Genomic DNA, 72,089 nt, shown 5'->3' with positions numbered 1-72,089 from the left:
ATTTCCTACCAATCACGATCCCGAAACTTTACATGTCTCCAGCTGAAAAGGGTCGGAGAATGGAAGAAGAAACAAGGAAAAAGAAAAGCATCGATACCCTTCGATCCAAGGCCAAGGATCATTCTTTCAGTGACTCCTCCTGTTCTTCACCTCCTAGTTCACCACTTTCCATCCAATAATCAAACTGATCGTAAGAAATATTGAAGCCCGTGTGTCTAGAACCTTGCCCTATAACAGTATAACGTAGGCGCATCTCCTACGCATTGATTTTTTATGGTTTCCATAATTTTGACCATTCAAATACCGAGACGAAAATAATCACAATTACATGTAACATTTATTTCATTACAAAGGTCTCTTATCAGTAAGTGGATAAACATCTTTCGGTATTAATTCAATGAGTATGTCATCGACTAAGCCACTGATGATGATTTTAATAGTATGGGGGGTAAGGAAATGCAGTGTCAAAAGCATAAATAATTTTTTTTCTTAAATCTTATGTGGTTTAGGAAATGAAATCGATCCCTGATCACCACATTTCTTACGAGGGAATGTGTTGACTAGGAAGACAATTTTAATAAGTCATTGTCGTTAAACCCCCACTCCCTGTCATATTCTATTATACCTTATATTACGTTCAAATCTAAAATTTGAAAATAGAACTCTTGAAAATAAGAATTTTCGTTCCTTCGCTTCTTAATGCGAAGACTTGGAATAAGGAGTTCTATTTCCGCATTTAATGTTGACTTTTTGACCATTAAAAACATCTTTTTGAACTACAAAAAAACGTATTTTTTATCCATTAAAAACGACCCTTTTCAAACAGAGTGAAAGTATACGCACGCATGATTGATTATTCAACGAAATTGAAGAACCTTTGGGTTCATTAAAGGTCAATTCCACTTCAGAAAAATTTTGAGTTGAATAAATAGAGAAAACTCAAACTAGTAGAATGCTGAAAATTGGATGTAAAATAAGGAAGTTATGGGGTTTTAAAATTTCGCTTATTTTTCACAAAACAATGATATGCACAACTCAGTGACATGCAAATGAGACAGACGATGATGTCCCTTTAATACTCACATTTTCTTTTGTTTGTTTTTTATTGTTTGAATTATACAATATTTCTTTTCAAAATAGTGACCAACTTAACTGAACCATATAGTATTAAACAATACTAAATCCACATGTTCCGAAGGAAATAATCGTTGTTTCACTTGAAAATGAGGAGAAAAATTGAATATTTCATATTTCATATCATAAAATACAAAAGAGATAGTGAGTGGATGACGTCATGCAGTCTCCTCATTTGCATACTGACCAGGATGTGCTTATACTATTTTGTGAAACTAAGAGAAACTATAAAATGTCATAACTTTCTTATTTTCCATCCGATTTTGATGAAATTTTCAGTGTTATGCTTTTGGGGTTTTGTCTTTTTATTCAAATTAACTTTTTGTTGAGGGTGGATTTGTCCTTTAAGGAATAACGAAGAAAACATAAAACTCCTAGGAGATTCATAACTTCCTAAGTTTTTAATTTTGACCTATATTTCATTCATCTTGAAGTACAACACGAAAAGGATTAAAGTGAAACGACATGTCACGGAATCAATTAAACAGAATGATATTGAAATTGAGTCGAAGGCAAAATTGATTTGTTTGTTTAATACAAAGTGAAAACGACACTTCATTTGTTGTTTAAGAGAACATAGACTGTTTAGGGACGGATTTTTTTCCAAGGGGGGATGTTTTCATTGACATTTTCCCCGATTAGCCGCTAAAAGCTGATTTTGTTTGTTCATAATACATCTTTTAATCTTAAAAACATGTATCATAAGGCTCAAACAAATATTGCGAGCGTAAAACGCAAGCTCAAATTTGTGGGATATTTCATGTATTTGGACCTGTAAATCAAACATTTTGAGCAGTTTTTATAATCATGAAAAAGATGCGTATCTAACTAAAGGATTAACAAGAGTGCAAAGGACGAGCTGAATCTTTTGATATACCGACTCAAAAATGGGCCTGCATGGTAAGGGCTGCTTGCAGCGATTCATGAAGAGGATACATATCTTATCAATCGAATTATGTGAACACGAAGCGCGTGCTGAAAATTATTGATGTTTCATTCCAGTTTAGCTTTTTGGAGCTGCAAGAGGAATTATCTCATCAAGTATCAAGTACCTGTAAACTGGACATTCTAAGCACGTTGGTAACCATTTTTTAAACCACATGCTGTAATAGGATGGGTATCTATGATGCAAGCATGAAGTGCGAATAATTTTTTTTACAATCTGAAATGTGTTCCTTCATAAAGGGTACTTTATTTTGAGATAAACAGGCACATTCAATTTTGAATAAACGAAAATTTTCATTTGAAAAAGGGCATTTTCCAACTTAAAAAAATGTTTTTAAAGGGGTGGGGGCAAGTTCCACGTGCCCGCTCGATTCCATCGCCCCTACTTGCATTTTATTTCATATGCTTCGATATAAATCAAAATAAATAAATAAATATATATATATATATATATATATATATATATATTGTGTGTATGTGTACTTGAATTGTTTGTATTCATGATTGTACATTTCTGGATTTTTTTTAATAAAATAAATGAATCTATTTAAACTTAATTTTACAATAAACGACAGTAATGATCCATTCCATTAGTTGAAAATCAAATTTCCGGGTTTCGTGTGAGGTTTTTGCCTTTCTAGGATTTGCGTTTGATTACTTTGCAACATCAATAGAATATATCATATTTTTCTTTTGTTCCTTCTTAGATGAAGCTGTTAAATTTTAAGAGTGATGGAGCGACCCGGAGCCTGTTCACTGTACCGTATGGTTACACGTATCATGTTTGATTTCTGCATAAAGATCAAAAACAGGGTTGCAATTAGCACCGCATTACTCTCATCAACACAATGTTTAAAGATACATTCCTTTTTTTTTAATCTTAGCTTTACCAGAATTATAGTAACATGTCTTTGTTGGTTAAGAATAAGTGGATCTTGTGCAATTTGTCTCCCTTTTTATCTTATAATGGTCATGTGATTCTCCTCAGAATATACTAGATTGATGTTGCGCATTATCATGATAATTGTAATCTGGGCTCTGCATTTCGAAAGTTATGATAATATATCAAAAAGGTTTAAGGCCTGTTACAGGGGCCGCGGAAGCGTTTAGAAAGTGTGTGTGTGGGGGGGGGGGGCTACGCCGATTTTTTAAAACGTTTTTTTGTACACGATTTTGGAAAAAGTGGGGGGGCTGAAGCCCCCAACCCTCCGTTCCGTATTACCAATCACGATCAACAAATAGTAGCCGATCGGGATTTTAATTTTTGCCTTGGATCGGAATCCTTTGAATTACGAGGCCGTTAGAGTTTCCGAAGGGTCTTAAAGTGTTTCTGGTTATTTTTGTGTGTGCACTTTTTGCAATATTAATTTCATTTTATTTAATTTAATTTGTTTCCATATCCAACAATCAAATATGACTCAAGTAACAAGTAATTTTGACCATACTATTCATGGCATCGCTCTGACCTAATTATCTAACGAGGCTGAGTGAACAAAGTTTTTTTTAAGTCCTTACGAATGTTCCTAATCCATGAAATGAATTAGGTTTAGATGAAACATCAAAGAAATATGATATGATTACAAAGTCCCATTCGTGAGCACTGTAATTCATGATTTGTTTAGATTTATAAAAAAAAAACATTTTTTGTATCACTTCAAATCCCATTTCACATCATACCATAATACCGCTTGCACGATCAGTTTTTCACTTGCTTTAATCATTACATCCCTGTAACCATCGATTTTACCATGCATACTCCTTTAAAACGAGCCCAACGACGGGGTTTGATTGTACATGACACAAATGCGGGTAAAATTGATAGCTTTCTTGGCTTAATTGCGATAAATTTTCGTAAATTTGTATCAAATTCGATCTTACCGTCTAGTGATTGATCCGATGTTTGGGTTTGATAGCCAAACGGTACTATCTATCCATCATTATCATTTTTGTTAGCTCCCCATCACCTTGAAGTTCTTATTGCGAACACTCGGAATAGGGAGCTTTTTGCGTTGGCGTCACTTTCTTTTTCAATCGTATATACGCACGCAATGATTGATTATTCAACGAAGTTCATTGATATAATGAAAGGACGAAGAAAAAAATAAAACTCGGAGGAGGAGATTTATACGTTATAAGTTTTCAATATTGACCTTATATTGTTTATCTTGAAGTATACAGCACGAAAAGGACACATGACACGACATGCTTTGGAACCGTTTATTGAAACTATAAGATACTAGAGAAATTTTATTTATCTATTTATTCATTCATTAGAACATATTTAATCAGGTACGAAAGATCAGTATAAAACTGTTTTTCATCAATGACCTGATAAAAACATAAAGAACAACATAAATCATCAAATCATACATGAAAATAAAGTCAAAATCTAAATCAAAGATAACAATACTTAGTAACATAAATAAACAAATATTGTTACTTAAATGATAATATCAATCAAATTGAAATATTTCAAATCATTAAAAGGGATTAACTGTAACTAATTTTAAAACTACTAATTGTATAATTAGTAGTATAAATTTAAATTGTGTTTTAAATTTGAGTCGAATGCAAGTGTTTTATATCTTCTTTTCACAATGCTCGTTCCCTTGAGTTGTTTGTGCTGCCAGCATATGCCGAATACAAGAGTGAATCGGAGGTCACTCCTTTCAATCATTTTCATCGCCATTATATATAGATAGAAATACTTATTTACAGGTGCCAATTGCTTTGGCAAATAATCCACATTTCAAATTTCATTTACGTCGAAAATCTCACCACAGGGTGTAATGTTATCTATTATAAACTCCAACAATTTCATTAAAGACTGGAATCAATTGTAGCCATTGATAATACGGAGACTGGTGACAGATAAATAAAAGATGACAATAGTCCGTTCTTCACATTATCGTGATTATGTTCTTTCAGATCAAGACAGTTTTTTTTTTACAATTAGTATGCTAGTCTTTAGTCATGTTGATGTAAAGACCACCAGCTTGTTATCAGACTAGATTCATGTTAATAACATTTGGTTTAGGTCGAAAATAATTGACATCCCAGAGAAAGCCTAATTATCAGTGCTTGTTTTTCCTGCTTATTGCGTTGTAATTCAAAGAGAGATAATAATTCCGATTTCGCTCGGATTATAGATCGGATCACGTGATATAACATTGGGTCACTTCATTCTAGATCGGCTTATTATTCAGAGCAAACATGCCAGTGTTAATTTAACACCAGTCCGGTATCTACATAGGAAAACATAAGAGAGGTGTTAAAACAACACCACTTCGGCTTTATAGGCTAACACCAGAAAGGTGTTTTTAACCTAATACAACACCAAGTGTCAAAACAGCATTGGTTTGATTCTAGCCTGGTGCTCGTTCAGCTAGCACTTCCTTTTTTTTCGATATGGATGCCGGACTGGTGTTACTAACCGTTATGTTTTTGCAGTGTACTTTATCTTCAATGTAACTGAGTTCAGGATGAAAAGAATCCCAATCAGAATATATGTAAATCCATTTTAAAAAATGGAAAATAAACATAAAAAACATAATGAAATATAAAATAAGGAATTTTCTTCAATTTTTAGAACAATATTCTTAATGTAATACACAATGTAATTATTTAAATCAAATCACATTATCTCGTATCTAGGTAAGCTTAAGAATACATTAGCTCTTTTATCCCCATTTTGATTAGAAGTTAAAGTGAGTGACATTCATGCTCATTATAACATTCATGTCTTGAATCAAATAAAAGATTACATGTCAGATTAGATCGCTAAGCTTGGTCTCATAGCCAGTCACACAAAAATACTACCAACTGCATATCGTCTAAAACTATTACATTATTTTAAATGAGAATATCATCGGTCAGTATGGAGTCGGATTAGTTGGTGCGACCTGACGGTGAGAGTAAGTAACATTAATCTGATTTATCGAATTTATCGAATGAAATTATTATTTGAATATAAGGAGAACACAATAACGATTATCTGAATAGCTTCCCGCAGCGTGCATGCACCTCTGGGGCCCGTTGCAGAAAGAGTTGCAATCAATAGAAACTCTAAAAATCATGCGCGACTTGATTTTCAACCAATCAACAGCGCGCATCTGGGACTTGCGATTGATCTTTTGACTTGCGTTTAAACGCAACTTTTTCTGCAACGGACCCCAGATCTGATGGCGGACCTGGCCAATTAACATGATAAGGCTAAATTTAATGAATGACCTAGGATGTAATTGGGCATTAGAGAGGAGTTACTCTCATGGAACAAGCTACCAGCTCTCGCGTTAATATTAAGCCTCGTTGGTTTACTTGATTATTATCAGCTAATGTGTCTTGCATTCATATAAAATATCTTACAAAAGTGTAATCGGCCACTGAATTTTTTTTTATTCTTTTTTTATTCGAATTATGATTTTTTTTTTTTTTTGGGGGGGGGTCTATCTAGCGCCCTTTTACAGTGTGCAGTTTGGCGCCAACAGCCAAAGTGTTGACGCCATAGAGATAAAGCAAGTGGTTGACGCCTCAACCTCATTATGGTTTGTCCGGATATTATGGCCCTCTATCGACAGAGAACATATAATCTACGTTATGGGCTAATGCTCACCCCCCCCCCCCCCCCATAAAAAAGTTGTGATTTACTGAGTGAAAATGGCACAAAGTCAAAAGAAGAAAACTACAAGAACTACAAGAGCGGTAGATGTATATACCAGTAATCATGGTAATATTTGCTAAAATTAACTATCTTTATCAATCTATTGAACGATTACTATACAAATATTTTTTTCGTGATTTTTAATCAATAAATATTAAAGAAAAATCGAATATCTTATATTATCTTCCAATACATTCTGTAGTATTTTAAGTTTGTTATATTAACTCTTCTTTCAATCTCGGTCTGTTTTTGCGACAGAAGAAATAATGAATATATTTTTCCAATAAAACTCGGTAGACCAAGTCCTCGGTGTTCATAAACATGATAAACGAAACTAAAAACTGATTCAATAGTTGGACTGGATTGCTTCTTATCCGCTTTTTCTATTCTAGGGTTATTCTACTTTTTCAAGTGTTTTCACCTTCTAAGAGACTTGTGTAAACGTTTATTTGTGTGTTATAGCCTTGTAATCTGGTTTACATTGATGGCAGACTCGAAGAAAAACACATACGACCACTGGAGATTCTTTGCCCAAGAAAAAAAATGTTTGGCTACTGGTTTAGCTTCTTTTTTTAATCGTTACTTCATGTCTAAGCGTTTGTGGTGCATGTTGGACCATTAGACCAACGGTTATACTAAAATAACCTCTCCAGTTTGAATATGCGTTTTACGGGGAAAATCCCACATTTCATAGGCCTACTGTATTTGTTTTTTCTTCCAAAATATTTATCACACTCAATCTCACGAATACGTCCAAACGATTAAAAAATCCAAATATATCTGGCAAATGCATGTGTATCTGTTCCTTAGGGTGACATATATGGTCTAAATTATATAGTGAGTCAAACTATCATTATAATTTTTGAGTACTTTTAAGTTTTTCGACCTGATTAGACGGGCTTAGAGATTTTCTTTTTGGAACCCTGCTTATTCAATGTAAAATGTCTGAGAATGGCCCAACAACTGAACATTTTAATTTCGACTAAGCTAGCTTATCGATCTCAAAATGAAAGAATCTCACGGAAAATTCCTAGTCACGTCCACTATACGTCATGTTACTAGAATTACGAAAAAGGAATCCATATAAACATGATAAATGAAAAATAATGAAGGAAGGGTGTCATACAAATTACATAAATATTCATCCATTTATTTTTTTTCTAAGGATATTCATTGCCGATGATTAAGGAATATTCCAGAATATCTGAGTTAAGCTTTTCTAGGTATATAATAAATGAGACAGAACAGCGATTGGTAATCTTGTAATGTACTATGGTCATTGACGACATTGGTGACTGTTGGCTGGAGAACCAAGACAGTGTTGTTTATGCTTGTCACTCTAACAACTATTGTTTAAAGTTTAAGACAAGTTGTTTAAACTTTAAGTTAGTTAACCCCACCACAAAATGAACCCATTCATGCTGATTGTGGAATGTAGACAAGAACATATCAATGTTCGGCCAGCCCAGAGAAACAAACTTTATTGAATCATGTAATATGTCATTAATTGACTTCACAATATCTAAAACATGGCAGAACTGAAACACTTTTAAATATGTTCATTTTCTTTATAGCACCACTGTATCTTATTACGTCAGTACTCAGAAAATACAGCATTATACGGTGCTTTGGGCTAAGTTGAACACAACGAGTTGATAAGCGTAAATCATGACAGTGTTGTACAGATGGGGGTGGCTCTTGCCCCCTTCCCAATTTTTAACGACCAAGTTATGAAAATATAAAAGTAAAGAAAATGAAAGAGAGAATGGAAAATATATTATTTTCTAAATTTTATGTCAAAATCTATGACAAACTTTATTTATTAAAATAAAAATGTCGAATTTTTCTCGCTCGCTTGCTCGCAATTTTATATTATTTTAATTCTTTTTAATAAGTTTTACGCGATACGCCATATTTATCCCTCATGTTGTTTAATTACGTCACCGAACTATGACTACAGGATGTTTAGCCTTTAATAGAACATATAATTTTGAATTATGAAATCATTCGAATGGCGTGAATAGCGTAAAATATTGGCCTATTATCATAACCACACATCCACACCCATTTTATTACGAACGAAGGGTCCGTAAGAAGAAGGCATTCAGTATACACACATTAGTTCTTCGCTTTTCATTTTCATATCAGCCCTCATTTTCATATCACGCCCTCATTTAAGCGATACGCCATATCTAGAAACGTAATTCCTAATGTGACGTGGGAAACGTGTCCATTTCTTTTTGTCAATGTACCCTTGAGGAGGAATACTAACGGATTTGGATCTATTCAAGTCAATTATGAGACGTTAGGATGTTACACACATCGAATTAGGGGCCTATTCAAAGCCCATTCTTAAGGCCAGACAACCGGTCTCTACTCAGTCCATTCTGACTTGTTCATTGACAGCTCATTATCCATTCAATAACTTTAGATTACAGTGGTCATTCTTGGTTAATTCCTTACACCACCTATCTTTATTTGACAGTTTGTTAAGTTTGTTACAGGATTCAACTTTGGAAGTTTAGTTAAATTTTTAACTTTAGTCAATCGATATACAGAATCATTTATTTTATTTTGTATATGAATTGAAATTGTCAATAATAACTACTCAATACAAAAATTTTGATTTTCGATATTTCCTTTGTCATGAAATATTAGTATATTGTTCCTTTGAAATCAAAAGCGTGTTATCTTCTTTCAAAATTTGATGAAACAATAAAAATGATGAGAATAATCGACAAAATAAACAGATAGAACAATAAACGGTTATTGAAAAAATACTGTAAAAATATAATAAATGGTTGAATTAATAAATGAATAGTTAAATAAATAAATAAATTAATTAATTAACTAATAGATAATAAATAAATAAATAAATAAATAAATGATAAACAAACAAATAAATAAATAGATTAATGGCGGTGCTCCTGTTATCGATGCAGTGAAAATTGAATTATTCGCAAGTAATGATAATGATAATTTGGCTTTCTTCAGTTCAACTTCAATCAACCACATACTCGAAAATAATGAATAAGAGGAAATTAAGAGAATAAACCTTCAATTCTGTCCAAGCAATAGTATTAATATTGATCAAACGAATGACCAGTCTGTTGCTATTCATGTTTCTAACATCTCTTCAGTTACCGTGACTTAATCATTAGAGTTAATTGGATGGAAATAATCCGCATCTTGAAATTCAGTGGAATGTTTGAAAATATTACAAATGTATTACATTTAGGTTACTTGCATAAGGTTAACAAATAAGACTTGCATAACATTTTTCATCACTCATTTTCCCGCGTCCATTGTGATTTAACACACAAAAATATTACCCAATGTTGTGTAAAATGGAATCATGCATGTCTGTTGGGTAAAAAGATACCAAATATTTGTAAATTTTACGCAATGTTGCGTTGAAATTTACCCTTCAAACACGCATTCTGCCCAATATTGGCGGAAAATAAACCAGCAAAGCATGTTCACTTTTTACCCAATATTGGGTAAAATTTTAACTCTGTTTTTAGAGTGTTCAAAGCCATGAAATACTACATAGGAACTTATTATTTTTTTTTCAATTTGGGGGCTTCAGAATCCTAAGTTTTATGTATATTGTATGATTAAGAGACGTTATATGCGACTCGGCCATTAAATCTGAAAATTTTTTATATCATGATTTGTTTGTATGTTGTGTAATAATTCCAACTCTTTGACATAAAGAAAATGAAATACAATACAAATTAAATATCATCTCTTTATAAATTAGTAGATCCGCGGTTCAGATTATTATGGCGTAAGGACTGATTCCTCTTTTCCTTTTCCTTATATACTTCACCCCCTCTTGACCTCTTTATCTGTATTTCCTTCTCCTCTTTTCCTATTTCTTCTCCTCTTCTCAATCTATTCCACACCATTACTTTTCCATCAGTCCTTGCTTCTTCATTCTTCCCATCGTGATCTCTTTTCATTCCAATAATTCTTGTTTCATCTATGTATGCCAGACTGTAATATATCATATAATTTGCGGAACAAAATCAAACCTTTTATATATGGAAACTCAATATTTAGGCCTACTGATGTGAATTTACACATTATCTGTTCATATATTTATAATTGCATAATTTATATATTTATGTAATAGGCCTACCATATGTTAGTACAATGACCTCATTTTAAAATCAGAACAACTTTTAGAAAAAATAAAAGAAGTTCCTGCAGCAGAGTCTCGAGAACACATGTAATCTTACCGAATTGCGTAATAATCATTCTGTAAATTCATAAAACAAAAATTTTTCTGCAATTTAACAGAACAGGTCTGTTTAAAAAGGGGAAAAGGGTGTTTTATTCAAGGAAATTTGTAAGATTCCATACATCAAATACCAATTTCCTGTAAGATTCGGTAAGATTACAGGTGTTCTCGAGACTCTGCTGCAGGAACTTCTTTTATTTTTTCTAACAGTGGCATATCCCCTCCTTCCCCCTTTTCATCACTCTAAGTATGAATTTCGTTATGAATTGAATTGACGCGTTTGATATGCATATAATTATTATCTTTTGTTTTATGTTTGTTTATGTATATTGTATTCAATTTATGTTGCCCTGTATTATGTTCGTGCAATATAGTCACAACAGTACCTAAAAGTGATTTTCCCAAATACACAAAAAGAAAAAGTTGATAAAACCCAGACAGTTCAAGCCATGGACAATATCTTATAAACCTCCATCACCTCGACCCCTCACACAACTTAGCCCCACCCCACAACCCTCCCTTGATAACATGTTATTATCAATAAAAAAAAATAATGATTATAGTAATAACAATAATAATGATGATAAAAATTATAGTAATATTAATGATAATAATGATAACAATAATAATAGTAGTAGTATAATAACAATATGGTGATGATGATGATAATGATGATATTGATGATGATGATGATGATGATATTGATGATGATGATGATGATAATGATGATGGTAATATTGAGTAGACAAAATACAATAACAATGGCAATAATATTATAAAAAATAATAAAACGAAATAGAGATGTATAATGAAAAACTGTTTATGAATTATGATCACACAGTCACTAGCGTACCTAAGGGGGTAGCCCCCCCCCCCCCCGACGTGCAACAACTCATGCAGAGGACGTACCCCTGCCCCTCCTGACTAGTCACAACTGATCCAAAAAACTGATCCTTGTCAACATTTTTTCGCGGACAAAATATCCTCAAAAAAAATTGCCCACCCCCTTTTCGCCGCTGCACACAGTGCAATGAAATTACTCTCAACACACAATGACCATGATGACGTAGATGGATTGTAGCATAGAGCTGTAATCATGGTAATAGCTCCATGATTGTAGTGTAAGCTGTATGGGAATACGGTAAATGTAGTTAAGAGTGCTATAACAACAAAATATATAGCCGTAGGAAAAGAAAAATACGAATATTGAATTATTCGTGAGTGATGATGATGATAATTAGGTAAATCTTCAGTTCAATCAACCACACACTCGAACAAAAAATGAATTAGAGAAATTAATAAGATAAACTTTCAATACCTTCGATTAAGTTTCCTTGCATAAGATTACAAATCTGGACTTACATAAACCATTTTTCTCATTGTTTTAATTTACTCGTGACCTGATTTCGAAACTGTATAGTACTAGGAAATTGTGATTGTTTTTTATTAGGGAACATCAGAATCAAACCATTTGATATATACTTTGTACGACCAAGAAGCGTTTTTTATTTCTCTTTTAATTTAATAGAAAAATATTCCGATTTTCGAGTAGCAAGAGCCCCTCCCAGTGGAATAATTATCATTTAGAAAACACACAATAAGCAAAATATCAAAAATCTATTTCATGTAGAGTCACACAATTATATTTTGTTCCGCGCAATGAACAAATGTACATTCCTCAATCATATCAAGGCCGGGAAATTTGGGAGATCATATGGCCGGGCAGGGGGGGGGGGCTCCCAGGCCCCCTTAAGATTTCGGCCGTCGATCCCGCGATTACGCCGAAAATCGGCACGCATTATGCCTGGGACATAATCTACAAATTCTGTATTAATTTATTTCATGCAAATCGCTATTAACTGATTATGCTAATTTATGCGTTATTAGAATGCAAAATCATACTTTTCTCTCTAATTCGCTAAATAAAGCTCAAAATGTTTTAATTTTTGGTGTAAAAACTCTTTGTGGTGTTCTTAGCAAATGAACGTAAAAGAAATGCGATATTAGATCAATTACTTATGCATTATATTTTTTTTTTACAAATTCTTTTATTTTTTATACCTTTTGTTTTTCATTGCTTTTATCGATGAACTTTATCAAGGACTCAAATGAAATCATTAAGAGCATAAAATTTATCCAATTTGACTATTAAAAACTAAAAATAATTATACATTTCTGATTTTGGGAGGTTGAAAATTTGCATTGACTTTGTACACGAAATCACGTTTTTGAGCAATCTTTGGTCATGCACTTACAAAATGTTGCGTAATTTCGGAACCGCATGTGTACCCGGGCGTCACAAATTTATTCTAAAAAATGCGCAAGATTTGAAAGCAAAAAGTCAGCAAGTGGCGCTTTTAAAACAATTCGCGAGGCGAAAATATTGCGCGAAACGTTGAGGGGGGGGGGAGCTCCGAGCCCCCCCCCCCCCGGCCGAGACAAGGTTAAATATTTGGCTGATTTTACTTCTAACATACATATATTTTACCTGCTCGCTTTGCTGACTTGCAAAATGTGTTAAATTAGGCTCTCACGAAATCCTTTCTTAATCCTGGTCATAAACATTATCACAAAATAATCGTGATCTAAAGTAAAGCGTATAAACGTTAATTTTGAACAAAAAGATGTAGATCATAAACACGAGCGTACCTGGGGGGCAGTCTGCCCCCCTGACGAGTCACAACTAATGCAAAGGACGTATCCCTGCCCTCCCCCCTAGTAGTTTGAAGATTTTTATTTTGCTGGTCACTCTTTTTCTGGTACAATATCCTTTATTTGTGTTAGAAGACCTTTTTTTTGCTTGGCAATATTTTTGGCGGACGGTATTGCCCCCCCCCCCCGTGGAAAATCCTAGGTACGCCACTGATGTCGATGTTGGTCTTTTTAACAGGAAAATTCATCATTAGAAATGTTGCATTCTGGTATGGATAAGTCGTTACAATAGAAAGGAGAAACTCGCATATTAAACTAAATATTTCATCAAAATCGGATGAAAAAGAAATAAAAGTTTACTAAATTTCACAAGACATGGACAGGATGTCACTAGAAGAACATCATTAATTTACTATTTCTTTTTAATTCTTATGAAATATATAATAATTCCTGTTTCCTTCATTATCTTCAGTGAAGAGCAGTTTGATTCCCCTGAGCATATGGAATTGTCATTAATAACCTATTATAAATAAATGAAAATATTCTTATTATTAAATCTGCAAAAAATGAAATATACATACAAAGAGAAATTGTGAGTGTGAAACATTATCGACCCTTTTATAACTGAATGTAGAATGTAAAACAACATATCATAACTTTCTCATTTTTACATCAAATTTGATGAACGTTGTGTTTGTTGATTATAATTTTTCTCATTTTCTTCTATCAACACTTTGTTGAGAAGGGGGGAATCCCTCAGTAACTCCATGATCGTTGCTAATGTAACCATGGTAACGGGAGATATTTGAGTAGATTTAAAGACAGACTTGAGCTGATGCAATTGCAAAGTGGTAAAGGTAGTTGGTACTTTGATTTTATTACAAAAATTGTTGTCATTTCCGATTACTTCTGGTTGTGAACCATCATTCAATTTCCTTTCAACATGTTTGTACTGTCGTGACAATGAACAGATTCAAATGAATCTGCAAAACAATAATTATAGGACAGAGATCTCATAATTACATCATAATCAGGCCATTATTTTCCGAGCATACTCCCATGATTCACAATACAATATAATTACACAACGGGAGATGGAAGTTTGTAGAAAAGATTTTCACCTCGGGGTATGTTATGATAAAAAAATCCGTATAATTGGAAAATAGAATAGATAGAATAAAATTGTTATTTTCGTGGTTGATTGCATGGTAAGGACATTACAAGAAGTTCATTAGAACTACAAAATAATTAGTAATTATACATATTTCTACATAGGCAACACATGTGATGATTTGGCTTTTTCATCTTTTTTTCTCACTAAATAAAGGTTGATGAATTCCAGATTTCTTCTTTCTCTCTAATCAATGCTTACGAGAGATCGAAAAGAGATCTTTTGTCTCTTTTTAAGCCCCCCCCCCCCGCCCAAATATTCACAAAATACATATCACGTTTTGAGTCATTGATATCTGGCATTTGATACCTTAATGAATTCCGAAAAGAAAACTATGACGCAAAATCTTTTAATCGGCAAAAATGTCCCTTTTAATTCAGGAAAAAATAAACAAGTTTTGATCAAAACATAAGCTGAAATCTATCGTTGGCAAAAACATCAGGCTTAGACGTACTGGGGAAATTTCTGCCTTCAAAAAGCAGAATGAATATTGCTGAAATAATTATTTTCATCCAAGAAAGATTCTCTACCACCTGTCTTCAAAGATGAGATACACAAAAGTGACCCCACAGTCTCACTGACGCAACGTAAAGAAAACACATGTGACTGATCCATAAACTTCTCTTTACTTCATTTTACAATCAAACTCGATCATTCTATCCCTTTCTTACTTATTTTTGGATGGTCGTCTAATTAGAAGTCAGTTGTTCGTGAGGCATTCTTCTTGTTGTCTACGAGCACAAAGACTTCTCTTTTCTTGATCCTCCTCGTCGCTTTTGTTCGCTCGTTTACTTAACGCATGCTTTCACTGTAGATCGACAGCTTGTAGGTTGAAAGTGATGGGAAACTGACGCATTAAGGTCGCGTGTGATCCCAATCCCACTGTCGGAAAAAGAAATATAATTTAATTCCATTAATTAGCAAAAAGTAAGCAAAGTAGAAACAATTAGTAGAATACATCTTCAATATCCTAAGCCGGATAGACCGACAAATCAGGGCCGATTTGACATAGAAATGGCTGGAATCGCTAGATCTTATAAAAGTCATTTTTAAAGAGTACATCAGTATTATCAGAAGAGCAACGGTGTGGTTATTCTTGCATAGACAAGATAAATATTATTGTTAAAGGGGAAGTTCACCCTGACAAAAAGTTGATTTCAATAAAAAGAGAAAACCCCATCAAGCATAACACTGTTATGAAGTTATGACATTTTAAATTTTCGCTTAATTTTACAAAACAGTTTTATGCACATCCTGGCTGGTATGCAAATGAGGAGACTACGACGTCATCCACTCACTATTTCTCTTGCATTTTTTTATAATGAAATATTCTAATTATCTCCTTAATGTCAAGTGATAAAATGATAAGTTCCTCCCTGAACATGTGGAATTAGCATTGTTTAATACCATATGGTTCAGTCAAGTTGGTCCTTATTGTCAAATCTATAAGAAATTCAAACAGTAAAAAACAAAAGAAATAGTGAGTGAAGGACATCATCGATTGTCTCATTTGAATGTCACCGAGTTGTCCATATCACAGTTTTGCGAAAAATAAGCGAAACTTTAAAATGTCATATCTCTCTTATTTTATCTCCGATTTCGATGAAATTTTCAGCACCATGTTAGTTTGATTTTTCTCTACTTATTCAAGTCAGCATTTTCCTTTGGTGGACTTGACCTTTAAGCAGTTACGGTAACGGTGAAATAGGCAAGTCGGGCCATGGGAGAACCAAATTAATCAGATAAAGGCCACATGGCCAAGGGGTCGTTTCATAAAGCTATTAGTAAGTTAAGAGCGACTTTGAGAACTACTGTTGAACCTTTCTTACGCGCTTAATCATTTACCATATTAAAGAAAGGATCCCAGTCGTTCTTAACTTACGAACAGCTTTATGAAACATCTATCAGATCTGACCAAAGAATTTGACTCGAGTAAAGTTCTCCTTTGAAAAAAATGACTTACTTTCGAAAAGGGAAAAGATGCTTTAATTCTATATTACCAAAAAAAATGTTCTTCAAATCAAAATTAATTTTGGGTGCATCGGAAAATGAACGCCCACATCTTATCTTGTATATAGCTAGCAGCTTGCTCATTATAATGAATAATGATATCGGTATTACTGGTTGAGGCAGCGGGAAAAAGCTGCGCAGTAACGCAATTTTTAATGTCCTATTGACCATCACTCCTTCTAAAGAAATAATTGGTTATAAATTGAATGTCAATCAAATTTTGTCACAAAGCTGTACAGGCCACGCCCACCCCGTATTCGGCGACGGTATAGCTTCTTATAAAATGTCTATGCTATCAAATCCCAGGGATTATATATTTATATATAAAACAACAACAGCTTCTTGTAATCATTAAATGTCAACTCGATTCATGTAACGAGGTTTTAAGAAAAAGATCAGAATTAGCAAACAACAGATCTGATAGAAATTGCGGCGTTATGTCAAGTACTAAACATTGATATCGAATTGTTTGGTCGGTATACTGACATTTCAAGAAATTACCATCTACTGATTGAATTATCTGATAAAGTAGATACCAATAGCAACGAGACGGATCATCGTTATACCGTATAGGTAGCGGTGGAGTAAAACCGGTTACCAAGCCATCAGCGCCACCATTCGGGGTTGACATCACTTGCATTAATTTGAATTAGTTTTATCTGTTGTTCATCACCGATTTTCGAAGAGTGATCATACATCATAACAATGGACGGAGCGCATCATCCCATCACGGCTATGTCACCGCCAGCCTGCCCGGTGAGTACGGGACACGGAATGGTTCACGACAGCCTTCCCCTCCATCCAAATCCTATTGTGCTCGCCCGCTCTGGGAAATGCATCACCGGACACGGAGGTGAAGATGCGCCTAAAGTATCCCGTCCGAGTCACACCATTGATGCAATACTTGGAATGCAGCAGTCTAGATCGGATAGGTTCTTTCGACCGTTGTTCACGGGGCCCAACCCCTTTGCTGGTTTATTGTCTAGCCGTCTTGGCCCCAGTGGAGAACACATGCTACCCTTAAATCTAGCCGTAAAAGCGGAACAACAACATTTGAGTGGAGGAAAAATTGGTAAGATTTTTATTTCATATCACGCTTATTTCTGCTTAGAAAACGGGTCACCTCAATACACATTCTAATATGTAACGGATATTGTGGCATCTTTATTAATTTCATTGATAAAAGGTTTAAAATATAATATACCAAAATATGTCCACATTTCAAAGTTTATCCACTGGTGATCTTATCTTTATTTTTCTTAGCAAACATGGCAAACAGCCTTTTCCTCTAACATTCTCGTGAGACCATTTCCATTTACTATGAAAACCTGGTAACACAAGAGTGTAGAGATTAATATCTGATCGCAGTATACATTGAATGGGCCTATAACTTAATCTTTGAAGTAATGCATATACTTTCCTTTGTTTGGATATTGTTAGAGTGGCTTTTGAACGTGTGGTTTAGAACCTGACATAGTACTGGCGGTATATTTTTCAAAGCATTCGACTTCATCATTCTCATTTTTTTTGTTTCAATTTCATTTCAAACAAAATATATAATGAAAAAACAATGTATTCATTATGAGATAAGCATATTTGTTAAATTTATTGAATCTTTATATCCGAAATAAACTTTGCAAAATAATAAAGTCAGTGACTCATGATAAACGTAGATTATATTTAGTCAGATCATTTTTACTTTATTTTGTTCGAAACCATTGTCAAAGTAATCTCAAAATTTTAGCACTGTAAATCTTCATATTCTGTTATTGTTGCAACTTTTCTCTAATATCATTCAAGCATTAAAACAAATTTTCGGGTCATGCATGTGTGGATGAAATAACCTCTTACATGGATTAAGGCAACGTTGTGGGTATACGCCTTGGGCTAAATATACAGTTTATTACTGAGATATTTCATCATCATATTATTTAAAATGTAAGTTAAAACAAAATTATAATATTGCGTTAGACAAGTGTTATATAACTTTTTACACAATAAAAACGATGTTTAAAATTTCAAGAAGGTTGTTGAAGCCGTTCACTCAAACATTAATTGTTTAAAGTTTAAATCAAGTTGTTTTTTTTTTTTAAATGTTGAAAAAGTTTATAGAATTAAAAACAAATTTTAAAAAATTGTGTAAAAGCTTAAACAACTTAATGTTAGTGTGACGGGTTTAAACAACGTGGTATTTTTGTATAACTGTTTTACCTGCATGGCATACATGTTGTGCAACATACTGTCAACTATGTTGGGTATAATGTATATTAATAAATGATATATTCTTGGCAATGATTATCCACTTGAGCAAATTTATTACTTTTTATCTCCCATTTGGACAGATTTCAACCAATACTTGCGGGGACAGTATATATGTTGCCCAGGGTTGGTTAAAAGTTTGGCTCTTTTTTGCCCAACTAGAGTGTATATGACAGATAATTGCTCATTGCCGACAAATTGACGACAGTATATAATTATGGATGAATATTCTAGAGAATGTATAAGCAGTGCATGGCGTAAACACTTTAGGGAGGCAGATATTGAGTAATGGGAAACATTTTTGACCTTTTTAATGCAAAATTTCAACTTTGCGATAGATTTTGACATAACATTAAAAAAAAACAATATCGTATTTCACCCTTTCCTTCCTATCGCTTCCTTTCCATTTCTCATTTTTCTTGGTATTGAATTTTTTTTGGGGATCCATGATCCATAGACCAGAACATTTACTGGTACCATGTCAACATGTTCAAGACAGAAATGTCTACGTTTTTGTCAAATGTGACTTTCAAATAAAGGTTAAAGAAATGGAACTGACCATCATACAGCTGACGTTGTGTATCACCAATGTCCTTTGGGTTTTGATTGGATAGATGTACACGTAGGTGCCATGGTTGACGCGATTATGATCCTTCAATAAGCTTGATCAACGTGTTAAGTTCCCAAGCGCAGGGGTTGTCACCCCCCCCCCCCCGCATGTTGAGAATGATTTCTAAGCAGGTGATACCAAGAAAGATAATCTGTTTTAAATTTTAAAATATGTTTTCATGACATACATAAATTAAACCAAAAGATTCAATTTACCTCATTGCACAAGGAATACTTTTGAACCCAATCGGACAAGGGCTCTAACTCAAAGAAACTAAAGTAAATAACTTTTCATTTCTTTTTGAGTAAAGTCATTTCCTGTCACAAATGGCAAGGCAACACAGAATGTTGAAGACAAAAATAAAGAATAACTATAGAACAAAATATTTTGATAAACGGAAGGTGTTTCGAGGTGTCGTACCTCATCATCAGCCTGAAAAATGTCAAGAGTTCCTTATTGCAAATATTATCAATGACAACGCAGTCATCATTATAATTGCATCAAATGCAAACGTTTGGGAAATGAACATTATCTTAACACCACAAACAAGGATCCATTTTTAAATATTATTATTGGAATACACGAAGATGATGAGTGATGATGATGATGATGATGATGATGATGATGGTGATGATGATGATATATCAATCTATCGAGGAGAGAGGGGGCCCAGGCAAAGTTTTGATGTTATCATCAACACCAAATTAAAGAAATTTCTTCGATTGACATAAGAATAAAAATGATTTCAATTGCAAGAAAACATCTGAATATTACTTCCCAATAGGTATTTTTTTTTACATTTGACTGCTAATTTTTATCTGTTTTGTCACAATTGATAACCGAATTAATAAATTAACAAAGTAATAAATCATCGTCATCATAAAATATCAGTCAAAATGAAGATCTATATACCTCATATCGTTTTCAACATGATAAAACAAACAAATCATACTCACAATTTTATTGTCTTCCACAAACCTTTCAGATATTTGCCCCTGTACATTATCATAATTTATGGAAACATTAAACGAGATCTTAACAATCATGAAAAAAACAAATCAAACAATCATGTAAAACAAGTCACTCCAAATCTTATCAAAAATATTAAGGTTATTTTGTATGATTCATCAAGCCTTTTGTGTAAGAATAGGGCAATCGACACCGTATACCACTTCTTGCACAAAAAACAACCCGAGAGCTTTTACTCATCAGATAGATCATCTCATGGTTGGATTATCGTGCAAAATGATGGATGAAAGAAAAAAAATTACGCCCTACAGTTTTAAGAAAATTAACGCGTTGAATTTTGCATGCAATTTGTTCTGGATGGTTAGCGTTATGCTAATTAATTGATGAGCGAATTTAATCGAATTAGATAAAAACGGAGCGACAGTGCTTGGTTGTATAGACTCTACCACCCGTATAGGAGAGTCATGCATGATATCATAACAAAGGGGAAAATGACAATTAGATGCGAATTATATTATTGATCTTCAAAGTTTATACCGTTAATGCGAAATTACGATTTAAATGGATATATATAAAACAAGTTATTTTCCTCCAGTTTATTCGATTCATTATCCCATCATCAATCAGTTAAGTGCTTTCATACAATGGCCTGTTCGCCACCTCCTTTCTATACGTATATTCCCCGCGAATTCCGAAAATTGTTCAAAATGATATTAATCTGATTAACCAAAATAGATAGCACATTTGTAATGAACTACCTGGTCATCTTTAAAAATGCATAATTTAGATAATTATTATTCATGTTTCATCTCCCTTTTAGTATTTCTAATACTTTCAGTTGCAAATCTAACCCATCACATGAGATAAACTTTGAAAAAGGCTTTTGTCGTAATTGCACAATGCTAAATTATTAGCATATCTTTATTTCACTGTGTTGTTCTCTTTATGTAGTCTTTGTAATTTGTTATGTCCCTCCCACATTTATAATTGTCATGATTGTAGAATTTATTAATTTTCTTTTGTATTCACTTCCCATCAATTACCTTTTCAAACCCCGTCAAACTTCCGTGAAATGTATATTATCCTCGTTATTATTATCAATGATGAATTCAACCCTCAGTCACAAACAACTGTCGTTGTTCATAGAATTCATAATAACGTGTACCATTATTACAAAACTCGGATTCATTAAAAAAAAAACGGTCAAGAGTATTATTTCATTACATTTTATCATAATAATTGTCCGTCCTTTCTCTTTCTCTCTCTCCCTCTCTCTCTCTATTTCTCCCTCTCTTCTGATTTATAAATCCCCCCCCCTCTCTCTCTTTTTACATCTTTTCCCTTTATCACACTCTTCTCTTTCCGCCTCTCCTTCATCGCTTTCTTTGATATTTTTCCCCCTGTTTGTATATTATTTTTCACATTTTTGTTCTATTTTTTTGTACCCTCTTGTTCCTTTCACATTTTTTATTTTCCCTTTTTTAAATAATAATAATAATAATAATTCTTTTTTTCTTCTTCACCTGTTTCTTTCCCCATCTTCATTTCTTAAAGTCCATCACTTTGTTATTATTTCCTTTTTCTGTGTCATTCTTTTAATTCATTTCCAGAATTTTTTCCTTCTAATTTTCTTCATATTTTTTCGGTATTTCTTTTATTTTCAATACCCTTAGTTATTCCTCTTTGCATATTCCGTCTATTCCTCCCTCCTTTATTTCTTTTCACTTATTATGTCTCTTTCTATACCTCTCTGTTCTCTATGCTGTTTTTACTCGTCCTTTCGTTAATCCTCACTAATTATCATAGCATTCTTCTTACTCCTCTTCATTATTCCTCGATCCCCCTCGTTCGTTTCTTTGCCCCCATTATACTTCCCATCTCTTTCACTCAATTTACTTCTCATCATATCATCCTTATTCATACTGTCTTGTTATTTTCCAAGGTTGAATGTGCGTATTTTTTAATAATCTAACATAAAGTTCAAGTCGTATCAAGTGATGGAATAATAAAAAAAAGATCTTCCTTTCTATCTTCTTATCCATTTTCTTCTTCTCCTTTTCTTCTTAATTTACTACTTTTTTGTCTTCTCCTTTTCTTCTTAATTTACTACTTTTTTGTTTTCTCCTTTTCTTCTTCTATATGACTTGTTGTTGTTGTTGTTCTTCTACTTATTCTTCTTCTACTTCTTCTTCTAATTCTTCTTCCCCCTTCTCTTTCTTTATTCTCCCTCATTATCTTCATTTGACAAAAACAACAACAACAACCACGATCGGTATTCGCATCTTGTTCTTGAATATGAAATTCCAGGCCAGTTATATCATGTGTATATCGTATAGCAATAATTGCGACCTCATTCAGATTTAGAATTTCATTAACCCTTGATTTATGGAGCGACAATAATGATATTACACGATTAAGCATCGTCAAATATCCTCTGGTTTTCTTCCTAATATTAAAACAATAATTTCTGTTCGTTGTTGATGGGATGTAAATCACTATCTGTTGGATGGGCTTTCTTTGTGTGTAGTAAAAAAAAACCTTGAACAATGAATTAACTCGCCATTAAGATAAAACCTGTTATTATTCCATACCATTATTAGCTTGACGTTTGACATTTTTTGACAGTGACCATCAGTCCTGTATAGATTGTTATTACTACTGTAAACTTTTCCCTCTAATCCAATTTACTATGACAATTCCCTATGTATTTGGTAACATTATTTTTATAAATTGAATTTAAATTTCATTTCAGCATAAACCGTATACGCTTCCTCTGTGTTATGCAAGCACATCATGGCCATTGAATATTCAGAATATTTCACATATAGAATTCTACAATTGCACACACACTCTAGACCGACAAAATATATTTTTAAATACGTATGACATATCTTCGGTCTGTGTGAGTCGAATATGTGACATTATGCAAGCTTTACAGCTAGGAATTGTGATTAAGGGACTTTTTATTGTGTTTATAAATATGTATAGCAAGTGTGTATTTCAATATCGAACACAAGTAAGCTGTGTAAGCAGAGTTCGGGGTCAGCCCCCCCCCCCCCCCTTTTTTGTCTTTCACGAGCTTGACATCTAATGTAGATCTTTTCAGCGTGGTATACCGCTGTCCACGGCAACAGAAGTGCTCGCAACGCCTGCTTGTATTTTTAAGCATACGCTTTCTCTTTTACCGCGCTACCCTGGACCTACCGCCTGAGGGGTGATGGGTTTGACCCTTTTGTATGAAAACAAAAGAGAGAAAAACTAACAAACAAATCGTCGACGGGGCCACAAATAGGAACATTACGCGTTTGTCACTTGTAAGCAAACGCAATAAATTGGGCTTGCAACCGCCGTTATGGTTTGTGAATATGGTTGGCTGCATACTTCCACTAATTGACGCTTAAAATGCCACAGAAATTAATGTTCTTTGATCATTAATCGCGAGACGGGGACACAGAGGGAAAAAATATTGTAATTAATTAGATAGATGCTATCTAATAGAGTGAGGAATAGGGAATATATAAAAGGGGACTTTGATAATTTTATTTACCGCTCTGCATGTATTAATCAACAATTAAACATAAAGAATTACAAAATGAATGAGAAAGAAAACCGCAACAGAATTAAGGGTCATTGATCTTTTACCTTGTTTTGAACGCAAGCCTGAAATTATCTGAGCACTGTCCGAACAATGGCCGGGAAGATGACATACGTTATATTAATGCATGGTCAGTTGATTTGAGATGAAAGTGTATTATCTTGTTCAAAGAGCTAATAAACAATATACGACAACTGTTCATGGCGGCTAATTGCTCTGATCCGCCTTTAAGTCAAACATTTGTTCAGGCATTATTCCCATGCATCAAACAGTCAAATTTATTCATGAAACTAAGAGCTTTGATTCAATGCTGACAGCTACACTCATGAATATAATTGATCAAATTTCTATGAAAATGGGTTAAAATATTTAATTATCCTAACTCATCATGCTCATTTTCCTTGTCTACAGATTTGTTTTCTATTCGTTATTATAGAAAGTTCAGATGAATACAACATTTTTATTGACATAAATGCCAGATGAAAAAAATGCTATTCACTTTTAAGAATTTCGATATCGTAGATCCAGCTTCTAAACTGTAAATATTTAAACTTTTTGGAAGCCTTGATTGTGTGCCCACACATAACACAGGGTGTATCAATCAGATACAAAATGAAGATTATCCTCTTAGCGTTCCATACACTGTGCTGGATTTGATATTGTTATATTACACGCTCTGTTGCGGGCGTCTCTACTCAGTGAAGTCGAAATTAATGGACGAATAATCAGTGGAGCAATTATTCAAAAATCAAGTGTTCATCTGTTCATGTGAGCAAATTCAGATCAGATGCCATTTTAAAAGCAAGATCTGTAACTGAAAGTACTCAGTTAATGATATTTCATGATATCATTTTCGTTTAGTTTATTTGGATATCGTGGATTTTATTTTGGGCGGATATTGGTAGTGAAATGTTATATAATTGATTGACAATTGAAAATAATGAATTGTTTATGGCAATTCTGATATTGTTATACATATGAAACAAATAATTCAAGTACTGTTACTACTTTTTATTCGTTTATTTATCTTTTCAATCTTTTCAATCTCCCCAAAGTATGTATTTTATACATCACCCTCTCTCTCTCTCTCTCTATCTTAATCCTTAATCCTGCGCAACCCATCTCCTTTTGTCTCAATGATTTTCTTTATTCTGTATTCATTCTTAAAATCTATTTCTCTCTGTGTGTTTATATCGATACATTTCTTTATAATCTATTCAATATATTTATCTTCCTAGCGAGCTGGCTATATGTTGTATACAATTTATTTACGTTTTATTTATTTCTTTCATATTAATCTACGAAAAGGTACACTGTAAAACTGTGGTGTTAAAACTGACACCAATTGGTGTTATTAGAGGACCCCACCCTGAGGCGTTAAAAGTACACCCTTGAGATTGAACATAACACCAAAGAGTGTAAATATAACAACCAAAGGTGTTGTAATGATACCTATAGGTGTAAAACTAACACCACCAACTTAACACCGGTGTAAAATAACTGGTGTGGTCCTCTATGTACACCGGTTAACACCACAGTTTTTGCTGTGTAAGAAATGAACTCGCAATATTTCATGCTTTGATAGACATGCTTGTAGAATAATGAAGTGGAATGCACAGCTCACACAGGATGTCCGCCCAATGTTGTGTCGTTGTGTCACTTATATCCTATTATTTATGATCATATAAATAAAACACCCCACTCGATTATAACATTCATAATAGAGTTTTTGTGCCCCGTCCAGCTGTACTTTTGTTTCGTCTGTCCTATTCTCGATTAAAAAATGTTGGGATGAATATGGCTAAAATACATCAGCAATTGCAATAAATTTCCTGCAAGATGCGTAAGTATGAAACACAAACTGCATGCCAATGATCAGAATCTGATGATGGTAAAGATATTTAATTATTTCGTATAGTTTCTGATGAAATAATTACATTACTGTAAAGCCGTGAACACTGGCGATATCTTCAATCAAGGATTTAAATACTTCAATTGCTTTTATTTTGCAACCAGATGAGGTCAAAGTCACACTGCACTCAGTCTACGAAAGAATGAAAACCTAGACGGAAAGAAAAAAAATCTAATTGGAGAACTATTTAATTTGTGGCAAATGACCCATACAAGTGGAGTTTCATCATGGCCTATTAAAGGAATAGAAAATGCTGCGATTTTGGGTGCCATCATCATCAATGATTTTACATTTGGGAATTTAATGTGTGATAAAAGGAAAGGAGTATAATAACGAAATGATCTCCTCCAAATATCTGACCATAGCTTGATGATTTGCTTTACTTTTTCCTTACTTTCATCAAATTGATTTCACGGTTGAATGATTCTTGCGCCATCAAAACATTTCCTTCAATTATCCTCCACGATACTCTTTCCATCGGAAGGTTATTAAGACGGTATACGATGTCTACTCTTGATTTTTTTCTAATTCAATTTTGTTCCATATCTTTTTTCGTCCAATGCCGTGCTTGCCTGATAACGAGTCTCCAAACACCGATTTGTTGTTGAATGGGCCAAATTGAGCGAGTCATTCACGAACCGCTATCCCTGTCGCATCCGCGTAGCCTGCTACCCCACTAGCTATGATACCAGCCCCCATCCGTCTACATTAAATTAATGAGCCCGGTGCTCAATATACGATTTGGAAATAAGGAGACACGGGGAGAAAGGGAAGAAGAGAGGAAGAGAAAAAGGGAAATGAAAATAGATAGGACGATGCGACTAAAGTCATGCACTGATCGGCAGACGACTCATATTTTTCCTTCCCGCCAAAATTGCAGTTATAAAAGGCTTCCCGCGCACGTTTAATCGCCTCAGAGGTGATTTGGCAAATTTTATCGAATTATGGGAAAGCGCATTTACTGTAACTAGTCTATAAATCAAAATCTGACCGCAGGGTATAATTCAGGCTGGTGTTTGAATAAACATATCAAAATATTGTTACATTGAGGGCCATAATCGGTTGATTGCGGTAATGTCATTCCAAGCGCGTTTTATTGGAATAGTCCATTGCGACACTGCTCTGGTTTATGACCAATAATGACTGCTCTATACTTTCACCCATATTCTGTTATATACATTGATAAAGAAATACACAGGAAGGAAAACGCACATTTTATTTTCATTCACTTTAACACTTTCAATGAATCGGACAGTATTCAGTTTTTGTTAAACTGGAAGTAAAGATAAATGTCTTAAGTTTTGAGAATGGTCATTTCGCGGCAATTGTAGAAAATTGTTTTCAAGGGGCCACTTCAAAATATTTTAAAATATCAAGAATATACAAGCCAAGCAAGAGAGCGAAGCGACCAAACTGATTACGAATCCAGTGTATCCTTTGTATTTCGTTTTGATTGGAAACTGAAGGATCTATTGCACACTTAGTGAAATTCAAAATTTGCTTTGGAAAAAAGAGGTTTGGGATTTTGGGGAAGGAAGGGCCAAGTGCCTTTTGCCCCCACTGTGTACATGGATATAATTAGAGAAAAGAAGTTGATAGAAGAACTTGCATCCAATCCAATGCTTGTCTACTATGATGTATTTACTAACTATCCTCTTTCGTCCCCCATCATTTTATGATTTTGCCTATTTTGATGTAATTCATTTTCCCCTCAACCTGTCTCGCTTTTCCGATAGAATTTTCTTTTATTACCTGAGGAAATAAAAACTAAGTGATGTGTGATTCTTTTTTTTTCTTTTAATTCAAGGGATCCCTTTTCATGCTGATGAAGGATCAAGCAACAATCTTAAAGACGGTGATGAACCTGAGCACCTAGATATTCAACATGATACAGAAAACGAATCAATGTCCAAGAGAAATGCATCGATGGATGAAACAGTCAACGATCACACTGATATTTCAAAATGTACACCAGTTGGGGTTCACGATTCGGACGTCGAGGACTTATCGTCCCGCAGATCCATGTCTCCACTAACCTATCTGCCCGGAAGAAAACAAGCCCTTGGTTGCAGTTCAACATCGGGTTGCAACAGCGATGGCAACGTCGTCAGCCCGCGACATTCGGGAAAGCGATCTCGATCACCGAATCAATCATCGCTATCGATGATGGAAGATGACATGGACGAGATGGAGGCTGATGAAAACGGTGAACCTAAGAAGAAGCATCGTCGCAATCGAACCACTTTCACCACCTACCAACTTCATGAACTGGAGAGGGCGTTTGAGAAGTCACATTACCCAGATGTTTACAGCAGGGAGGAACTGGCACTTAAGGTCAATCTGCCAGAGGTCAGAGTTCAAGTAAGTAACATCATCAGGGGATGGATGAACATTAAACTTCTCATTGACAGATATATTGCGGCATCGTGAATTCTCAATCACTAATCACAGTAACAAAAGCCTAAATGCTCCCCCACAAAAACAAAACAAAACGGGGGGGGGGGGGTTATGTCTTTTAATTAAGTAATATACAAATCCATTTTAAAGCTTTGATAATAAGTGAAAAATGCGAATTATACTCGATTGTCACCTAACTTTCCAATGTTACAAAAGTGCAATTCCCTTTCATTTTTAACCGTTGTTCTTTGCGAAATCCGGCACAATATTGTACTTCAAGATTTAAACTGTAGATTATCATGATTGTAATGCTTATGGAACGCCATCTTTTTTAGCTTGCCATGTATGCACTGTGATATTCGTACAGGAAATTTCAGGGTATAATCTTGCCTGTAGCTTTCTGATATCCACCAACATTATAGTCTGGAAGATAAGTGCTCTGAAAGGTAATTTTAAGAAAAAAATGATAGAGGGCGCTATATAAATCAATATCCAGTCTTGAATTGTCACATAGGATCGACGGTTGAGAAACATCGACAAAGGATCGACGGTTGAGAAAAAAATCATACTAAACTTTTGTGACTATAGATGATTTCATATTACCAAAGCTTAAAATGGAATTTAAGAACCGTCGATTTAAAAAAAAGATAGTTCGTCATATTCCACAGAAAAGGATAACACGCTGGTTTTTTTATCGATTTAACCAAATAAAGTTAGTAATGTCGAATTCTTTAAATCTAGAAGAAAAGTGTGGAGCGTGTTAATTTTCTAGACAGAGATAGTCTAGGAACCATTTCATCTAGTAGGTGATGGTGCATAATGTTAAAAGCTGCGACGAGGTCGAGCTTGAAGAAACTCCTTTTTACTATCAAATCGAATTACTGCACCCCCTTTCCCCCATTATGTTTATAATCCAGCTTACTTAGGATTTAACTACCGGTTGTTGATTTTCTTAACAGGTTTAAGAATGATTTGTTTATTTCAAAGTTTCTTTTTTTCCTGGAAAGTGGATATTAGTGTTATTGCAAGTTGGTTATTCCTTATTTTCTTCTATCGTTAAAATAACGTCGACGATATTTTTGTTCATATACATTAAGTTAGATTTCTATAATTATCGCCATTAACTAGTGTAAAAATAATTGTTATCTTCGGATAGATCACAATGCGGCCATTTTTAAAGCGTATTTATATTATGTTCACCATTATTGAACTATCTCTCAAAGTTGAATGTTTTTAAGTTTGTTAATTATTCTCAACAAACTAAATCCTGCTACCGTAATACATCACGCGGAACATCGTCAAGCGGTGGGCGACTCAGGCACGCCATTATTCTTCCAGTGTATCAGAGAATGTCACCCAATATAAGGGCCTTAATTGATAGGAAGATGATGGATGATTGTAAACGAACACTAATCAGAACCTTTTAATATGGCTTCTCTATTACTTAAAGGGTTGGTCCGGGCTGAAAGTCTTTACACTGTAAAAAATATTGGGCAAAATTTTAACCAGCACGAGGGTAGTTATGTATCCAACCAATTTTGGGCGGTATTTTACCCAATGCGGGAAGCATATTGTCCAGTAAGGTTAAAAAATAAGCAGAAATTACTTAAGAATGAGCAAAATTTCATCACACTGGATAAATAATAATGCCCAAAAGAAATGCCCAATGTTGGTTGGATACATAATTACCATCATGGAGCATTTTTACCCAATATTTTTAAGAGTGTATAGTTTAATAAATAGAGTACAATTCACTGAGCGAAATGCCGAAAATTTCATCAAAATCGGATAACAAATAACAAAGTTATTGAATTTTAAAGTTAAGCAATATTATGTGAAAACAGTCGTCATGAATATTCATTAGGTGGGCTGGTGATGTCACATCTCCACTTGTTCTTTTGTATTTTATTATATAAAATTAGGTTTATTCTTTTTTATGAAAAATAACCAAAACTTTAAAATATCATAACATTCTTATTTTACATCCAATTTTGATGAAATTTTCAGTGTTACGCTAGTTTTTATTTCTCTATTTATTCAAATCAACATTTTCTGGGGTGGACATGACCTTTAAAAGAGAATGCCCACCCCAAAGAAATTAGATTTCATCAAAATCGGTTGTAAGATAAAACAAACAGGAGAGCTTGATTTCACAAATTACATTATGCACTTCCTGCATGGGCCCTGTTGCATAAGACTTACCATTTAACTTTCTATACCATGGTAACTTATATACATTAAATCCTTGATTTTGATTGGTTGTTGATCGGCGTTACCATGGTAGCTACCATTAGGTGGCAAAGTAACCATAGCTTTTATCCAACGGGGCTCTGGTCGGTATGCAAACGATGAAACCGATGACGTCACTCATTAACTACATGTACTTATTTTGTATTTCATTATGAAATGATATTTTTCTCCGAATAATAATGTAAAAAAGTTGATTCCATCCTGGACATGTGGAATCGATATTTTTTGCTGTTTATTGTAATTTGATGAATAGTCATGTCAAATGTAGAAAAAATTGAATACTTTATTTTTCATTTTTTAAAAACGTATAGTGCGTCATATTTTAGAAGTGTTTTTTAATATTTCATTTTGGTATATCATGGCAAATAATATCAAAGAGAGAGAAAGAGAGTGGAAGAAAAGCAAAGAGGAAGGGAGGGAGAGATAAAGCGGAATGCAATCTTGGGATATTGAGCAAATTTATGTACGTTAAAAAACAGATTAATATAAGGTACAACTGGCCCACCCCTATTGAAAAACAAGTGATACGCTCCCCGGGTGCCACTTTCTAGGGGTGCCCAAAATACAAAGACGTATAACAAAGAACTAAAAATATACATATATGTATATGAGATGGGGAATAAGAAAAAGAAATCTAAATAAATGAAATTTGATCTAACGAAGAAAAAAAGTGACCGGCGTCAGAATAATGGGCGGGTATGTGTGAATGTGTAGGGTTTTGTTTCAAAAATACATCATTAATATTAAAATAATGTTACTTCAATTCAATTCAATTTAACATTCATTTGCTTCAGAGTGACATTTCATCCATTTTCATGTATAATATACAAATCAATGATATAACGAATATACAAAACAATTTATGTCTATCACAGTATGTAAATTATGTATTCAAGACGACGATCTGAGCATGCGTGATGAGATGGAGGTGGTAGGGGCGTGCTGAAGAATTGTCTATTATTTCCTGATGAGTTAATAGGATGACATTACATTCACGAAGAGTTTCATTGATCTGATTCTACTCTTAAACGGCCTCTGGTCCGAATTAAAGCTATAAAATAAAAATATCCTGAATGTTTAAATGAAATGGGAACACAATTTTTTAGAAATTAAATATTATGGAAATAGAACTTATACTTGTTTTCAGGCCAAATTTTGATATTTTTCGGTATTTATATATTCAAAATTTACTATACATCAATTCTATGTATTCACAATTAATGATCTGACTCTTACTTTGAAAAATTCGTCAAATTTGTGATTTCCTGTCTTGTGTCGTCTGTTAATACAGTATCCAAGGATAAGCTTTGTTTAAAAATTAGGATGATCAAGTCATCACCATCTGTCTAATACCTCATTAAAAAGTGACATTTAAAGTTTGTCTCCGACTAGATCTTTATTCACATCGCTCTTTCATTTTAATGAAGAAACCTCACAATAATGCGGACCTCGCCCCCAGGATGTGGCGCTAAGAGCAGCTGGTGCTCCGCTGGGAGCAGCCGAGCTCGATCGCATGCCTGTTCGGGTGCAAGGTAATTAATAATCATCATCCGATATGACAAAATAAATGTACTAATGACAGCACAAATAGCTTAATTGGCCTCAAAGTAAGGCAAAAGATAGAGAGAATAAAGTTATGGAGAAAGAGAAGATGAGGAAAAGCTGAAGCAAATTTTATTTCTTTGCCGTGACCATATTTCCTCAGGGGAGAAATAAAGAAACACCGTTCACCCGAGGTCCCCGCTATTCAATCCCGCCAAACAGTGAAAAATACTGCATCTAAATATCGGAAGAATTATTATACGACACACCTCTCACTTAGGAATGTATATATACTCTCTTAAAGAAGACAAATATGATAGGGTGTATATGGGTGATATGTCGTCATTATTCACCCGTTATGTTGTCAGGGAGATAGTGACAACTGAATTCATCATAAAGACCTGTGAATCCGAGACGGAGAATCAATTATTTGGATGATTTTCACGGGTCGTCTGTAGGCATAGGTCCTTGGCTCGGCCTGAGAAGCAGCGAAAAAAATATGGCCTACAAATTGTGAGCTATCCATTATTCTGACATTTGCAAGTTAATAATGAAGACTATCGCAGCTTTGAAGGGTAACAAGTCAAAATTTAGAGGCAATGTTTTCTTATATATAACCGGGGGATAAAAGAGATATAAACAAAATGAGAGGAAGTACCCGTAATTCAGTAGACTATAAGCTTCGACATGTTTACGGGATCCAATATACACCAACACAATTCTAGTAAAAAAATGACCCCAATTTTAGTCAGATTGACCATTATAGTTCATAGCGGATCTCAGGGTAAAGCGTACTGGCAAATACTCTGAGGGCCCAAGCGAACTATAGTCCCCCCTCAAAAAAAGAAGAAGAAGAATGTCATGTTTTTATACTCCCGACCAGCTATAGTGGTCGATCTGATTTCATTAAATATTATTTTATCTTATCTTGATATATATTTTAATTCATTCACTCATACATCCATCCATCTATTCATTTATTCATTTTCTATTATCTATCCATTCATTATAATTTTGTCTTCATTTTCACATTCACACATTCATCTATTGGAATTGATCATATACTTTTCAGTTAATTGAGCTGAAATAGTTCTCTTGGTTATCGTGATAATCAATGATTTGGTATGAAAATATCTCAAAAGCATCAAAGCGTTTTTAGTGATGAAAATTGTTTTTCTGTTTTACTTTACTTTTTTTCAAATTTATTGCCAAGCCTGTCTGTAATATTGAAATATATTCAAAATTGTAAATGTTTCAATTTATCTCCTCATCATACCACTTGACCATCTCTAATGATATGTTATATTTCTATTCTCGCTGATGAAAATAGAGCTCAAACCTGAATTCAATTTAATCTATTTTTTTCATCTTCTAAATTTGGAAGACCTTTAACGAGGTTATATCGAGTAAGAGATTATCCGTTCTGGGATTAGTTTGATCCACCCTGAAAGAAATCAAACAATATCCAACACTTTTTTGTCATTTTTGTGATTTTTTGTCACTTTGCCTCCGAAGAAGATTCTGCTAGGATCAAAAGCTTAGGCCCCTTTTGACTCTCTTAATATCCAACACTGTTGGATATAATATGAAAAAAATAAGGTTCGGTAGACACGTCACCCCCTACATAAAAATGAATTCAACCTTATTTTATTTATTTGTTTAGTACAAAAAGTATGGCGAAATCATATTAGACCGGAATTTATAACCCCAAAAATAATTATATGACCTAAATCAAATTGAATGATATTTCAATAAGTTATACTTGAAAGAACAATGCTTTTCACACTACCAAAAACAACAATGATCACAAATGATTAAATAATGCAAACTATCATATATATTTACATTATCTATTTATTGGTTTAATATTATGCCAATCTTAAATTTGACTAAACATTTCACCTAATATCAGTAAGTACAGTGGCCTTTTTTGCGGTAATAATAATTAAAGAAGGAAAGTCAGTCTTAAGTTATTTATTGTATTTATTGAAGGGTTAATAAGTAGATTTCCCCGCCCATGGTTTTCTCATTGATTCTTCTACATGACTTAACCTTATCGATTGTACGTTGCTAAAAGGATATGTATTATTTCTGGACCGAAGGACGTGGCGTAAAAGTACACCAAAGCCTTGTGAATTACATTGGAATCTAACGAACTGTAAATTCAACGTGTTGTTATCACGAACAACCCTTTGCAACATTTAAAAGCAACCATTATTGATTCTTGAGGATGTAGGATAATTATCGACGAGGGCAAATTAATGAGTTCAATCTTCGTTTACTGCTTGAATGTTTCAATATAGCTCTCACCCATGAACCTATAACCCCCCCCCTCGCTCATCGTGTCTATCTACCCCCTCCCTCTCTCTCTCTCTCTCTCTGATTACGGAGTCTGCTTTCTTTTTCTTTAAATTAATTTTTCAGTGATTTCCCCCAAAACTCACAGACAAAAATTATAGAAATGGGAATCACTAGACCTCTACACCCCCCCCCCCCGTCTGGTACATACGCCGTCAATACATTTTGTTAAATGATATAATTATACATCATGTTCATGATTGAAGAAAACAAATGCCTAAACTTTACAGTTTTCAGGTCTTAAAAAATCACTGAGCTCGCGTTATATAAGTAACCTTTTCTTAATTTCTCATAATTTTCATTCCAAAATGGGCTCTTTTCATAATAATGATATAAACAATTTCAACTCGTGCTTCGCAGCCTCGTTAATGTTTTATAATCATAAAAAAACCCTTAAAATGTTGTTTTTCAGGACTAAATACAGAGAATATCAAAACATTTCAGCTCGAGTTTCTTAACTGTTAGCTCTCCGAACAGCCAATCAGCATGATCAGGAAAAAGTTTGATGACTGATGACCCACCCCCCCCCCACCAGTGAAAATACTGGATTCGCTCCTGAAGTACCGTTACCCATGAATATAACAGTGACCACTGACCAGGCCCTGATCATGCTGAAGATCGAAATTCTAAACTAAATTTTCTTTTGAGATTTCTTTAAAATGAGTCAGACCGCATTTCAAGTAAATTCATTCAAATAATTGCTCTAAAGTGCATGTAGTTTACACCGAAACTGTTCGTTAAGAATAAAGATGGTAAAATGTGCACTTCTTCAAGCAATATAGAGCAAATCGCACCAAACCGTTAAACTTAGAATCAAATTCAATACAGTTTATTAGTACGCGTATCAAAATTCCCATATACAGGCACATTGGCTGATTCCACCCCCACCCAACCCCCCCCCCCCCAAAAAAAAAAAAGTTAATAGGAAGGAGAAACGTCGTCGTGTTAAACATGTTTAATAGTGATAGCTGGATTGAAATGTTTGGCCAAAGGGAACAAAGCGCAATCTATTATCGTCTTACCTATAGCTCACACTACGGTGCTCAGAGCATTCAAGGAATTGAGCCAATACCAACCCCCATTCACCTCACCTTGGTCGAGTGCAGTACATTCGTGAGATATTTTGAGCTGAAGAATAACACACCACCATGACTCGGATTCGAACCCACGACCCTCTCTTTGAAAGAGTCCGAACCACAAGATCAGGATGGGTCCACTATTAACAAACTAATTTTCACAGAAGAACATGGACGTCACGGTACGGTGATCATCTTCCACATCAAAGTGGGTTAGCTGAATTAATTTTAATTTTTCTTGCCGCTTGGTAGGCGCGCTATTACGGTTCCTGTGTTTTGAAGGGTTTATCATATTCATTAAAACCATCGAATTTCAAATTAAGCATTAATGGGGCATACAGGCCTCGATTATCCAGAACTCTTAATGTAGAAGCAACGATGATCCTATTTACTCGAAACTTTTCTCGCTTTATCTGTGATGTGTAACAGGGAAGTGGGATATGTAGGGTGACGGCGATGAAATAGGACAGATAGCAATCGAGGATGGGGGGGGGGGGGGCGAGAGAGAAGGCTGAAGAGGGGCGGGGGTAGGAATGAAGAACATTAACTAGATTGAAATGGTTCAAATAGCATTATACTTGTTATAGAGTTAGCTCAACTCTGGGAGAAAGCCGGAGAGTAAGTGGGGGATGTTACGCCGTCAGATAATGACAAAGCTTGATTGCTTTCATAATTTAATGAGAAATGGGAGCAATTAATGGCATCACTTTAGACGTGTGTCTAAGCTCTATATTTTATGAAACACTCTTCCAATCATTACCTGTAATGGTCTACCAATTCCTAATCATCTTCTTATACATTCTTTCTTCATATAGGTGTCAAGTTTAGAAATTGCCAATTTTTCATCGGAGATAATATAATATCAAAGCTCATTATGTTTCTAAATATCTAATTAATCCCATGAACCCGCGTAAAGTGGGATACTGTTGTTATTGTCAATGTTACGATGCCATGATAATCCCCTACCTCATACAACAACATATGCCACTACCATGACTACAGTAAGTGGAAACTTCGTCGTCACTCCTGCGTGTAATTTCTGCTACAATGAAAAGGAAAGTGTAGTCATAACTTAAATTTAAGATTTTATCTGCGCATAATGGATCCTGAATATAATTGCAATTCATTATTCGGGGATAGATTAATGCGCAGTTACGATGAGGACTATTCTCCCGTCATAAAGAAGGGTGTTTGAAAGATAAAAATGACATTAACTTTTATAATTTCTCAGATTTATTCTGCTCGTCTTCAGCCATTCTCACTCACCTCATTCAATCTCCTTTTCTTCTCATCGTCTTATATGTCGTCATCCTCGTTGTCATCATCATCATCATCATCATCGTCATCACCATTTTCACCACCATCACCATTACCGTCATCATCATCATCGCAACAATCAACATCACCATCAATATAATTTCCATCATCATCGTGATCATCGATCATCACTTCCACCACAATCATCGCCATCCTCTTTCTCCTCCTCCCCATCATCATCATCCATTTCATCATCTTCGCCACCATTACAATCGCTAGCATCATCAACACCATCAGGGAAATGGTAGATTTTTTTTTCCAAATGTCTTCACGAAGACAAACATGCATGCAAGCTATATTACTTTGATCAAACAATCATACACTGCTTCATTTAGGGGGGACATACTTCACTTTGTTCATCGATTCTGACTTGTATCCCGTGCAATTGCCGTGGCCGAGTGGTCTATAAGCCACCTGGCTATACATATAAAGTCCGGGGTTCGATCCCTGGCCGCGGCACCATTTATCTTGCTTTCAAATAAATAGAAAAGCTATTAATATCTTGGTGTGCACTTTAAAAAAAAAATACCCTTAAAAAAATACCCAGGGAGCCCAACCTATTGTCTATTTTTTTTAGGGGGGGGGGGTCTCTAACAATTTTTATCTTGCATTCTAGCTTTGGATATTGCTGCAATTTTGTCTGATTTTAAAGATCAATAGATGAAATGAAATGAAATAATGTTATAAAAATATGGCTTGCTGGGAGCACCCCACCTACCCCGCCCGATTCATATTCATGCCAACTTCCTCCACATGATGATGTCGCACAATGATATTATTTAACAAACAGTGGCCCCAAAATTTCATTTTTTTAATATTGTATCTATTAAGATGCTCGAATTTTCTTGCACATTTACATAGTGAATTTTCCTTTCTTGTGTCAAATGTAAAAGGAACACAGATCTTTTTTTTATGGCAGGCTGGAAATATTGCGGGCATGCATTGGGTTGCTGTGATACCATGCCAATAATTAAATTTTATCGTTGAAGCAAAGTATCTTGATTTCATGTTTTTCATCTTGTTTCTGTTGTTATTATTGTTAAGATGGAGTTTATTTGTTTTAATTAGTTTGTGTTTGTGTTTCTCTTGTCTTCTACAGGTTTGGTTTCAGAACAGACGAGCGAAATGGCGTCGTCAGGAAAAGATGGAAGCTAGTACTCTCAAATTGAAAGACTCTTCCCTACCAAGCATCAGTCGGTGTGTACCATCTTCAATGGCAAGCTCTTTACCTCTGGATCCATGGCTTAACCCTTTATCTACCGCTCGACAATTACCAGCCCTCTCCTTGCCTGGTATTCTTCATCCATCGCTGTCTGCTAGTGTCGCTGCCGCTGCAGCGATGGCGGCTGCCGGTGGATCTCTTCCCCCGGGACTGACCCATCTTAGTGCCGCATTACCCTTCTTAGCAGCCCATCAGCAACACCAGCAGCAGCAGCGCCAGCAAGCAGCGGTGGCCGCTGTCGCTGCAGCCGCCAACCAATCGGCGACTGCTGCGTCTGCATTTCCGTTGCTCAGTCCCACTCGTCTGACATCGCCTCTCGGCCGTTCTGGTAGTCAGGAGCGCCTGAACAGCCAGGAAAGTGCAAGCGGTGAGAGTTGTAGCGGGAGTGATCTGGGTGGATCATTAGGGGAAGACCAACAGAGCTCCAGTATTGTAACGCTACGCAAAAAGGCGATGGCACACCTGGAAAATATCGTCAGAAACAGTGGGGGCGAAAGCCCCCCTCTCCTTTCTGAATCACGCTGAATTTCTTTTATGTGTTTGAAAAGCCCATGTTGGTGTACAGGTTATACATAACAAATATTCTTAACAGATAAAAGGCCTTTCCTTTATATCTTAAAAAAACATTTCTTTCTTGCCTGAAGATAAGAGTATAAGATTACTGTATATATTTCGAAGTATTTTCATTATTACAAAAGCTTTTTTCAAAGTAACAAGGCGCGCGTGTTTATCGCTCACATCATTCTGAAACATACATAGGCTAATCACAGTACAATATTTATTAATTGTTATTTTTGTTAATATTTCTACCATATAACTAATGTTTTTTGCAAATTTGTATGATCTATTATCACTTGGATTTTTGTACTTTTTAATGTTTCACGCATTACGTTCTTTGCCTTGATTAATTCACTTTCTTGCCTTTAAACAACAACAAAATGTTATTTCAAAGCAAATAACATTTCACTACGCAGGCATATATAGCTATTCTTTGTTATTATGGTTAATGTTAAACCATGCACATCTTCTTTTAAAGGGGGACAGTAATTGCCTCTTAGCGGGTAACATGCAATATAAATTAGATGCATTGATTTAAAAAAAAATCGTTGGAAACGATAGACCGTGATCGTATTTCTTGCACTCACGAGTGGATGTGTGTGCGAGGCAGCGAGGGTGCACTTGAGTTTTTTTCAGACGTGTATCAATCAGCTCGTGATTTGTGGTCTGGAACTGACCTTTAACGTCACAGACGTGATCAGGACTCGAACCTCGAAACTCTTCATCAGCTCGTAACTTCCCCATGTAGTTGCAGGCATAGGCCACAACGCCCAGTTAAATGAGAAACCCACAGAAAATGAAAGATGAAACAAAGTATTCTATTTCAGTTACCTTGTTTGGTGTTGAGATAGGCCTCGGTTTTTCATGGACACTCTTATTGCTTTCTAGATAATCAAATGGAGAGTACAAATAGTATAGGAATGGAGCCATTTATGAATAAGATTTCTGTCGATTCATTCATCTTCATAATTGTCATCAAAACGTCAATGATGACGTGATGACGATTCTAAAAGAATAATTTTGAATTCAACAACTTTTCAACATCGATCAATGTAAAACAAGAAAAAGAACAAGCTACAGTAGCATGATATACTTTTTTTTCTAATCTGATGCTTTTCTCGTGTCTCATTTCTATTTATTATTGTTATCATTATTATTGTTATTATTATTATCATCATTATTATCATCATCATTATTACTATTATTATTAGGATTATTATTATCATCATCACTATATTGTCATCATCATTATCATCATCATCATCTTCATCATCACCACCATCATCATATTATTTTTATCAATATCATCATCATTTTCAAACCTTTATCGTTATTTCATCTGTTCGTCATCAAACTGTTCTATACATGCACTTTTCTATGAAATTTGTGAATTATCCTTCATGCCAGTAGTTTCATGTATACGTTCAATGTTATCGATACTTTCATGATGAAATGTATCTCATTTCTCAGTCGTCAACTTCTCGTTACTTGTATGAAATGTGAATAAGTTTGTATATAATTCGAAACAAATTATAATGATGTAATGTAATTTCAGAGAAAAAGATGGTAGGAAGTCTAATGTATTCTTGTCTGTGCGAGAGTTGTCTTATAATGTTTACGCAATGATCCTTGTTGATTTTCACATTCCTTATGCTGATTATTAAAGCAAGATATTTAGACTACTGTATACGTTTCCCATATTTTGTAATGATTTCATCTGTTGTCTTTAAGCACAGTTAGACTTATTGTAATGTTTGGGGAGAACACTACCAAATGGATGTGTAAGCGGAGATAGAGGGGTAGAGGGAGAGAGAGAGAGAAGAGAGAGGGAGAGAAAGAGAAGAGAAGATTAGAGAAGAGAAGAAACAAAGAGTGAGGGGAGGGCGGGCCTAAGAAAAGTGACTGAGAAATGATGGAGAAAATACATAACTTGAATTCTATCCAGCGTCCCCCTACACATAAAGCAAGAAATTGCACTAATCCTCTTGTTAATGGATCCTTTTTCATCCCTTGGAAGATTATTTTTCCCTTGTCTCCCTTTTCCCACTTATCTTTGTTTCTTTTCTTTTCATGTTCATATATATATATAAAATATTTCACGGGTGTAGCTACCGCCCCTAGGCCCTAACTACAGGGCCCTGGGAACGATTTTTGGCAGGGGCGGATCCAGCTTTCGCCAATGGGGGGAGGCGTAAAATATTTTCACGATCTTCCCCGATCGGCCATTCACACTTGATTTTTGTTTAGTTTTTTTTAAGGGTATTCAGAACAGTTACTTCTTAGCTATATGCTTATAAGACAATATACATATATAGTAATCTCATAAGCCCTATTAAATATTGCAAGCGCGAAGCGCGAGCTATTTTTCTTGGAAATTTCAAGTATATTGTCCTAAAAATTGAATATCTTGTTCGTGTTCCTGAACAAGATGCATATGTAAAAATGAACCTGTTATGGACCGTTTGTATGATTAGCCATGAAGACGATACATATTTTCAACAATCAAATAAAGCGAGCGCAAAGCGTGAGCTGAAAATTTTTGACATTTCAACCTAAAAAATAAAATTTTCTACAAAATTTTAGCAATCATGAACAGGATAGGTATATAACTAAACAAAGTAAAACGGATCCCTCTATTCATGATTGTAAATCATGAAAAGGGTGTGTAATTTGGTATAATTCATCAATTGTGTGCGCGAAACGCGAGTAGAAAAAATGAATATTCTAGTCTCAAATTTGTTAATTTAAGCATATTCTAAATAAAGGGCAAGCTGCGTATCTCAATAAAATAGGTGCGTGTATTTTAAAATTATGCCTAGTATCTTGGCATTCTTGATATATTTTCATCATGAAAATCAATTATGCGAGCGCGAGCTGAAAATATTTGATCATCTGATCTGAAAACTATGAATTTAAGCACTGATTCAAGCATTGTGTAGGAAAATATTGTTAGGTGCCGTGATATTATGGATCGCTCTTAATAGAATGATGTGAACGCGAAGCGCAAGCTGATATTTTTGTTATTTTTATTTTGATCTACCTGGGCGTATTAGGAAATTTTGTCATCATATGAAAATAATGACTCTCTTCTATTCCTCTTCCTAAGCACGAGAAAATTCCAATCTGAAGAAAGGGACAATTTAATTGTTAGGAATTCATGAAAATGTTATTACTGTTACTAATAGGCCTAACGACAGCTCAAAATTGATTGATTAAGGACTGAAAAAATGACATTTTAAGCACTTTTTAAATATGAATATAATGCATTGGTTAATATATTTGTAACAATTAATGCGGGTGCCAATCGCAATGTCGTGAAAAGTGGATTTTAAGTATATAGAATAACGTATTATTATTATAGAGGTATACATTATTCACCAATCAAAATGAGAGCGTGCAGCGCTGGCCGATGGGTTTTGACAATTAAACCTGAAAAGTGATATTTTGAGAAATTTAAAGAATGCACAAAGAGAATATGTCCTTGACAACAAATAATGCGAGCGCGCAGCGCGAGATGGAAATGTTTATATACTGAGACCAATAACGGACATTTTACAGAGCACGTTTTGAAAATCAGCTTTTAAATCAAACAAACAAAATCAGCTTGTAAATTAAACAAAACATAGAAAATTCGATGTCACAGCTGAAATATGTTTGTATATTGACTTCAAAACTTGATATCAGCCTATTGAGGAAAAATCTTACGTATCTCATCAAACATGCAATGTGAGCGCGAAGCGCGAGCAAAAGTTTTATACAGTTTTTAAGTCTTCCCCTCACCTTATTTTATTTATTCGTCTTCCTCCTCTTGTTTCCCTTCTTTTTCTCAGCCCCCCCCCCCCTGGATCCGCCTATGTAAACTTGAAAAGCAAAAAACAAACAAACAAAACGATTTCACTGCAAAATGAAGGTCGTTTTGGTGTCAAATACGGTTTTAACACAAGATGTTGGTCATTTTCATGCATTTCTCTTAAGTAACACATCTACCAGAATTCCAGGGGGTGCTACCAATGGAAATAATACTCGCAGCACCCCTGGGGAAAATATTGGTAGTGTTTCAGCACTCTCAGCACCCCCTCTGCCCAGGGCCATACCTATCTACCCATTACACCCCTTGTAGTAACATACGGGTCCAGTTAGCATCATTCCTGATACCGCTCAAGCACTAGCGTACAGATGGGGGTTCTTGCCCCCCCCCCCCGAATAAAAAAAGAGAAAACGAAAGAAATAAGGGTGAAATATGATATCATGTACTGAATATGAATAATCTGTAAAAAATCCAACACAAAATTGGATTTTATAATGAAGTTGTCGATTTTTTTTCTCGCTCGTTTCGTTTGCTCGCAACTTTTCATGAATTATAATACGCGATACACCTTATCTAGCCCCTTCATTTTTTTTGGGGGGGGGCCTCATTACGCCACAGCACTCATGTTTTTTTTAGAATCACAGTGGCATAATGAACCAAGCATTTTGAGCGGCGACATGTGTGTAAAAAATTCCGAGCAATCGATAATTTGGGCCTTTTTCAAGTAAAATATATGATTTCGTGATACTCAGCAAGTAATATCACATTTCACCCTTTTCATTCTTTTTTTCTTCGTCGTGTTTTTTTTTTGGGGGGGTGGGGGTAGAGCCCCAGCCCACATCTGTCTACGAATGCAGTATATCGACTTTTTTTTTTTTTTTTTTACAATCACGTATCTCATTATTTTGTTTCCTTTACATCATTCTCTACCAGAGAGCCCCTTTGTGCCATCGACTTACTTTGGATCAGTCCCTTTAACACAATAATTCCTATAACTGAAAATACATAAAAGGCAAAACATACATTACGTATACAGAGTAGGATCTCACCAATTATCCTTGATTGGATTGTATATGCAGACGGAATGTCTGAGTTTGTTAAAATGAGATTTTGTTATGACTAGGAAAAAACATTTAGATTAATTGACATCAAAATCAATCCTCCCCGCTTATCATGATCAATAACCAACACAATGCTAATTAAACAGGATTTGTTTTCAAATTAGGAGAATGTGGTTCAGCCATTAGGGCGAACGTCGCATCATTTGTCACGTTGATTTTAAGTTTGAAAAATTGAATGTATCATTATAAATATCAGAGCAACGAAATATCTCGTCAGAGGAGTTATTCTGCGTGAGTATTGTTTGAAAATAAAATGCCAAAATTTGCTAGCAGCTTTCCTCCATATCGTATGCTGGTATGGCAAAAAAAAATCAATGAAACGTCATTTTTTGAGAAAACTGAAAATGTTTTTACTGTACTTTTACTGTATCAATAGACACCTTTTCCTGAAAAGAAAATGAAAATAACTCATCACGAACCAGTATTTTATATTACTGTATATGGGACAGCTACTCGTTTATGACGTCACAAATGCCCAATAAATTACTGATCATTCATGCTAGAAAAAACCAAGAGTTATGAAATGATAATAAATTTTAAAGATGTATATATCACGTTATAAACGAAATGAATTATAGTTTTTGACAAGTTTTTTTTGTGAAAATGAAAACAAAAAAGAAGATCACAACCCAATGCATAGAAAGAGCCAACGGTCGAGCAGTCGCCAATACAATACTTGGGCCATCAGCGTAACGCATTTCATTCAGTCTGGTGTATTATGTGTGATTGGGTTTATAGAATTGACAAGTAAAGATTTTCTGTCATTTCGTCAATTAGGCCAGACACGTTTGATCCTTTACTGTTATTATCTCGTGCTTTTAACTATACGACATGTTTGGCTAATGAAGTATTCGCAAAGCTCACGACTTTTGACGCGCGTTTTTGTTGACCGCAGACGGTACGACTACTATGACTATAGCATAATGATAACAGGCAGTGCATTGGTATTAGAAAATCGTTCAAAAATCTTTTCTACTGGGACATACATGTACATGTCACTTCTCCAATGCGTGGTTAATGAGTTTAAGTATCAAATATCATATTCTGATAAAGGAATTACTAATATTTTAATTACTGGTTTAAGTTCAATAGAGTGACATACTATAAACCCGAAATAATCAAGGTTGTTGTTGTTACTTTGAATAGGTTAACTAATCAGTTTTGACTATTGTTGCCTTGTTAATTTGCTTTCCTTTTTTCCCCCAAAAAATAAAAATTCTCTTTGTTGAATCTATGGCAAAAAGAAGCTGCGGAAAACTGCTTATCTAAAAAAAATAAAAGAGAGCCAATGGAGTAAATTAGAGAGTCAAAAGCTTTCGATCCTCCCAGAATCTTCGTCATCTTCGTCGGAAACAAAATGCTCCGACGAAGATTCTGCTAGGATCGAAAGCTTAGGCCCCTTTTGACTCTCTAATTTGTTGAATCAATATCAGTTAGAAAAAGTAAAGAAAAGAGAGGAAAGAAAAGTTCTTAGGAAATCGTGCAAGATCACCTCTCCTGCCCTGTATCTATTAAGGATACTATCACGATATATTCATGATATTAGTGATTGATTGATTTTTGTAGGAAGTGAGGACGCCTATATCAACGTGATCACCGGTCAGATGCGTATAGAGAGACTCTAGCAGGGGATGACAAACATCGGGGGGGGGGGGGGCTGGGGGTTGGGGCTGGTCTTCTGGTGAAGTCATGTTACAAACGTTAAGCGCCAGTTATAGAACTTATCAAAATACCCGCAAAGTTAAGTCACCCACACATTCAACCACTCTGAGGGAATTGCATGTGTGTATAATTGGAAATGATGATGTAATGTAAAAAAAAAATCCAACTAAAATTATTTATGTTTTATTTTGAAATCCTCATGATATCAGGTCGCCGAATATTAATTCAACCAAAATATGGATTGATTAAGCTAAGTTCAATGTGTTGAAATATAAAATACGGATCAGGTTAGTCCTAAAATCTGTCCGGGGGAGGGGGCTCCATGTTCCAGGTCACAACAATCCAGTATTAAATAGAAAAAGTAAGATCTGACCAACAGCAAATTGTCAAGTCGGACGTCTTGCCCCCCCCCCCCCTTTTTTCCCCAAAACCACTGACGAACTGTTTTAAAGTCATGTATTATCACGAACAAAATCTTAAAATACTATATGGCTTTATTTGATTTTACCTATGTACGTTTTACCGAGGTTAAATAGATACCATACAATACAATACGATGAAAATAATGACTTCTAGGATTACTTGAAATAAAAAAATACATAACTTCATGATCTACACACAATGAAACAATAATGTCTCTTAATGCATCTCTTTGTAGATTTATAGGTCTATGTCTTCTTTACCTCTAAAGGGTTATTAAAAGTTATTAATAAGAATTCATGTCAATAACAAGGATAAATAAAGTTGAGAAAGGACCTCACCGTGAAACCTTACAGCTTCAATAATGATTTGTGCGTATGGAAAGATTATGATACACATGTTTGTCATTCGTAGATTGAAAAATAGACAAAATCAAAACTAGATCAGTTAGCGAATAATTTAAAAGCACAATATCGAGAAGAAGTCAAACTTGATCTGCGTTTCCTCCATTTTCATCGGAATTGATATGCTCTGTCCTATGAAATCATGCCAAGTATATCTCGTCTAATTTTACGATTCATTTGATGAATAATCAAACACAAAAATTATTCAATAAAACCTTGGTGTCTTGTATAAAGAGAAATATCACAGTATAGTATTAATTATAATTGGAAATTATATTTAAACATTCTAAATTCAGTTTTAGTATGTAAAGCATGATTGATACGTGTTAGAGCATGAGCTGTTTTGGCATCATTAATGAAATAGAAAAGATCAATAAAGCAGGCGCTACAATGTCAGAAAATATAAGTATATTTTCGAACATAATATAAGTTTTTTTATGCGCTATTTTGTTTTTCCCTCTGATAAGACACATTCCTTCTGATTCCTCAAAGCATGGACCTACTAAAAAGGTCCATGCTCAAAAAAGGGGAAGAAAGAAATCCCCACAAATAATCAGTGACACCAAGGTGAGATACTTCTCATTTTAATTGACAACTACTCTATAGGATTAAGGAAACAGTGGGGGAATCTTAACCCTTTGTTAAGGGGTCCAGACGCTATTAATACTTAATTCGTTCCCCCATTTATTGTAAGTCAAACAGGTAAGATTTATTTAACTCATTCTCACTCCCCCTCTCCCAAACTCTATCTCTGTTTATCCCTTCTTCTCGGAGTCATGCTGAGTGTAGAGGGGCTGGCGCCAAACCTGACGGATTACCCACCGGACATCTAGCGCTACAATATCACGCGGCATTCACGTCTCACTATAGCAGCTAATGAAGGACCGTTTCATCGTGTGAACTATTAAAGTATCTGAAATACCTACCCCAGTCCCTCCCCCAGTTTTCAAAGTTTGTCATTCCCAAGAATCATGAGCAACAACAACATGTTAAGGCCAAAATAAACACCATTATGCATTATTATTTTCATAATTTATATATCAGTTTGGATAAAGATGATAATGTACGAATGATGCGACGTACGCGACGAAGACTAGCTCATTAGAGCTCCACTCATGAGACATTATCTCTTCATGGTTCGCTGATCCTTTATAACTACAATGAAACCTGTCAGATCCGGGACCAGCGTGAGCCTTGATGGCTTTTATGACATGGACAGGACATGACAGATAAAGGTCTCGGTCTATTCAAAGTACATTAACTCGATAAATTAATGGGCAAAAGAGGAGTGGAGACGATAATCAAGAGTGCAGAAAGGTAATTAAAAAAGTGGCTTAATAGAAAGGGTAATGAAGTGAGAGAGATTAAAAAGAAAAATAGAGATAGCGAGAGTGAGAGTGAGAGAGAGAAGGGGGGGGGTGGAGAGGGAGAGGAGGGGGGGGGGGGAAGACGGAAGAGAGCCAGGGTGTATACGAAGATGGAAACAGGTAAGAAAGAAATAATTTCTCAATATGTCTTTCAGACAGGTAGTTCTAGTTTTGTAGATTTTTATAAAACCACCAATAAACGTTTTCTTTTTTTATCTTTAAGTGGACATTAATTATATTTGCCTTCCAAATGCGATTACTAGTCATCTAATGAAGATAGCAAAGTGTCCATTCACCCACTAAAGTCTCAATAGCGTAATAATAGGGATTGAATCTTCAATAACGTGAACAGTCAATATTCAGAGCGAGAAATTGCTACTACAAACTAACTTACTAAAAAAAAGTCCATCTAAACATAGCACATATAAATCATATTGAGCCCCCTCCAACTGACATGCAGTTACACACTTGCTTCATCTTAACTACGCCCTTATGCGAAGGTGTACCCCAATGCGTTACATTCCTTTTTTGAGAGGGGGGCGCTCTTCCATGAACGAAATTCCGCGTTTCACAGAATCGTCGAAGTATATAGGCTACATCGGGATATCCGAAATAACAGTCGCAATACATTTTAGAAGTCACTATGGGATTCGGATTCAGCATAACAATTAGAACTTCAGTGAAACAAGAACGTCTGTGAAGATGTAATATCTATTGCATCTGTAAATCATAGCCAAACTTTGCCTTGTTCTTCGTGGTACTTGTCGCCCATGGTATCCAGGGCGGCGTCACAGACAAGGGAGGCGAGCGCCCTCTCTACGAGTCTTATGTCAAGAATTGGAATTATGTGAATACAAAAGTGAGAGCTAAAAGGAAGGAAAGGATGAAAGATAAGGTTAAATTCGTCTTGATCCGTGTAAAAATATCCAAAGGCCGCCCCGAATGCCGTCACAAAAGTGAATTTAAAAGAAATCTACGGGTCTTCAAATTTTTTTTATATATTTTTTTCAAAAATTATCATTGTGGACCTTATTCCTTTTGCAAGCAAACTGAAGTAAATCCTTTTGATCTCTTTTGAATAAAAATGATTTTTCTTTGCCACCTTAATTCACATTTTAATGTGTATTTAACAGTTTTTTATCATCAAAGCGACTAAAAATCTACACTGGGTTATGAAACAGAAAAACAATAAAATTTATGAAAAATTGTATCTAATCCTTTTTGAAAAATGAGCTCTTCGGAAGAGTTTGGTTGCAAAAGGGGATAAGGTCCACTCCATGAAAATCATTTTTTTTATCCTCCCATAAGTTTATTTTGAGATCGGCATGTGTGGGGGCTCATGCCTTCGGCAACAGTGATGTATTTCGCTTTTGTGCCCCTGACCCACATGCAAATCCCGCATTTCTTTGCATGTTAATGTATTGTAATTTTTATTGTAATGTAATGTGTATGTACTTTTTATATTGGTCAAATAAATAGTAATAATAATATGGATAACTAGGGAAGTTTCTGAAAGTAGTCATGTTATGCCTCTGTATTAATTTCTAGGTTTTTCCTCCTCAAGATGACTGGCTCATTTCCGGGAACAGGGCTTTCGTTGTCAAATTTTATTGCTCCTTTTTCCAGCATCTATCCAGGGCAGTTTCAAAACTGTGCACACTTGGGGCAGTGATAATTCATTATTTAGGCTATTCCATGTCTTATGAACATTACAATATTCTTATGCGAAACTAAATCGTCATGATACCCTACCATGTGAACATAAGATTGGATATAAAATAAATCTACCTGTCTTCATATTTTTAGAAATATTCTTTTCCAAAAAAAAATTGGTGGACCTAACCCCTTTTGAAAAAAAGGTGAATTTTCTTTGCCATTTTTATCACATTTTAATGAGAAGAAATTCAACTGTTATTTGGTATTATCTTATATAGAGCTACTTAAAGTCTGTACATTGAGGCAAAAAAAAATCAAATTTGATTAATAACGGAGCTAACCCATTTTGCAACTGAGCTCTTCATATGCAATTAACAACTTGCACACACATGTATGAACAAAGCATAAACGGGAAAATGTCGAGCGGTTCGTCGGAAGAGGGCAATATTTCACTTCAGTCAGTGGGTGACATATAAAGCAGCTAAGTGCGTATAGCATGTAGGGTGGATAAAACAGTGACGGTAATTACAGCCTCCTTCGGAATTATCCATTTGGCTTCGTCCTTTTCACATAAATTTCTTTTGCATGAATGCTTCAAAAACTGTTTAACGAACAAACTTAAAACAACATTTTCTCTTTCCAAATCTCCTTCTACGTCAAGTCCGCCCCTCGTACTTCAAGGTCTTCTTCTTCTTATTGTATGCCAACGAAGAGTATTGGCATAACTTGTCAATTGCTTAGTTTGCCTCAATCAATGTGATAAAAATGTATTTTTCGTTCGATTTATATAATAATAATAATAACAATTTTCATATACCGCAAAATCGCAAAATTGCCTCAAAGCGGTTAAGAGAAAGGAAAATGAAGTAGAAAGGATATAGAAATATAAATACTTTGCACATCAAACTGTATCAAAACTAATATTACAATTTACAACTTTCTCACCAGATCATGAATAATGAAATGTAACCATTAGAAAATATGATATGATCAATTTAAGATTTAAAAGGATGGGTTTTAAGCATAGGCCTAACTTTTAAATGTATTAACACAGTTAGCATTGCGAATTTGTAGGGGAGTATAGAAGCTCCCTAAAACTTGTGGTGATTGTAGGGAGCTTATTATTTATGGACTAGCGCCATGAGATTGGTGTGTGGGCTTTATAGGACATCACCATTTTTTTAAATAGGGCCTAATAATTATCATTATTACATATCCAGAAAGGACTGAATGTAATGTCGGCGAACTTTGCTCTTTAAGATACTCCACTCAGAAAGGGAACATTTGCTGCACGGCAGGTTTAATCATGATTCATGCAAAAAACGTTTATACATTTCAAATATAATACTTGATGGCCTAATAGGCCTACGTTCCTGAAGATATGGTCTAAATTATTTAAAGATACTGTATTTCTTGAAGCTGGAATCCAACATGATACAGGCCCTTAGCCAAAGTTTAAAAAAAAATAGCACCATGGTTGTTTTGGACTAATTTAGCACAAGTACATATATATGATCTGGGACCCGTTCCGGGTACCAGTTTAAAGGACTTTTAACTTTGCTGTAAAAGTAACTAATATGGTAACAAGGCTCAGCAGCCAATTATAATCAAGGTTTCCATGGTATGGTTGCAAGTATTACGGGCCCCGGTGCTTTCGTCTTGACTTTGGACCAATCGAAATAGATACACGTGTCACCACCCATCCGTACTACCTAAGTTACTCAAATATATTAAGTAAATAGCCCTGTTCCAAATTTCAACACACTCGTTCTGTGCAGCCGTACGAAACGCAACTACACGTAAACTATTTATTTTCAACAAGCTGAGTGGTATCAATTACGCGATGCATTTTCTCAATAGTCAACTTCCGTTTACCTTTTGTTGTTAGCCGCATACCGCATGATTTCTACAAGAACAATGAAGGTGCTTGCAGTATTTACAGTGGCTTTAGTCTCCTTAATTTATCTGCTATTACCGGCAGATGCAAAAGGAGACAAACAATCGAAGAAAGACCTTCTGGTTACTGACAAGGTGAGTTGGCTGTCGGGGAACAAAGTTGAAAAAACAAATGAAATTATCTCAGACCCACGCGTAGGAAAATGTGTTGTGTGGATAGTAAAAATGATGATGTCGGCTCAGTCAGACTCGGGTCAGGGAGAGTACGAAAAGGGTCTAGCCTACTCTTAGTTACCAAAGATCGTTTTCGTGTCCCCCAGTTTTTAAGATTTGCTGCACGCATGAAATTTCAGAATTGAATTTGGGTTAAATCAAATTTGTAAGCTTTCAAATCAATTTTTATAGCCCAACATGCCCAAGGCTAGGCCCGCGCCCCGGGGGGGGCACTCGACCAAAAAAGTGGCGGGGGTGTGCCGCGGGCGAGACAAAAAACGGGGGCCTTGGAGCGGGCTTATTGTAAAAAGGAGGGTCCTCGGAACGGGCTTCGGAACGACAATTGTTTGTGAAAACGGGGGTCCTTGGAACGGATCGCCAACGTGTGAGTGCGTATGCATCCCTATGGAACGGTCGTGCGTGCATGATGCAGCTAGAGCGGCCTCCGCCGGGGAGCTCTGCGGCCGCGTTTCACCAAAATTGCAGCTCATTCAATGCGATCGGAGCGGCGTAACGAAAAATATGCAAAGCTTCGGAGCGGATTTCTCTCTTCTTTTTTCTCGATAAGAAGAAAATGCTATGCCTTGGAGCGGCTTTCTTTGTTCTTTTTCTCAACAAGGCAAAAATGCTATGCCTTGGAACGGAAATTTGAGTGTGAAAATGGGGGTCCCCTCCGAGGCACATACCCACTATGCATTATATACTGAGTGCCCCCCCCCCGGGCCCGCGCCCCGTGCGTGATCGGGAGGCAGCGTAGCTCGGTTAGAGTGCATGTTTCGGATAAGATCGTACATGTAGATCTCATGTGAGGGGTACGAGTCCCGCTCTAACAAAAAATCTGATGCTATAGCGTTGTGTGTTAGCGTGCCTCACTCACCACTGTATTCAGTGCAGGTGTGAATGCAGTTGGAAAACACCCCGTCCATCGGAAAAGACGCAAATGTTGGTTATGCGACGCAAGCATCGGTATCGTGGGTAAATTTTTAAAAATGCGTTTCACATGGTGCATTTAAAATGGGAGACATGGAAGACGGTTCTTGCAAAGTCAGAGCTAATGTCTGTGTCTCGGTAATGTCTGACTGATGCAATGAGTACTAAGTCTTAGAGAGTAAGACTGCCAAATTTTGGACAGATAGACCCCTCCCCCCCAAAAAAAATGATCATTTATAATAATTAAATGTGCTATTTCGAAAGTTGGGATCGGGAATTACTTTGAATAGTAATAACCATGACAGTGTTCAACTAAGCCCCAAAGCATTGTCATTGGGGAGTTACAGCAGACAGTCAAATTATCTCCTGATAAAGTCTGCTGTAGGCTATACTGCCTAATAAAATCAGCAAATGACCCAGATGCATGCATTCTTTTTATAGGACCCCAAGAAAAACTTGATTTGAATAAAAAGAGAAAATTTCAACAAGCATAACACTGAACATTTCATCAAAATCGAATGTAAAATATGGCATTTTTAAAATTTTGCTTATTTTCAACGAAGTATTTATATGAACGAGCCAGTTACATCCAAATGAGAGAGTTGATGACATCACTCACTATTTCTTTTGTAATTTATTATATGAAATATGAAATATTTTTATTTTCTCGTCATTGTCATGTGAAATGAAGTTTCATTCCTCCCTGAACACGTGGAATTCCATTATTTTAACATTTTGTGCTTCAGGCCAAAAGGTCCTAATCGTCAAATTCATAAAAATTGAAATATTGTTTGATTCAAACATTAAAAAACAAAAGAAATAGTGAGTGAGTGACATCATCGATTCCCTCATTTGGATGTAACTGGCTCGTTCATATAACTCTTTTGTTGAAAATCAGCGAAACTTCGAAATGTCATAACTTTATTTTTACATCCGATTTTGATGAAATTTTCAGCATTGTGCTTGTCTGATTTTTCTCTATTGATTCAAATCAACGTTTTTCTGGGGTGGACTTGACCTTTAAGGACATGGTCATTTCAGCAGATTCACAGTATGTGCTCCAACTATTAGTTGCAGCAAACATACCAATTTCCAACTTTGGTGTCGATACCACAGGTGCAGTCAGTGAACAGTGCTAGGGTACTACATGTATAATGTGACTGTCTGTGTGATTTTTATGGTTCATTTCCAATTCGTCTAATGCCAATTCATCCAAGTGCTAACTGGTCTACTATCATTTGGTCTACCATCAGTTTGTCCTCTATCCACATGGTTTAAGTGCCAGTACGTCCACTCACCATTCGTCTACATGTAATAATCAGTTGCTACAATAGCCGTTCAGTCCATATACCATTTAGCCTAATTGGACTTAGTGTTAAATGTGCAAAATAAAGGAAACTGAAATTGATATTAGACCAACTGGCTATGAGACAAAATGGTCATACATGTACAGTAGATGAAATAGTAGTGAGATGAAGTGATGATTGGACCAAATGGTTATAAGACGAAATGTTGATGGATGGAATGGCATTAGACTAAATGTGAGTAGACCATGTGGTGAGTGGACGAGTTGGCAATTTACCATTTTATTACACTAAACAAGTGAAAACCATGGCAAAAATGGAAGAAGGATTCCATGAAAACGATCTAAATTTTGCAAAGAAATATGTGGCAATTTCTCTCCCACCTTCTGGACCCTGGGGCGGTATTCTGAACATTGTCTTTTCTCAATATTTTTTTTCTCGGAGATATGACAGAATCGGTATTCTGGTGGATGTCATAAATTTATCGAAATTGTCATAAATTTTGTCTCTTCTCTTTAGTGCACAAATAATGTGCAGTTCATAAATGCACATAAATGACCTAATCCCAATATACAAGCAAAAGTTATGACAATATTTATGACAGGGTCTAACACTTATAAATTTTGTCATTTCCTTTAGTACCATAATATCCCAATACCCTGCCGACTAAATGTCAAGCATACATTTACTTTCACTCATCATCCATGACCATTCTCAAAAATATTTTTTCATCCTACAAGTAGTTAGGCCTTACATATTAATTCCTCCTTTTTTCTCAGACTCTGTTTTCTCTTTTTTGTGTCTCCCAAAATCCTTCACAGCTTCCCTTTCTCTTGTGTAATTCTTGTTGTAATTGACATGCAAAACCATGCCAAATGTGAAGTTAGCCCTCATTATTTGTTCTTATTTCATGCACAGGTATACTTTGATATAACGATAGGAGGTGAGGAAGCGGGACGGATTGTCATTGGTCTCTTTGGAAAAGTTGTACCAAAAACAGTGAAAAACTTTGTTGGCTTAGCCACACATGAGGTTAGTAACACAATTTTAACCTTTTATAATTGATGCATCTTGAGCTTGTCAATAGTGTCAAGTTAAATTTGTCAAATGTTTTTCCCTTATACATCCATTATGCATACATGTACATTTTATTTGTAGCAAAATCTTACTTTCATAGTGTACAAATTGCTGTACAAAGACAAAGGTTTGCACTACGATTTGTTTATCAAGACAAAGTATCAATGGATAAGCTTGAAGTACCGTGTAAGTACATGTAAGTTCACAAGCTGGATATTTTGAGTCATTTAAGTTTACAGCTTAAACTCTTATTGCCTTTCGAGCTGTTTATTGCCTTTCATTTTTCGAAAAATAATTATACCAGTAGGCAAACTTTGACCCTATTAAAGACTGGGCTATTTTGATGCCTAAGAAGACTTATGATCTTGGTCGTCCTTCATGACAAATATAGACACATGCTGTACATGGCATGATAAACTGAATTGTAAGATCAAATTCTTTGTAAAATCTCATGTCTAATTGACTGATATGAATACATGTAAAATCAAACTTTGCTCTAATTAACTTATAAGGTCTCTAAAATATCAATTTTTTGTTCAGACTCTTTATAGGATTCTGATCAAATGAACATTTAAAAAATTTGAATTATCAATATAACAATTTTTTTCTGATGTATTATTTTCGAAATTTCTCATGCATTTCTAATTTTCTATGTTTGTTGACTGTTTTTTCTTGTCTTTTTCAATGGAAATTGTTTGGGACTTTATTTTGACCGTAAACAAGATGGAATTGATTGAGTTTAATCAATAGCAGGAGAAATAATGATACATTTACTAAGTTTTTTGCTAATACTTCCTAATAGCACTATTTGCATTGGATTTTAACAGAATTCATGTTATTGAGCAGGTTTGGGTCTGCATGCACTTACGAAATGTTGTGTAATTTCAGAACTTCATACCTGGGGGTCTTAAAATTTGCACGAGACTTGAAAGTAAAAAGTCAGTGAGCGACACTAACAAAACATGCGAAGGCTATATCTTTAAAAATGTTGAGGGGGCTGAATCAGCCCCCCCCCCACATTTTTTAAAAAATATGATTAATCATATATGATGCAACCCTAGACCAAGTTAGGCAAATTGAACTGGAAATGAGACAAAATGGTAGATCCGCTAAACGGCAATTATCCCGAATGGTTAGTACTATAGGTGAACCAATGATAGACAAAGTGTAGGGTTTAAAGTACATGTAATCCTACTTTGTCTATGACCAGTTCATCTGCTAAATACTATACATTTACATGTGGGATGCGAATGAAAATTAATGGAAGCTACATGTACATGTAGGGTAGTCCAATCAGAAATTTACCACTGCAGTATGGTAGACTAAGTTTCAACAATTTCAGAAAGGTCTGAAAGCAACACCACTCCATTAATGAATCTTTTTTTTGAATGGGCCAGAAGAATAAGTGAGATGAGGAATTGTGAACCATAAGAGAGGAAAACAATGGAAGATTGGAAATCCAATAATCACATCTGTGTGTTCCAAAGTCTGGGAAACAACACCTGGAAAGAATCTGTGTTTGGATTGCCTGGTATATTAATGATTATTCATCTGATACAACAAAGGCATGAAAAAGGGGGTATGCTTGTTTATGGCACATAAATCTCCATCATGAGTGTGTAATTTTAAAAGAGTATTATATGTGGGGCATATAGACCTACATGTATACTATATTTCATTTCTTGATGAGACTACCCTGAAGACTGTATGTCATGCAATTATGATTTTACATATCACTTATCAGAAGCAAAATACATTTAATTTTTTTTTGCATGTTAAAATTTTCTCGTGGATGAAACATTATTTTAGATATAGAAAAGTTTTTATTTGGCTTGTCAAATTTTTCTTTGGGAAAATATGCCCCCCCCCCCCTTTTGGAAAATCTTGGATCCGCCCATGTTCCAACTTTATTAAAAATGAAGAAGGGTTGCTAGGTATTTTGATATTTCAATTATTTAAAGATTTAGCTTGTATATCATGTGATACACATTTGATTGGATTAAACTAAGAACAATTAAACTGTTTCCATATGGAGTTCAAGTTAACCTCAAATCATCGTTCTTTATAAGTTTGATAAATCTTCAGAAAATTTTACCACAAAATTTGTGAGTGTCGTGCTTGAATGTAAGAGATGTAAAGGTTCAGATGATGACAAGACATTAATTTGAGATATTACTTGTTTACCCATTTCTTTGACATTCATGAACCATTTGTTTACCATGTTATTAAAATATTTGTTTACCTTATGTTTGCAGCAAGGATTTGGCTACAAAGGAAGTAAGTTTCATCGAGTCATCAAAGATTTTATGATTCAAGGAGGCGATTTCACAAGGGGAGACGGAACTGGAGGTATGACATTTTAATTGTGTGTGAATATTACTTATTCACAAGTACAGGTAATTGTTTTTGGCAGAGTTACTGAATCACCATCAGGAAGATGTGTGGTCAATATCATTTTATGACAAAGGATTACTCGAAGGGCCCATAGAGATTAGATGCCTTTATATATTTTATTTCGAATATGCCTGCATGAAAATATGACCCACTGTTCTGTAAATATACTCTGGGGAGCATTCCATTAAAAGAAATTCGGACAATTTGTCAGATCTGCCTTTTTCCTCAAATTTGATTGGCTGAGAAGCACTAAATCTGATAAAACAAGAATATGTTGGATAAAATGTTTAACAAGTCCTTTCATAAAATGATCCCTTGAAGTCCAGTTTAACTTTGGCCATGGACAGGGTCTAACTCTTTTAATTGTGTTTACATTGTATCCTTGTTTTTATGTGCCCCCCTTGTTTATAGGTGAAGAAAACTATTTCAGTTATTAAATTCTATGAAGATTATTATGCAATGAGCGGCAAACTAAAAAAATAAACCTCTGTGTTTTTAGAGATATTTGTAACAGTCAGATTCTGAACTCAGTTCACAATGTGGGCCTCTAATAATAATAACGTTTTATTTATCCAGGGTAGCCACTTCACTTAGGAAACTGCTCTACCAGCGGGCCCTGCATAATATAATGTTATTATTACCCTTCTCCATATAAATGCCGAGCGCCTAGCAAGAAGGCAGAAGGTCCCATTTGTATAAGTCTTTGGTATGACTCGGCCGAGGATCGAACCCACGACCTACCGTTCATGAGGCAGATGCTCTACCACTGAGCCACCATGCCTCTGTGTCAAAGAATTTTGGAAATACAGGTTTGTTATGTTTCTTGTTTTTATTGTGTGTCTTTAGGAAAGAGCATCTACGGTGACAAATTCAAGGATGAGAACTTCAAGCTAAGTCACTATGGAGCAGGATGGCTAAGTATGGCTAATGCAGGAAAGGACACCAATGGTTCTCAATTTTTCCTTACTACAGTCAAAACATCATGGCTTGATGGTAGACATGTTGTCTTTGGAAAAGTCTTAGAAGGAATGGTGAGTAGAAAACACATTCATTTGATTTTTTTTTCTTTAATCCGACTGCTATAAGAAGCATCTGCTTCGCATGGTATGGTAGTCTGTAAGGTTAATAGTGGTGGTAATCTTATTGGGAGGCACCCCCGGGGGGGCCACTTCCATTGAAAATTGGATAACATGCGCGACCATGGGGTTGTGAAAAGCACCCTAAACACGTATTTTCCATATTCTGAAAATGCACCCCTTAATTAGTACATGTATTGGCGTGTTAAACCCTACCTTTAACAAGTATTGGAAACAAAACAATGCTCTTGGCAAGTATTCCCTGAAATTAACCCCTAAACAAGTACAGCGATATTTTATTGTTATGTCACAGGTCCGTCGGTTGTCGGTTTTACCTTTACACATCATTTGGTTTAGTACAGCCCCACCTTCCACAGCTCGCTCAAATCAGACTCTAAACACGTAGTGTTGGGGCAAAAAGGACATCCTTTATAAAACATTTTAATTTTGCTTTATCATCCCCGCAAATTTGACCCTAAACACGTATCTTATCAAGCAAAATAGATACCCTTTTTTCATTATTTTTGTGTTTTTGACACCCTTATCACGTTACGTACGTAACATGCCCTATCTTGAAAAAGACATCCTTTTTACTAATTTTACATGTTTTTTTTTGGTTGCGCATGGTATCCACTCGTCAATGTAAGTGCCCCCCCCCTGGGAGACACCCCTCTATTGGGGTCAAGGTAAATGGAAATAGTTTTCAGGGCTTAAAAGGTCAAGTCCACCTCAGAAAAATGTTGATTTGAATCAATAGAAAAAAATCAGGCGAGCACAAAGCTGAAGATTTCATCAAAATCGGATGTAAAATAAGAAAGTTATGACATTTCAAATTTTCGCTTATTTTTAACAAAATAGTTATATGAACGAGCCAGTTACATCCAAATGAGAGAGTCGATGATGTCACTCACTCACTATTTCTTATGTTTTTATTGTTTGAATTATAAAATATGTAAGTTTTTTTATGAATTTGACGATGAGGACCTCCTTGCCTGAAGCACAAAATGTTAAAATAATGGAATTCCACGTGTTCAGGGAGGAATGAAACTTCATTTCACATGACAATGACGAGAAAATCAAAATATTTCATATTTCAAACAATAAAAAACAAAAGAAATAGTGAGTGAATGAAATCATCGACTCTCATTTGGATGTAGCTGGCTCGTTCATATAACTGTTTTTGTGAGATGAAGCGAAACTTTGAAATGTCATAACTTTCTTATTTTACATCCGATTTTGATGAAATCTTCAGCTTTGTGCTTGCCTGATTTTTCTCTTTTTATTCAAATCAAGTTTTTGTTGGGGTGGACCTGTCCTTTAAAGAGTAAAACCCTAGATTTCATATCACATTCTATGTCAGTGGCTATGTTACTGCTGGGAGGGTGATTGCGATGATAGTATGATACATGAGTCCAGGTTGAAATATTGAATGGTCAAAGGTTTTGACACTGGCACCTACCATCTTAGTGACATCACTGGATTTGAATTATAACGAGTGTATTCATGTAAAATCGACAGTAATCTGAATGAAAATCAAGAAGTTAACATGTCTAACAGTAATTCACTGATTTGTGTATTTTATTTCTTTGATTTGCAGGACGTTGTGAGAAAGGTAGAACAAACTAAGACAGCTCGACAAGACAAGCCCGTCAAAGACTGTGTTATTGCTGACAGCGGCACTCTTGAAGTAGCAGAGCCTTTTGCTGTAGAAAAGAAAGCAGTCGTAGAGTAAACTTCCCTTAGCCCTTCCTGCCTCTCAGTCTATGTCACATATGATTACCCTGATAGACAAGTCACAATGTAGATGTATAGATTGTTCAGTGTTTATATGCACATGCAGTTTATGCAGCTTTCGAGTAGTAGTGTAATAGTAATAGTAGTTATTCCACTTCAAGTAAGAATATATAATAAGATGTCTCATTTTCAATCTGATAGGTAAAATTATTATACTGTCTTGGAGGATGGTTCTATAGGCTTTCAATTTTAACTTTACAGTGTTCACTTCTTGAAAATCATGAAATTGCTCTGTTATTGCTGCCAGATTCATTGTTGATTGCAGTAGGACCATTGTGCATTGCATATAGGTCCCGTTACTTTGGGACTTGTTATTATTTTGACAACAAATGAACAATTTCTGTAACAAGTTTGCTATCAGCCAATGAAATTGAATGCTTTCAGTAGCTTTAAACTGATATTTCAAATATGTTACTTTAACATGTTTTATGAAACGTGTCCCTGGTCCGTAGATCTTTCCTCCTCTGTATTGATTAACTCAATATCCCGTATTCTGAAGTCGGGTGTAACTTAAACTCAGGTTTAAAGTTGTGGTTTAAGTATGGACAGCCAATTGTTACATAATCGCTAACAGTAGAGATATTAGACTTCAGCTCATTCGGCTCTCAAATCATTTACTAATTGTGTAGGAAGTTAGGAAGTATAAATAAATGATTGTCTTCACCATCGATGAATCAGGAAATAGCACAGTGAACATAAGAAACATACAATTTGATGAAATTTTGATACTTTTGGCCTTCCATACTTAAACCACAACTTTAAACCTGAGTTTAAGTTAAACCCGACTTCAGAATACGGACCAATATTTATAAAAGGATCTTCAGAATGCAACCTGGAATCAACCAACATGATCTTCTTAATATACATGTATCTCAGGCTTGATGAATTCGTCTCCTTTTCTTACAATGAAATTTACCACTCAATCAGAGTGAAGATTGATTGCTGACTATTGGACAAAGACATCATGTATGTATATATTCAAATTTGTCTGATCATGGGATTACATCTATTGTAGTTTATATTGTTCTCATGCACATAGTATAGATCAAATATTATAGAGATAACTTCATTCATTCCTTTGGCAAATAGTTTTAATGCATTGCTTTATTTTATTTTAATGATAGCAGCGTAGTAGGAATATACACGTACAAAATGAATTCCTGATAGAAATGGAATTTTGCAAGTTATTGTGATAGATGTGTATACCATACAATCTGAAATGCATGCTATTTTTATTGCATTTTTTCTGAAATTGTTTGTCTGTGATCAAATAACAATAGTGGTAATCTCTTACTCTGGTAATTTTATGTGACATGATCTTCAAATCACTGACAAACTTAATATGAAATTAGATAAAAACAGGAGTATGTTATACATGTATGTAGTTATGATTCTGTTGTGTAAAGCAATGGCATCGCATAACAAGCCCCTAGCTCCTGTGACCATCTGTATTGTATAACTTAAAGGGAAGTTCACCCAGATAAAAAGTTGATTCATAAAAATAGCAGAAAACATAATGAATGAAATATATTGCTGAAGGTTTTAGGAAATTTGTCAAAGAAAAAAAAGTTATTAGAACTTTAATTATTCGATTTGTGACGTCATATGCAAGCATCTTTCCAAATATTGAATGGTAAAAAATCAATGAAATGTCATTTTCTCAGAAAATTGAAAACAGTTTTTATTGTCCCTTCGGTATATCAATAGACAAATCATTTCACACCCGTTCCTAAAAAGAAACAAAATAGGTCATCATGAACCATCAAATTACAAAACACATGGGGCAGCTGCTCGTTTATGACGTCACAAATCCAAAACTTCAAATTTTGATAACCTTAATATTTAATGGATTTTCCTCAAATTCACTAATATTTATTATCATTTTTTTCTGCTATTTTTACAACAAATTTTTTTTCAGGGTGAACTTCCCCTTTAAAGGCTTGTGTTGGAAGAAATAATATATTATTTAGTATCAAAATATAACACCTTTTTTTAAAAGCAATGTGATTGCTTAAAATCAAGACCAAGAATAAAACTGTCTCTTGAATAATTTTGTTTCTAGTAGTATATTTTCTCTACTCTAATTATCTTATTTGTGATGTTAGATTGCGTCTTTATTTTATGCTGATTAACAAACAAATTGAATATGATAAAATTGTATTTGATATTGTTAAATGAAATATTGTTATTTCATACAAATTTATTTCAGTTTTTTTCTCCATTCGACTCATTTAGTCTGCTCTTCTTTGGAATAGCTGCCCTAAAATTAGATCAGTTAGTCTTCAAACTTTTTCAAGGAAGTCATGGTCATTTGATTGAAATGTCTGTGTGTGTCTTTTATGTTTATTTTTTCTACAGACTGGCATTTGTTTGGTCTCTCATTTTGCATACCTCTTCATGTTACATTAGAAGAATAGTGGTGAAATATTAGAAGCAAAGGCTTGCCTCTCGGAGCAAGAATTCATTGTATATATTATAAACAGTGCCTTTCTTCTTACCCATCAATCTGAACACATTAGAAAGCAATATATAAAGGAATTCCGTTTATGTATCATCAAAGTTTGATAAGATGTGTCGCATGTTACAAGACCATACAGAAGCAGGCTTTATTACCTGGGGGCCCTTTCATGAAGCTGTTCGTAAGTTAAGAGCGACTTTAAGAACGACTGGTGATCCTTTCTTACGCACTAAACCATTGCTAATAAGTATACCATTGATCATAAGAAGGGATCACCAGTCGTTCTTAAAGTCGCTCTTAACTTACGAACAGCTTTATGAAACACCCACCTGTTCATTTTGGTTGATGATGTGTTGTATATCTATAGAGTATAATTTAAGTCACAATGTATTACTCTGTACATGTATGTAGCTTTCCATTGTTTAACCAAACAGTGAAGTGCAGGGAGAGTCTCGCATTTAGAATAGAGTGGTTAAACTTTGTGATGTACAGTATGTTCAGGGTTTGATGGGGTTTTTTTTTACAAATAAATCATTAAAGGCTTATAAACAGTGGAAGGGGTAGGGATGGTCTGACTTTGGAGATACACTTAGACCATACAACATTTTTTTCAGCACCTCCTCTCTGATGGGCGATAAAACGTGGAAAGGCTAATCATTCTCCTAATGAGGTGTCTTCATCTTCTCAAGCCAAAACCCCATATCATAAAATATTTTCCTGATAGAAGCAGGTTTCATGGTCCAAGAACAGATATATAAGTGTACTTCATAGTTGGGTATTGGTATGAATGTTCAAAGATTGTCTAATATTCACTGTTATTCTTAAATAGCCAATGAACAAGTGCAGTCAGGAGGGAAAGATGGCAGGGCAGAGAATTATATGAGGTTTTGAAGTTGACTTTAGATTTTTTCACTTGAGCAATATTATATTATGGTGATCAGGGCTCCGTAACTCAAAGGTTGGCGATTAATCGCTAAATGAACTGACCTATCATGACCTTCGTTGCATGCGCAATTTGCTCAGTTGACTGACTAGTAACCAATCAGAATTGTTCTTTCATATTAGCGATTAATCGCAAATCTTTGTGTTAAGGAGCCCAGATGTAGTTTATTTTAGAAATATAGTTTCTTTGTTCATTATGTTTCACCAGTCATGTCAAATTCAGTGAATTTGATCCTTTCGCTGTGAAACAATAGACGCACGGACTGTGCACGTGATAAATATACTTGTGTGTTTTCCCTTCACTTATTAATCACAGTATAGCTAGAGAGATAGATAGAGAGATTGATAGAGGGAGAGAGTGGGGGGGGGGGCGGAGGGCGAGAGAGGAGGTGAATTGAAATGGTAGAGTTCTAGCAATACTCTATCCAGTAAATTCTTTGTGTTCAATTTCAATGAATTTGATTTTTTTTTTTCTGGAATACATGTTTATGAGAAAAACTGCCCGACCAGTGCCCTTGATTATCTTACTTTCAAAAAGTAAATATGATAGAATTTTTCACCATGGCGATATACCTCTCTGATTTCACATAATACTAGTAACTGTAGAAGCTAATCACACTGATACGTGCAGGCCCATTTCATAGATGTAGTACTCGAACTTAACCTGTTATGTCTGTGTGCTTGTTGAAGTCGCCGCAATTGCTGGACAGATCAGAGTAAGCCGGTTCACAGCTCGTGATAAACTTTTCTCAGATGACACCATCCATTACGATGTGCACTGATATGTTCAAATTAAGATATTGCATAAGCTTTCCAGACAGAGTATCTGAGGTATGTAAATTCTATCAAAGAAAGACCATGATAGCATTTTCATAAAGGACCTGTCGGACGTTTTATCCGAAAAGTCCCTTTTTATCCAACAAATACAGTGCTTCTCAGCCAATGAAAGGTGTCAGATCTGACAACTTTTGGAACAGAAATGTCGACAAAACGCTCCCCCACGTAACCATAATAATAGAATATTATTATAGTACGTCAGCGATCAGTCTTGGACTTTGTTGAGGTATTGTCCAATTTTAGCACATTGGCTATTTCGGTTACTGTCAAACACAACTGATTGTGAATACTAAATTATTCAGTGGATGTGAAGAAAATAATATTTAAAAAGGAATATCAAATCACGGAGTCGTGTGATGTGAATTTGAAAAAATAGGTCTACCTTGTGGTTTATCACAAATAACATTTTATTGTTCATGGGCAGTTATAACTGTGAAATGACTCATTTCAAAGCTAGTATATGGTATTTCGTGCTCACCTATAATCAATGAATACCTTAGTGTCTTCTCTAGGGGTCCTTTTACAAAGAATCACAACAATTGTAACTTTTCAACCTTTGCAACCAATCACAATCAAGATTACCATGGTAGGACATTTAATGCACGACTGCCTGTTCGACCATCAGTTTTCATTCGCGTCGTGAACAAGATGGGCGGTTCCTTACTGTAGGACACGACGATTTATTGATCTTCAAGGGCTCTGCGACTGCGAGAGGAGTCAATACTCGTATCAACCATTGGTCAGATCGAATGACTTAAGCATAGGCGGATCCAGGGGGCCCGCCCCCCCCCCCCCATATTGGCGGAGCAAAACAAAAGAAAAAAGGGAAAAAAAAGGGGGGGGGAAAGGAGGGAAAAGAGAGGTGAAAAGGGAAGAGAAGGGAGACGAGTGAATGTAATACGATAATCTTTCATGTATATAAAATATTTGCTCGCGCTTCGCGCTCGCATTACCTGTTGATTTGGTTCAATAGAGAGTTTAAGTATCAAGGTTTGAAGTCAATATACAAGACATATTCACCTCGGAAATCGAACTTTCATTATTTTGTGTGATTTACAAAATTGATTTTTGAAAAGTGCTCTGTAAAAAGCTAGCGCTACGCGCTCGCAAATTTTGATTTATCAGGTACCTATTGTTTTCGTGTTTTCCATAAAGTTTTCAAAATATCCCTTTTCAGGTCTGATTGTCAAAACGTATCAGTTAAGCTGCACGCTCACATTTTGATTGGCAAGTTATATGTCTCAATATTGATTATACAAGAAAATACTTAAAATCTTTTCATTCAGGCCATAATATTATCAGATTTTGCTCCCTCGTTGGGCAATAATAAAAATAAACTTAATTTAATAATTGAATTGTCCCTTTTGTTTCCTCTCGCGCTTAGCAAGAGAAATAGGAAGATAGTCATCATTTCATATGCATGTCCATAGGATGTCCCGGTCCTATGTCAAGACTCAAAGTAATAATAATTAAAAATATCAGTTCTTTATTAAGTGCAATCCATATCCACCTCACAATTTTCCTACAAAGTGCTTGAAATATAGAGCTCAAATTGCCTTTTTTCAGATCGGAATATCAAATAGTTTAAGCTCGCGCTTCGCGCTCGCTTTGATTTTCATGATAAAAGAAGCATTTAGAATGCCTAGATTCTAGGTCTAAATATGAAACACGCGCGCGCATGTTTATTCAGATACTCAACTTGTTCTCTATTTAAATAATCATCCAGTTTCAGATCACAATATCAAAAATTTTCTGCTCGTGCTTTGTACTCGCATTATTATTGTAGGAAGATTCTCTATTACTTATTCTATTCATGATTTACAAAACAGGAATAGAGTGTCCCGTTTTTAGGTCTAAATCTCGATTTTTTTTCCGCTCGCATCAATAAATTGTTAAGTAATCCTGTTTATGATTAAAAAATTGAGTGAAATTTCAACATTCTTTGTTTAGAAATATCAAAAATTTTCAGCTCGCGCTTCGCGCTCGCATTATTTGACTGTTGAAATAATCATGTAACGTCTTCATGGCTAAGTGCAAGCAGTACCTAACATGTAACTTTTTGATCAGTTCAAAACGTACTGTCTGCTCGCGCTCTGCGCTCGCATTATTAATGTAAGAGTGATCCCCGCTTACTCATCTTTGTCATGATTTACAAAACTTGAATTAGAGTGTCTCGATCTCGTTCAGTAGGTCAAAATCTCGAAATTTCAACTCGCGCTTCGCGCTCGCATCAATTGTTTAGTTATAATTTTGTTCCAGTTACAAAAAGTGCTTAGAATTTCTACTCCTTAGGTAAAAGTGCCAAAAAATTCAGCTCGCACTTCGCGCTCGCATTATTTGATTTTTAAAATATGTAATGTCTTCACGGCTAACTGTAAGCAGTCTTTAAAAAGGTACCTTTTCCCTCAGTTCATTTCTGCTCCCGCTTCACGTTCGTAGTAATTATTAATTTGCACACACATCTTTTTCAGGATAACAAACATTGCCCAAAATGTTCACAATTTCATAAAAAATACATATTAAAGATAAAAAAAATTAGCTCGCATATAAATAAGGATTATGATATCATATGTTTATTTATAAGAATAAAGCTCAGAAGTGACTTTTAGGACTACCCCTTCAAAGAAACCAAAAATCATCTTCGAGCGGCCGGAGATCGGGGAAAATATTGCTGGAAAAAAAATCAGGCCCCCACCACCCCCCCTCCTATTGGCAAAGGCTGGATCCGCCCCTGGTTATATGATGGATTTTTATGTCGGGTTTATACCCATGATGTTTATAATTTTGTACCAAATTAGCTTAATTATAAGGGCAATTTCTTCTTCACATATTTCCTTTTCTGCCAACTTTATTTTCGTTCTCCAACCTTCTTGTGGGCATGACGTTTAGTAGACTTGTTAAGAGGTTGAACGCTGCATTTTTTAGTACAAATGTCCCACTTGGCACAAATGTTCCTTGAGTCAAAAGAAAAAGATTCATCCAAAGAGACACGCTGTATCTATGCAAATAAGCAAGTAATTTGCATAAATTTGCATATTAGGTCGATATAGTATAAACAAGTACTTCAGAATATATATTTCACCAGAACTGCCCTAAAATTGGAAATAAAGACTTAGGGTAAGACAGGGAAGAAAATTGTCATAAACTGAAATAATTGGGATATCCTTGTTTATTATTACCTAATTTACATAAATTATGCAAATTATAATTTAAAACAGAGTATTTTTTCAAGAATCCTGAACTGTTTTATAAATAACAGCAATTAATACAAAATGTCAACATTCTACATGAAAGCATCATTTTTCGTGATAGGTAGTTGTAGTTCATTGTCAATCATGTCTTCTCACGCCACGGCTATCCCCACACATTGCCTTTCATGATGGCTTATCCCCGGTACATGTACCGATACATTCCCCAGGCCCGAGAGAGCGGCCGCCAGTATCATGCCCAAGAGAGAGGCAACTACACTAAACATAACCAACATGAACAAATTATTACTGATAATTCAACATTGATCCAAATCGAGAGAGAGAAAGAAAATTATATGATTGTGAGTGATTGTGAGAATCTTGATTTGTATGGTTTAAACCATGATGAATGTGATGAGGAATATTGTTTTGATCATGATGAGTCTGTCCTTGAAGACCCTTCTCATTCCTTTCCTAGAGCAAGTAGGGTTTTACATTGTACAGTACATAATCGAGACAATCACAAAGCTAGTACACATTACACAAATAGTGTTGGATACGGATCTAGTTCTTCCTCAAACGTTGGACCTAATTGTGACAATTCCTTCTATTCAGTATCTAAATCTAATTGTAGTCATAGATACAAAAGTGAGTGCTCATTCTTGAAAAAGTCTGAAAGAAGTATCACTATCAGTACCAAAAGTTGCTTGACTTCTTCCAAATCAGTTTGGCCAGAGTATTCGGATCCCGGGGGGGCCACTTCCATTCACGAGTGGATACCATGCGCGACCATGGGGTCTCGAAAAGCACCCTAAATACGTAATTTCCATATTCTGAAAATGCACCCCTTAACAAGTATTGGCGTGTGAAACACTACCCTTAACAAGTATTGGAAACAAAACGATACTCTTAGCAAATATTCCCTGAAATGAACCCCTAAACAAGTACAGGAATGTTTTATTGTTACGGGTCCTTCGGTCGTCGGCTTTACCTTATTTGGTTTAGTACGACCTCACCTTCTACACCTCGCGCAAATAGGACTCTAAACACGTAGTATAGGGGCAAAATGACATCCTTTATAAAATATTTTAATTTTGTTTTATCATCCCCGCATATTCGACCCTAAACACGTAATTTTCCTAGCGAAATAGATACCCTTTTTTCATTATTTTTGTGTTTTTGACACCCTTATCACGTTACGTACGTAACGTGCCCTATCGTGAAAAGGACATCCTTTTTACGTGTTTTTTTGGTCGCGCATGGTATCCACTCGTCAATGTAAGTGGCCCCCCCGGGATTCGGATGTAAGTGATGATTATCAAGATGATTGTCAACCTCTATATGCTGACTCTGTCTCTGATGTATCTGAGAGTGATGTATGTCGTTATGACGAGTATGATTGTTCTATTTTGGATGGTGAGGATCCTTTGCCTGTTAGAACAGGTTTAACTGATATCAGTTCTTTTGGTCGTGCTGAGGTCTTGCCAGAGTCAGGCAGACCGCATGAAATCCATGGAGATTCTCTCGGTGATGATGTGAGTGACTCATCGGAGTCAGGTGAGTACCACTCCAAGGTTACACATTCGCCACAGTCTTCAGTGGCCAGCCTTTCCTCTGTGTCTCCAAGTGTTCATCTTTTTCATGGTCAAAAGCTCGTCCAGATCAAACTTGTCAGTGGTTCACCGCAGAACCTCATTGGTCTTTCCAGCGTTCAAAGTCTCGGTGCTGTCATTAGGCCTACAGATACCCTTCGGTCGGTGTGTTATGCTAACCGTTCCTCGCGCCTTCCCGTTATCGGTACGACAAGTCTTACCTTTAGTAGGAATGGGGAAGCGTATGTTGTAGACTCACCGCTTATTCAAGTTCACGCAGGAATTCCATTCATAGAGTTACATGACATTACCATCCGTCCTGCTAAGCACCGCATCACCATAGGTGATGGACCGTCGTACACTTATGGTCCTGACGCTCCGTTGTCGATACGCGATATCAATTCACATGACCATATTTCCAATATACCCAGTGTCAGTTCCCGCTGTGGATATTGGTATAGACTCCCAACCTAACCTTACACATGCCAACTTGTTTAGTACAGCAGAATGTCTACAGAATACTGATTTTGACAAGTTTTCACTGGCTACTATTTCTAATTCTAATCCTGTAGTAATGGATTCTCCTCTCATTGGTGAGTGCTCGATCCCTTGCTACCAACACCGTGACCCAACTTGTGATGGCCTCACCACAGCGGTTATGGACCCACCTGGTCGCCCCCCGGATGTTCGCAAAGGACACAGTATCCCTACTCTTGATGACCTCACCACGGAAGTTATAGACCCACCAGGTCCCCCACCGGATATTGGCAATAGACTGTATGCTCCCTTTGTTCCTGTGACTGGTCTTTACAACCCATCCCATGGAACTGTTCCTTTGGCTTTTCGTCACCTTGTTCATAGGACGTCGCCCGCGAACATCGCTCTACCTTCAGAACAACAGCCAGGCCTCTCAACATTTTGGTTGTCCGTAGGACCCCCTCCTGGTCGTCCACCAGACATTGATACAAGGTACCACTAGCTGTTGTATCCTCCCTTTGATGTTGAGAGATTTGCACTTTTTAAAGTGAACTCTGGGATAAACATCCTATATTGACTGCTATTGTTTTACCTTTTGTTCATAGACAATTGATGATGCAGTATACTATAGACACAGTTAATTGCATGTATGATGTATTGTTTTTATTACTGTATGTTTATGCAGTTATATCCCTGGTTTATGATTATTTTCTTTCTTTCACATTTTTATTGCATACATAATGTATCGTTTAGAATATACGGTGCTATTGTTTTTTTTCTCCACTTTTTACGCAAGATATGTTTCCTTTTTGTATTATTCACTGTATACTGCTACTTTTGCTGTGATGCTTGTAATGCCTTTATTTTTTAAAGGAATTATGTTTTGCACATTTTTCTTTATTAGCCTTTCATCGGGTTGGAGTGGTACAGCTCATTGTGTTAATATTCTATTGTGCATGTTATGCTTATTGATTTGTTATTAAATTTGATTCCCTATACTGAAGTTTGTTGTTTGCTTGGACATTTTAATGTTTGCTGGCTGTGTGTGTGCTACTGTTATTTGTTTGTTGATGGAAAGTGACATGTAAATCATATACAAGTATTTTTTTTGTATTTGATATTCCTAACGTAGTTTTTCCAGGGTGTATGTCTAGATTTCCGCATTTTTTGCTGTATTTTACATGATTATTTCCACCACACGCTTTTTATGGATGTATATGTATGCCTTTTACCTTAGCCTTTGATTGTTGTTTACAAGATAACAGCGTTATTTTTAATTTAATCAGCGTGGCTATGTGGTATCCAGTGTGACAGCAGTTCACCTGACCGTGCACTTGTGTATATTACTATGTATGGAATCCTTCTTGTTATTTTGATGGTTGTGGAAGGGTCCATTTTAATGTTTGTGAGGTTTATGATTTATTGTTTTGCAGATGTTTTATTATAAAGTGTCTCTGTTTATTCATGGAATGGTCTTGCAGTCATGGGTTTATTATTGCATCTATTTTGGTTATGAATTGTGGTGTCTTTTTTTATAAGAACATTATTTTACTATTGCTTAGGCTGGCAATTTCATAAATTGTTTAGTTTATTCTTGTTAGGTCAGATAACTCAGATGGCATGGGACTTGATAATAATGATTGGGATTAATATGCACTTTTTTATGGTTTCCTTTTCTGTATGTCTACTTTTAAGTGTAACAGGTTTTATTTGTTTTCATTCACAGAATATATTTTGAGCCACCAGCGTCTACGTTTACACTAACTTGGTGTCATGTATAGTATTGCTGTTTTTGATTTGCCTTTACATGGTTTCATTTCCTTAGCACAAATGGGCTGGTTTTTCCCCTTAAATATGAGTCATACTTAAAGGCATTGATTGTTAGGTTTTTGTTTTCGAGGAACTAGCATAGACAGTTTTATTGTTTTGAATAATTTTTTAATGATCATTTGAAACGACATTTGATTTGGTTTAGTTTGGGACATGGTGTTAATGTTTAATTACCGCCTGTTTAGAATGCTTGATTTTATGGAGATGTTGAAGATACACATGTACATGTATTGTGATGAAAATTGTTCCATTTAATGTTTTTGGTTAAGAAAACACGTTGCCCCTAACAGTATGTTACACATTTTATGCAATGTTATGTGTGTTTATATTTTCAGGAAAGTGCATAGTTGTGGTGTTTATATACCAGGTTATAGTTTTGCTGATAGGTAAAGATGAGATGTTTTAATTTTAGTTTGATAGTAATTGTTTAACGTTTTCAACATAAGTATTGTAAGGGTTTGATATTTGTATCTTCAAGAATAATCAGAAAGGTTTTTTAATAAGCATTATTTATTGTTATACAGAATTTCTATACCTTTTAGAGGTTGGTAGATTTTTAATTCTGTAGGGATCTGGCATTGTTTATTAAATTTTTGTAAGGTAGTACCTGTTCATATGGAATCAGAAGTTTAATACTTTGCTACTTTGCTAATGACTTGTCATCACCAATCCATATAAAGTTTTAACAGTGGGAAGGGTAAAAGACAAAGTGGTCACGCCAATGTTTGTTGTTTGTGCTATTGCCAATGTTTGTCGTTTA

The 72,089-nt window shown here is 35.3% G+C and overlaps 3 protein-coding genes across 4 annotated transcripts in view; all 3 read left to right on the top strand.

Moving 5' to 3' along the window:
* LOC121416339 (ALX homeobox protein 1-like) overlaps window positions 1–208 on the top strand; it is a 7,619-nt gene extending 7,411 nt beyond the window's left edge. The window contains exon 4 of one of the 2 annotated variants that reach the window (XM_041609906.1): window positions 10–208. In XM_041609906.1, coding sequence (XP_041465840.1) covers window positions 10–179 — 170 coding nt within the window. In that variant the 3' untranslated portion in view covers window positions 180–208. The remainder of the gene's footprint in view (window positions 1–9) is intronic. The other variant, XM_041609905.1, reaches the window with a different exon arrangement.
* Window positions 209–17,110: 16,902 nt separating this feature from the next.
* On the top strand, window positions 17,111–40,023 carry LOC121416338 (homeobox protein orthopedia B-like). The gene is made up of 3 exons (XM_041609904.1): window positions 17,111–17,890; window positions 27,971–28,524; window positions 38,203–40,023. Exons 1-3 carry the CDS (start codon window positions 17,524–17,526, stop codon window positions 38,848–38,850), a joined length of 1,569 nt encoding a protein of 522 aa, XP_041465838.1. The 5' UTR covers window positions 17,111–17,523; the 3' UTR covers window positions 38,851–40,023.
* Window positions 40,024–51,188: 11,165 nt separating this feature from the next.
* On the top strand, window positions 51,189–60,566 carry LOC121416337 (peptidyl-prolyl cis-trans isomerase B-like). Its single transcript, XM_041609903.1, has 5 exons — window positions 51,189–51,352; window positions 54,583–54,696; window positions 56,997–57,090; window positions 57,982–58,166; window positions 59,809–60,566. Exons 1-5 carry the CDS (start codon window positions 51,221–51,223, stop codon window positions 59,941–59,943), a joined length of 660 nt encoding a protein of 219 aa, XP_041465837.1. The 5' UTR covers window positions 51,189–51,220; the 3' UTR covers window positions 59,944–60,566.
* Window positions 60,567–72,089: the final 11,523 nt, after the last annotated feature.

Source organism: Lytechinus variegatus, chromosome 5, assembly GCF_018143015.1.
Source record: "Lytechinus variegatus isolate NC3 chromosome 5, Lvar_3.0, whole genome shotgun sequence".
NCBI classification, from domain to species: domain Eukaryota; kingdom Metazoa; phylum Echinodermata; class Echinoidea; order Temnopleuroida; family Toxopneustidae; genus Lytechinus; species Lytechinus variegatus.
This window is presented reverse-complemented; position numbering and strand designations above follow the sequence as displayed.

Bases quoted from the DNA above. Each gene is read 5' to 3' on its own strand.
- LOC121416338 (XM_041609904.1), top strand. From the start codon at position 17,524: ATGGACGGAGCGCATCATCCCATCACGGCTATGTCACCGCCAGCCTGC. The intron at 17,891-27,970 runs GTAAGATTTTTA...TTTTAATTCAAG, and splicing joins TTTGAGTGGAGGAAAAATTG to GGATCCCTTTTCATGCTGAT. The intron at 28,525-38,202 runs GTAAGTAACATC...TGTCTTCTACAG, and splicing joins TGCCAGAGGTCAGAGTTCAA to GTTTGGTTTCAGAACAGACG.
- LOC121416337 (XM_041609903.1), top strand. From the start codon at position 51,221: ATGATTTCTACAAGAACAATGAAGGTGCTTGCAGTATTTACAGTGGCT. The intron at 51,353-54,582 runs GTGAGTTGGCTG...TTTCATGCACAG, and splicing joins ACCTTCTGGTTACTGACAAG to GTATACTTTGATATAACGAT. The intron at 58,167-59,808 runs GTGAGTAGAAAA...TTTGATTTGCAG, and splicing joins GAAAAGTCTTAGAAGGAATG to GACGTTGTGAGAAAGGTAGA.